Source organism: Stenella coeruleoalba, assembly GCF_951394435.1.
Source record: "Stenella coeruleoalba genome assembly, chromosome: 1".
NCBI classification, from domain to species: domain Eukaryota; kingdom Metazoa; phylum Chordata; class Mammalia; order Artiodactyla; family Delphinidae; genus Stenella; species Stenella coeruleoalba.
Window position 1 is genome coordinate 115267645 of NC_137169.1, and position 70768 is coordinate 115338412.

Here is a 70768-nt window from a genome sequence, read left to right on the forward strand (position 1 = left end):
CCAAAAGAGGTGGGCATGGAGCAGAGACAGAGAGATGCAGGAAAATTCTTCAGGGTGCTCTTTTCTCTATTTTCTGAATTCTTTTCTTTTTTTTTTTTAATTTCAAGAGTTTATTTGAGCAAAAGTCCATTCCAATCCACCAAATTGGAAGTGGTTAGGAGTGTTTTGCTAAAAGAAGCTAGGAGAAAGACTTACATAAAGAAGCTGTGGAAGAAGAGGAAGGAAATTATTTAATGACCGTAGTTTAAAGCCTAGAATTGGTTGTCCTTAGCATTTTGATTTCATGATCTTGAAGCATTTACATGTTTGGGTTTGGATTTTGGTTTGCTTACATAGGCTGTCACCTCAATCTAATGGTCTCCTTGTTTAGTTACTTTAATATGACAAACTTAATGAAAAAAGTAAATTCAATCAGGAAGCATAATTTTATATTGAATCAAAAGGAAGAGAGACACTTAGTTATTTTTGTTTCCTTGACACTTAGTTATTTTTGTTTCCTTGTTACAATCAGACATGTAACCCGGGACTTCCTTTTGTGCTTTGGATTCTATCCTCACTCGGAAGGACTTAATTCCTGAATTTATCTCTGTCTCTTCTGAATTATCAGTTTCTTCTTCTCTACCAGATAACTACCATTGACATACAAACATAAGCCTTCACACCAGCCACAGGAAACCAAAGTACAACAGAACACCGGCCTCCCATTTCTCTAGGCCCACACCCCTGAACTCTTTATAATGTGGTTTTAACAATAAAAAAGATAATAAGAATAATCTGGAGGAAAAATTAAAGATGACAGGTTTTTAGAACACATTTTGTGTAGATTGAAAGGGAAGACCAGAAAGAAAACAGGCGCAGATGTAAAGGGGGGAGAGCAAGTGAGAGAGAAAATCCAACATGGTCCTTGCGGTCCAGTGGTGAAACTGAGGCAGCAGTAGGACCTAGACAGCCACTCTGCCCACCACAGGGTCACTGCAACCTGCGGGAAGTACAAGGAGAGAGGGCTGGAGAGGAAGAGGGAGGAAGAGGTACCTTTTCTGGGACACGTGTCATGGCCACTCCAGGCCTTCCCAGCCTCCCCATATCACCTCAAGACAGCCTCCTCATGGAAGGAGACACTTTTCCACTCACTCCCCCAGAAGGCCCTGGGGGCCTGGCAGTGGTGACAAGACCACAGGCCTTGAAGAAGAAGGGGAAAAGGGATTCAGAGGGAATGACAGGGGGGAGAAGCGAGGCCGCCCAGAGCGGGCTGGCAGCAGGAAAGGAGGAAGAACCGGAGCAGGACCGGGGAGCTGGGCCCCGATCGGGGACTGGGGCAGAGAAGTGGGGTGACGGGCAGGCAGAGGGCCAGGGGGGCGGCAGTGCTTCCTGCCCTCCCATTCTCCCTCCCTCACTCTCTTTCATGATCTTGAAACAACCTTCAAGTCTGGGCTGGAGGCCCCAGGAGACCAGTCACTTAGGAAACAAAACTGTTTCTTGGAGACCTTGAAAGCCCATCGCAGCTGAGCGGCGTCCCCACCCCCTCCCTGCGCACAGACACATTCTCCCATGGCCTCTCACGTACACCCACCCGGCTCCACACGTCCTCCCCACCGGCCGCACGTGCACACGCACGCACTCACGCACACACGCACACACACACCGGGGTACTGACATGCACTGGTACACAAAGAACTGATTTTTACTACACTGACCACACATCCCCCTCTGGAGTTACCTTGGTTCCTTCCCACGGTCTCTTCCCCACACACAGGACCCCACACAGTCACGCCCCCCTCAGTCAATGACGAGCACACAGGTGCATGGGCGTGCACACACACACACCAGAATATGCCCTCCTCTGCCTCTCTCTGACCCTCTCCCGGTCTCTCTCTGTCTCTCTCTGTCTCTCTGTCTCTCTCTGTCTCTCTGTCTCTCTCTGTCTGTCTCTGTCTCTCTCTCTCTCTCTCTCTCACACACACACACACACACACACACACACACACACACACACACACACACACACACACACACACACCCCTCCCTCCCAGATCCTCCCATACCAACCAAACACCTGATTCACAACCGGCCACCCTGCCCTTTGTGGACCCCCTATCTGATCTATGAGTTTCTCTCAAACCCACCCCCCAGCCCAGTCCCCCTGGCCTTTCCACCCCCTACTTTTAAGTCTTTCTCACTCTCTGCTTTGCTCTTCTTACCCCCAGGGCTTTGATCCAAGCTGGCACTACCGGCTGTGTTCAAAGGAAGCAGGAGCCCAGGAGCCCGACCAGGCCCCCCCAGATCAAAGGACCAGGTGATGCCTACACTGGCTGATGTCCTGGAGTCTGAGGTCCACCGTGGAGGAGAAGGTAGACTCCCAGAGCCTCCACAATGTCCCCGGCAGGGAGGGTGGTCAAGGATGCACGACACGGGTGAGGAATGGGCCCCAGGTGTCCTGTCCACCCTCTCCTTTGTCCGAGCCCCAGATGTGCCTGTACCAGTGCCCTCGGAGCTGCACACTAGCCCAAATGCAGGGCGAGGCGGGGACCGCCCACTAGGCTGCGTGGGCAGAGGAAGGGCACAGCCCCTTCCAGTGTTGGGCCTGGCTAGGGGGACCAGAGCCAGGGCCTTGGAAAGACTGGGCAGTAGTGGGAGGTGCCGGGGGGTGAGGGTGGGGAGTGAAAACTAGGAGAGCCCGGTGCCAGAAGTCTACAGACCCTCAAGTTCCGGGGGCCATGTTCTACCTCACCTTGTGTCCTGCAGAGGGCAAGGCAGAAGATAACCCAGATACTTCAACTTAGGACCCGAGGAACAGGTGCTTCCTAAATCCCAAGTCATCCACCCCTACCCCAGGGCAAGGCTGCCCTCTGTGTGGAGCCCCCCACACGTGGGTCACTCTTCTTCAGGCGGTCTCTCCTGACGTCTAACCACCAGCCTTCTCGTTACATCTTCAGCTACTTCTCTCGCTCTCCCCTCTGCACACCTGGGCTTGAACTGGGATCTATTTTCTGCTCGTTGTTTCCTCCCACTACCTGTTCTCCCCAGGTCCAAATTCAAGGTCAGTCGAGGGGCCCATGTGGAGAAGGTGTCTACCCCATTCCACCCACCCTTCCTGCTGCAACCCAGGAGGAGAAGGAGGACAGATGCAGGGTGTGACCTACCGGATCCCTGTAATGGAAAATCCCAACTGCAGGCCCGCAGGGGGCCAGTTATTTGGGGAGTTCAGAGCCTTGTGCCCTGAGAGTGGACTTGCTGAGGAGAGGTTGATATCCCTCTGTGGGGAGTTCCCTCTGGGGTCAGAGAGGGACCAGCCCAGCCAGCAGAAACCTCAGGCCTCTGGCCCAAGGGCCCCAAGCCCACCCTCCTCTCCTCCTAACTTCCTTTCAAGCTTCCCAGCCAGGGCTCAGACCTGCCCCCTATCGGCTGGCTTCCCTCCACCAGGAGAACGCTGTCTGCTGACTGCTCCCACGAGAAAGCAGGCACTGGATTTTTTCTTCACTCTCTGCCCCTTCTGTTTCCCTGCTTCCTCCCTTTGTCCCGATTCTTTGGCTCTTTTAACAAACAAGCAGCAACACCACCTCTAGACCAGAGGGTCCTTTCCTGGCCATCTCCTCTACCACTGTTTCCGGCTGGTGTCAGGTTCCAGACCCCCTTCCTGCCAGAGGTGAGGGCCCACCTCTCTCCCCAGGCACTGCCTCAGTTTCTCCTGTGCTTCCCTGAAGAGCGGCCCCTTGTCTCCTACCCTCCATCCTGCCGGCTGCAGACTTGCCTTCCCTTCCCCACCAGAAGAAGGAAGCTTGTAGCCCTCCTTTCTAGTTCACAGGTCTGGTACTTGGTATTGATCTCCATGTATCTCTTAGAAGCTCTGAATTTGCCTCTTTTTGGGCTTCTCCCCACGCACCCACAAACCCCAGGCATAATTTCAGCCTAGAGCTCCTCAACTAAGGGAGTGGCGTGTCCTGCTTGTAAGAAAGGTGAACGAAACCCAGAGATATTATCTGGGAAGCCTGCTGGGCTGTCTCCTCTGTGCCCAGCCTGTCCCTCCGCCAGCCACCTCCCAGGCCCCAGGAGTCTTGATTCTCAAACTTTGGAAAGGCTACATCTGGAGGGCTTGGGAGACCCTCTCCCCTCCATCTCCAAGCAGACTACATGCTGCTTCTTGAGCTGCCTTTGACTCTCACCAGGGCCCCCTTCATACACAAGGGCTGGCCTGGGTTCCAACACTACCTTTTCCTGGCTTCAGTGTCCCCACCACCTCTACAGTTGGAAGGAACAGTCTCTGCTTCTTTCTCTGGGAGATTGGATGTAGACTCAGGAGACCCAGATTCTGACTCTGTTTTATCAGGTCAAATAGTTCAATCTCCCTGAGCCTCAGTTTCCCCATCAGGAAAACAAGAAGAAGGGTCAGATCTCATGGCATCTGGCCTCTGGGCTGCTGAGGGGACTGCTCCCCCTCGGCCTGTCCCTAAGGGGCATGTTCCCAGCCCGGCACAGCCTCTCCCTGCTCTCAGCAGTGGTGGCCCCAGGCCAGGGCTTGGAGGGTGAGGGGAGCCCAGGGGGGGCACTCAGCAGGGACAAACGGACCTTCCACAGGCCTGTTGCTTAAGGGGCGGGAGGGGAGGAGTCCTCAGAGATCCTGTTTCAACAAACGTTTCTTTCCCGAGAAGGGGAAGGGGGGGGAGGGGGAGAGGGACCTATTTAAAGCTACCCTGGTGCTCACTGTCTGTCTGCTGGGGTCTCTGGCCACCCCAGGCTGGTGGTGTGAGCTTGGGATCCTCCCGGTGACCTCCGCCATCTAGATCCCTCAGCCACTCTGCCCCAAGATGGGCCGTGGGGTGAGTATCCCCAAAGAACAGGGGCCTCTCTGGGGGGAGCAGTAGGGCGCTCTGGACGGTGAGGGAGGCTGGAGGGAAAGGATGAGGTGGAGATGGGATACGGAGGGAGGAGCAGTGGACTGGTTTGAACTTGGAACTGACAGTGTCCCGGCTACGACTGTGTGCACAGCCCCACGGCACAGACCCACAGGGCACAGACCCATAGAGCTCAGCCGCCCAAGCGCTGTCCTCTCCACCAGCACCCCCAGCACGAGCCCCGCAGCCCACCACTCGCATCCCCTCCGACCCTCCCTCCTCCACCCCCTCCCTCGTCTCTGTCCCTGCTCCTCCAGCCACATCTCCACCGTTCCTCCTCTCTCACCGCATCTCCCAGCCTCCCAGCTGAAGGGACGTTTGGTACTGTTAATCCTCCCCACCTTCGCCACCCTCTGAAAGTATCCATTCCTCTGGGAGTCCCAGCCTGAGAGGATGGGGGTCCAATCTGAGGTTGGAGAGAGGGGCAGGGCCCATCCACTGCAGAGTCACCAAGCAGTTCCGGACACCAGCTCCAGGGGCCCTGAGCTCCAGGGACAGCTGGGCGGAGGGTGTGGAGGAAGAGTGATGTGCCCCAGCCCCCCGTCCAGCGCCCCCGGATGTCCCGGGCAGCATTGTCCTCTGGCTGCAAGCCATGTGCTTTGAGGACTTTCCCAGAGGCTGGTGAGAGCCGCAGGCACCCCCCTCAGTCCACCCCAGCCTGTGGCATTCTGCAGCACTGGGTATGCCAAGGGGAAGATTAACAACTACCAGAGAAGGGGGGTGGGGGACAGGGCCAGGGCTCTGAATGCTTGGAAATGAAATTTCCATATGGAGAAAAGTGACCCAATCCCTTTACATCCTGCGCCCTGGCGGCTTTCCTTTTGTGGAATGCTGGCAGAAGAGAGCAGGGAGGGAAAGGGCCTGGGGAGCAACGGGAGAGTGCTGAGGAAAGAAGGTGCCTGTGGGGAGCTGTAGGGCTCTTTGGGCCTAGGGGGGTCAGGCAAGGACATGGTATCACACTGAGTTTAGCAGCTGAGAAAACTCGGAGCTTGGACACCAGGGTTCCTGAGCTAGGGTGGGAGCTATAAATAGAACTGGTGTGTGTGTGTGTGTGTGTGTGAGTGTGTGTGTGTGTGTGTGAGTGTGTGTGTGTGTGTGTGTGAGTGTGTGTGTGAGTGTGAGTGTGTGAGTGTGAGTGTGAGTGTGAGTGTGTGTGTGTGAGTGTGTGTGTGTGTGTGTTTTCATGTGTTCTCCATAGGCTGCAGTTGATACAGACATTCATGGGTGAGCACCTGTGTTTGTGTCTCAGGAGACAAATTTGCAAACGTGCAGACCTTCAAGCATGAGTGAGCATAGATGTCACAGTGTGAGGGCGCGTGAGGTCTGTGAAGAGCTGTGTCTGACGTGTGGGCTTCACAGAGGAAGAGCTCACAACCATGGGAAGATACTGTCTGGGGACCTTCAGCTGCACCTTGACATCTTTTGTTCCCCCAGGGAACGGGAGTCCCCACCTGAGGCGCAGGACCTCGAACCTCTCCCCTCCTTCACTTTAGCACAGGGTGGACCCAGCTCAAGAGGTCCTGCTTGAGAAGTGATTTGACCTTGACTTCTTCAGGGGTCTGTGCTTCTCCCCCAGCATCCCTGAATTCCCTTCCCATCCACTCCCAGTAGCGAGTCAGAGAGCAGGTCTTGTTCTATCCAGACTGAGGCTGGGGAGAGTGGGGGGACTTAAGGGGGGAGCTTGGAGTTCACCCAGCCAGGAGACCCCTGAAGAGGGAAGGCACCCCCCCATCCAAATCCTCCTTTTCCCTGCAGAGCAAGGGCTCACTGTCACCTCACCACCCTGTGACTGTGAAGGGCAGCATGGGAGTTGGGGGAAGGGACAACCCCGGTGGGAGGGAGCCCGGCCTGCTCCAGCTGCCACCGAAGGGCAGCGGTGGGGGGGAAAGTTGGCTGATTTCCAGCTGCCCCGACTCTGTCCCAGCCCTGGGCTTTCTCAGAAAGAACTCTCTGTTCTCCTTCAGCACTCAAGGCCCAGAGAGGGGGACTTGTGGACTTGTGGATGGGGGAGGGAGGAGGGGAGGGGAGTGGTCCTGCTTCCTCTCTTTCTTTCTTGCCTGGGCAGCCCGCTGGCCCCGAATCTCTGCAGGCTCCTGGCTGCAGAGCCTGAGATCCCTGCCAGGACAGGAGGGGGGACGGGGCCGTGTGTCCCCAGCTCTGTGCCTGCCGGCAGGAAAGCAGGATGGGCACTTAGGGAAAGGGGCTGCTGCAGAGAGCTTCTTTGCTTAGCCACCATCTGTACATGCCAGACGTACATATGTGGGCTGGGAAATGTTTTAAACCATGCCTTTGATTCTAATTTTCATGAACTTCATGCCTGTATGTACAGAAATTCTCTGGGCTCTGCTCCTTAGCCCCCAGGCACAGCCCCCTCCTCTGTGAATGCCCAGAGGGTCACACTGAAGCTTATCCACCCCGGTCTCTGGCCTCTTGTCTCTTCGCTGCTTTTCATCCATTTCTCAGTGCTGTCTCACCAAGGACAGAATCCAAAGCATTAGATTTGTGAATCCAGGACGTTTCAATCCATTCAATTAAATGAGCCCCCCTGAGTCACCTGGGGAAGCGAGAGGTAACACTACTCACAGCCCTTCCCTACTCCTGTTGGGCTGCTTCAGTCTCCCCAGGAAGATCAGTGTTCAGGAAGCCAAAGAGAGCCTTGATCCGTAGATGCTTCACGTGGAAACAAACACAAGATTTACTGATCACCTTTGCTGAGAAGAGCACTTCTGAGCAGCACAGCCTGCAAAGAGCTCATCTCCTTCTAGATCATTAGCGTCTGGGTGACAGCGGTGTCCGCCTCTCTCTGCACCTCCCCCACCCCAGTTCCTGATTTCACTGGCCAGACTTCTGTATCTCCAGGTGCTAGATTCGTGATCTCTTGCGAACAGGGCAGCTGCCACATTCCTTGGATGGCTCCTGTTTGATGGAAAAAAAATGTATCGTCCCCAAGCACAGTGGAGTTTTAGGGCAGTGAAACTACTCCGTACACTATAATAATGGGTATATGTTACTATGCATTCATCCAAATCCACAGAACATGCAACACCAAGAATGAACCCTGATGTAAACTATGGACTTTGAGTGATAACGATGCGTCAACGTAGGTTCAGCCATTGTAACACATGTACCACTCTGGTGCCAGATGTTGGTGGTGGGGAGGCCGTGCAGGGGCGGGTAGAAGGTATATGGGAGCCTGTAATGTTTGCTCACTTTTGCTGTGAACTTAAAACTGCTCTGAAAGAAAAAGTCTGTTTTTAAAAAATGAATTATCCTGCAAAAAAAAAAAAAGGAGGGGGGGCAAGCACCTTGACTGTAGATTCCACCCAGGTGTTCCCTCTTTACAGTAAAAAAAAAAAAGAATTTCATCATAGTATAGAAAAGCTCATTTGTGAAACCCTGGCATGGCCCTTAGGGTCCAGTGGAAGAGTGGAGGCACAGGACAGGAACTGAGCAGTGCCTCTGTGACAAGGACACAACATCCCGAGGGAGGTGGGAGGAGAGGAGCCTGGGGAGGTAGAGGGGGCGAGAAGGCACTTGTCACGCCATCCCAGGCCTCCCCAGCCACTTCCTATCCTATCACCCAAGACCCCTTGGAAGGATAAATTCCCCACCTTCTCCCCCAGAAGGCCCCTGTGAGACCCTGGAAGCCTGGTGGCAGCGAGGAGACCACAGGCCAGTAAGAGGAGGGGGAGATGTTGCCTCACGAGGCTCCGGTTAAAATGCTCACCTGACTTCACTAAAGGACCCAGGAATGCCTGGACCTAAGAGTTCCATGCATTTTCAGTTTTAGATTTATCCTCAGAGACAATTTCACTTTTTTTTTTTTATCATCTTTATTGGAGTATAATTGCTTTACAATGGTGTTAGTTTCTGCTTTATAACAAAGTGAATCAGCTATACATATACATATATCCCCATTACTCCTCCCTCTTGCGTCTCCCTCCCACCCTCCCTATCCCACCCCTCTAGGTGGTCACAGAGCACTGAGCTGATCTCCCTGTGCTATGCAGCTGCTTCCCACTAGCTATCTATTTTACGTTTGCTAGTGTATATATGTCCATGCCACTCTCTTACTTCGTCTCGGCTTACCCTTCCCCCTCCCCGTGTCCTCAAGTCCATTCTCTACGCTCAGAGACAATTTCTTATATTTTTAGACAAACAGGGCCCAGTTCCCTCCCCACCCCATTGTGCTCTGGGGCTTCAAGTCCTGTGAATTGCCTCTTGCCCGGTGGCAATTTTTTTTTTCAGCTCTGAGGTCAACTTTTATTTCTTGGCTGACAGGACTTGCAGACACATGATCTTCCCAGCACCTTTTATCCTGCCCAAGCAGCGGCAGCCTAGTCCCAAAAGTGTCATGGCCAAAGGGGTTGGGGAGTCACTTCACATTCCAGGCTGGAGGCGAGGGGGGCTTGGGGGTACTCCCCCAGAAACCTTTGCCAGCAAGAGGCCATGACTCACCCCAACTCCAAATCCTGCATTCTGGTGGGAGGTGGCGGCAGGATGGAGAGGGTTCCCAGGGCACTCTGCGCGCCCATTTCCTGGACGCACTTGTCCTCTGACTACTGATTTCTCAGCCCGTGAGCCCTGCTCATCCCATTTCCACACTCCACCACCAGACCCTGTGGTTCCCCTCCTCCTCCAGACACTTCCCTGCCCTGACCCCTGACTCCCCCAAGACTCTTAACTGCACCCCCATTCCTAACTGTCTCTACTCCTCTCTGAGTAAAGCAGCCACGGTGTTGGAACAAAGACATCCCTACAGGGTGCTGCTCCCTCAACGAATCCCCAGCCCTGTCCAGTCCCTTCTACAATTCTAAATAGTGTAGGATGGTGGTTTTTAAGGTTTTTGTTTACTTTGCTTTAAGAGCAGGGTTCTTTCAACAAACAAAATCTTAGCATGAGCCTGACTACTCAAAAGCTAAGAGTGGGGTCCTGAGTCCTGAGCCCCTCAGCCTTTCCCGAAGTTCAAATGTAGAGCCCTGGGGCTCTGCTGATCATTTTCAAACTGAGGGCCTGGGGTCCCCGCCAACCTGCAACCCCCTTTCCTCCCCTGGGGTGACCACTGACTTTGAATCCACTGGCCCCCCCACTCCCAATGCCTGAGGTCCCCGGCTATCCAGTGGGAATAGAGGCTCCGGCCTCCGTCCTCCCTGACTCCCTGGGCTCTCCCTTCCTCTTGCAGGCCGGCCGCGAGTACTCACCTGCAGCCACCACTGCGGAAAATGGGGGCGGCAAGAAAAAACAGAAAGAGAAGGAGCTGGATGAGCTGAAGAAGGAGGTGGCCATGGTGAGCCCCCAGCCAGGACATGGAAAAGGGCTCCCACGCTGGGACAGCTGCCCCTCAGGGAAAAGCTCGTGCCCACCCCCCATGCTCCTTGCCTCACTGCTGTGCTCTCAGTGCCCACAGATGCATTCTAGACACACGCAGTCTGCCTCCTTCCCCAAAGCAAACGTGCTTTCCCTTCTCCAGGACGACCACAAGCTGTCCTTGGACGAGCTGGGCCGCAAGTACCAAGTGGATCTGTCCAAGGTCAGTGAAGGGGCTTCTAGGGAGGGCACCAAAGAGGTGAGAGAACCACGCAGCCTCAGGATAGAAGGGGCCTTAAAACTCAAGCCCACCGTCTTTACAGTTAAAGAAACCGAGGCCCAGAGACAAGGGACTAGTTGGTGGCAGGGCCAAAGCTAGAACACAGATCCCCTGCTTCCCGGTCTACAGCTCCTTTCCTGGGTGCCTGGAAGCCAGAACTCCTTAAAACCCAGGCCCTGGAGGGCCTCTGGGCAGGGCTGTATCCCAAGCAGCTTCAGTGACACACCTTCTCTCGTGGAACTGACATACATGCAATAGTGGGGGAACCCATGACTATTAGCAGAGTAATGCGTTGGGCGCTGCTATGCACGTAGCGCTGGGATAGATGCTTTACGTACTTTCCTCTGATCCTTACAACAAGCCAGGTGTGGAGACCTGTTCATTAAAACAAGGAGACTCAGAGAGAGAGTAGCTTCCCACGTTCATATCAATAGTTAGTGGCACAGTCACATTGCCACGCCCATCATTGTGAAAAGTAAAAAAAATCGTTCATCAGAAATGTAATGGGTGCATACCTCCTCCTGTAGGCCTTCCTTGACTGCCTTTTTGAAAATTCTACACCCCCTTCCTTTACCTTCCTTTATTTTTTTAAGTAACACTTTTCACTATGTGGCAGTAATGTCTATTTATAGTGTGTTACCTCACGAGATCATAAGCTGTGCAAGGCAGGAACTCGTGGGTCTTGGGTATCTCTGGATCCCCAGCACTGACCACATTGCCTGGCATGTAGTAGGTGCTCAATACACATTTATTAAATAAATGAGGGGACAGATAGAAAGAGAAATGAGAAGTGGCCTCTGCATTCAAGGGGCTCCAAGTCCAGCAGCGGAAAGGAAGGCAAACAGAATTCCAAAGCCATATAGTGAGTACAGCTCTAGAATCATGCCTGGGATACAATGGGACCCAGAGACGGGGCATGTGAGCCAGCCTGGGGCTAGGGCAACAGGGTCAGGCAAAGCTTTCTGGGGAAAGAGATGGATGGTGAGCAAAGCTGTGTGACATTCACGATCAGTAATGTAGGACTCTTCTTGAATCCTTGGTGAAGGGGGGGAATCTGAAGGCAGAGAGTTGGGGTGGGGGGTGGAGATCGATTGAGATGTCTTTCCAGGGAGTCTTATCAAGGCTGCCTCCAGAGGAGATTATTGTGGCCCTAACCAAAATGTGTCTCAACCCAAGGCTGACCAGAGGTGGGGGGACCACAGCCAAAATCCTACTCAGCCTTCAAGTCCTCCAACACCCATTGCAAATGCCACCTCCTCCGTGTGGCCTCTCCTGATGGTCCCCTACCCCTTCCGACCAGGTGGGATTTTTCTCTCCACCTGGACATTATTCTGCTGCCAGGGAGCTGGTGGGAAGTGATGAGGGGCCTGGCTGGTTCCAGATGCGAGCTCAGCTCCCACACCTCTCCTTGCCTCCCTCAGGGCCTCACCAACCAGCGGGCCCAGGACATTCTGGCTCGGGATGGACCCAATGCCCTCACCCCACCCCCGACCACCCCTGAGTGGGTCAAGTTCTGTCGCCAGCTTTTCGGGGGCTTCTCCATCCTGCTGTGGATTGGGGCCATCCTCTGCTTCCTGGCCTACGGCATCCAGGCTGCCATGGAGGATGAACCGTCCAATGACAATGTGAGCCAGCACGCCTGACCCCTGGACCAGCCCATGATTCTGCCCTGAATCTCCAGTACAGTGGGTGCGGGTCAGGGAGCAAGACCTTCCTGTACAGTCTGACAGCCCCTCTGCTCTTTAGGCTGAAAGGGGGTGAGACTTCTATACGTATCTACAGACACTCCTCCTCCAACACAAACATACACAATCATTCACGATTGAGACAGCCCCCCTCCCTGTTCCTTCACACTTGAGTGGGCTTGTCTCCATCCCTGGGTCTTCACCCCCTAGAGAGGTCCTAGTCCTGGGAACTCCCTATGATTTTCCCCACCCCCTCCAGTCTTAGGAGGCTGGGGTTCGAAGGTTGAAGGAGAGGTTGGAGAGAAGGACTTTCTTCCACCGTTCTCACTCCCAGATTCAGACAAAGGGGGGCACTGAATGCTCATCCTGAGTGGCAGCTGCCCCTCTCGGGTTGGGAAAAGGGCAGGTCCCTCAAAACCTTTCTCCTTACCAGCTGTATCTGGGCGTGGTGCTGGCAGCTGTGGTCATCGTCACTGGCTGCTTCTCCTACTACCAGGAGGCCAAGAGCTCCAAGATCATGGATTCCTTCAAGAACATGGTGCCTCAGGTAGATGGCGGAGCTGGGCTCCAGGCTGGGGCATAAGGTTTCTGGAAGACTCATCTCTTCAACTCCTTGGGCTCTGAGATGGAGGCTTGGGCAAAAAAGACCCCCCAGCTCTTCACTCCAGGACCTATTTTGTTGCTAAGGGTGCAAGGTCTGTCCTCCTTGGTGGGGTTGGTGGTGAGGTGGGACACCAGCAAAAGAGGAAGGTAGGGGTACAGATGAGCATCTCCTGAGATCCCCGGGGCCTCCCCACAGCAAGCCCTCGTGGTACGGGAAGGAGAGAAGATGCAGATCAATGCGGAGGAGGTGGTGGTGGGAGACCTGGTGGAGGTGAAGGGTGGAGACCGAGTGCCTGCCGACCTCCGGATCATCTCTTCTCATGGCTGTAAGGTGAGGAGGCCAGGCCAGAGCCACCGGCTGAGTCCACAAAGCAAGCTGGGTAAAGCTGAGAGGGGCCCGTTTGAAGTTTGGGAGGCCCAGGTCCAGATGTCAACACCTGCCCCACACTGCCCAGCCACACCTTGCTTCACATATGACACGTGTGCATCCTTGTATCTGTGTCGTGAATGCTCTGCACCCCGGTGTTTCTTTGATATCCACTTTATAGCGATCATGTATTGAGTATTATTATGTGTCCCATGCTTTATGCATTCACATAGGCTACCTAACTTAACTCTGCAAGAACGGTATAATCGTGCCGGGTGGTTGCACGTGGCCACATAAGTCATGCCACGCACAACCCTAGACGGTGCCATCTTCATTGGCGACGGTGTGAATAGCACCCCCTGTAGTTGTGCAATGCAGAGATTCTACTTCCATTCTCCATTTCATAGATGAGTAAAGGGAGGCAATGTTGGTTCAATAACTTGCCCAAGGTCACGGAAGAAGTCAGTGAGAGCCCAGATTCCGAACCAGAGCAGGGACAATAGCTGAGTAATGCTATAAATATGTGATGAGGGCGAGTGTAATTCTGTCTTGGGTGTGACGGAGACTGAGTGTGGCCGGAGTCAGGACACAGCTGTGCGTGCCTGAAGGCGTCTGCCCATCTGATGACTCCACACTGCCTTCCTCCTCAGGTGGATAACTCATCCCTAACAGGCGAGTCGGAGCCCCAGACCCGCTCCCCCGAGTTCACCCACGAGAACCCCCTGGAGACCCGCAATATCTGTTTCTTCTCTACCAACTGCGTGGAAGGTGAGAGGCTAGCCTGGTGGGGAACTCCGGGTCCCAGCATCGGCTGAGGGAGGAGACTGCATCCTGAGCCTCCAGGCAGGACTGGGGGCTATGGCTGTACTTACTTGTCAAAAGCCCGGCTATGGAGGAGGGAATTGAAGGGGCAGAGAGCCCTGAGTATTACAGAAGTAGCCCCCTCCAGAGAGCAGGGAATTGGCTGGGGCGGCATGACTCCAGGGAAAAGTCACCTCCCCACAGAAAGATCTCTGTTCTGTCCACCCCAGGACGGCGCAGATTCCCAAGCCTTCAGATATGGGCCAAGACCCGTACACACATACACATATGCACACACGCGCATGCACACACACATGCACACGCCCCAAACCATCCTTGATTCCTAGAAGTCTCTGGTTTGACTGATGGCTTCCATCTCTCCTGGTTCTGGGACTAGTTGCTTCATTCTCTGACCCTTGCTTTGACCAGGGCCCAGGCTGGGGAAGGGACAGGAAAGCTTTCAGTCCAGGTGAACATTCAGGCCTTCCTTCAGGCTGCATCCTGGCCTGCGCTTCACCAAAAGAAACTGTTGGTCATGCACAGGCTGCCCGGTGTGCCCCACCACTGCTCTGGGTTCTAGAGATGACCAAAGGCCAGGAGGAGCTCCCAGAGCTGCCGCCACTGAGTGGCCAGAGTCCAAGCACCACCGAAAGCCCTGCCCTCTTTGGTTGTGCCAGTGAGCAGAGTCGGGCTGACTCGGAGAGGGAGGCCGGGGCCAGAGCTGGTGGGAGGAAGAACCTGACTAGACCATGGGCCTCAGAAAATGGGTCAGAGGAGGCCTTGCACCCCGCTCCTCACACATACCTTTCCTTTCCCGTTTCTCATTTCTCTTCAGTGTGTATTGTTTCTCTGGGCTTTCCCCCTCCTTCAGCAAGTTAGGATCATAGTGAAAATCACCACACATTGTTTCCTAAATTCTTAATGTACTGAGATTCTGAAATTTGCTCTACATTTCCCACAATTGATAAAAATGCCTAGTAAAACATGTCCATGGCTTACTCTGAACTGGCTTTGAAGAGAGGAGAGGAAATGAAGGGAACTAACATTTGTTGAGTGCCTACTGTGTGCCAGGCCCTGCTCTAGGTGTATGACCACACTGTCTCATTTCATTATTAAAACAATCCCTAGGTAGAAATTCAAAGATGGATGCAAACCCAGGTCTGGCTGGCTCCGATGCACGCTCTTTCCACTCCAGCACACTTCCTCCCCTGAAGACCCCTGGAATGTCTACACAAGGGCTAGAGGTTGCCTAGCTTCTTCTGTAGAGATTCGTGCCTAGTGTTGAGAAAGAAAAACTTAAGACTACAGGGAAAATCCATAAGTGCTTTACTTTGTGTTTGTAATATATTTTTGGACGATAACAAGTATGAGATTGATTTTACTGAAATACCACAGGCAATACTTTTATTTCATTTACTGAATCTCCTCAGTTTGAACCTTGAGTTTATTTGCAAGGTTTCTCCCCAGGCCCAGGTATAACAGAAGATAATTTGCTGTTGTATGGAGTCTGGGATTGGCCATCTATGCTGGGAGAGGAAGCCAAGGGAGGTACAATCTAATGACAGTGACCCACAGTCTTTGGCTTCTCTACTCTGTGATGGTTTTCCTCTCCCAGGAAGTAGGATGAGACTTCAGTTCCTGCGACCCCAAGGCACCCAACCTCGTGTCTCTTCCTGTGTTGTAGGCACTGCCAGGGGCATCGTGATTGCCACAGGTGACCGGACCGTGATGGGCCGCATAGCCACTCTGGCCTCAGGCCTGGAGGTCGGGCGGACACCCATAGCCATGGAGATTGAGCATTTCATCCAGCTGATCACGGGAGTGGCTGTGTTCCTGGGGGTATCCTTCTTCGTGCTGTCCCTCATCCTGGGCTACAGCTGGCTGGAGGCAGTCATCTTCCTCATCGGCATCATCGTGGCCAACGTGCCTGAGGGGCTGCTGGCCACTGTCACTGTGAGTGGGTCAGGCCAAGGGGCCTCCAGGGGAGGGCTTTGCTACCCTGCCTCAGAAGCAAGGGAGGCTATGGCTTCTCTGCAGTTCTTTTACTTCCAGCCCCTGAAATCACATATTCGATTCTCCTTTAAAACATGGCTTAGAATGTGAGTCTGAAAAAGATCATTTAATACATTGCTCAGGTTTGAGTCTGAAAGGTTTTAGGTTGGGCTGTGCCTTCACTCTCAGTTTCTCTCCCAGAACTCGTCCTGGTCGCCTTTTCTCACAACCCTTGTACTAGTCATCTCCCCACTGCCCTCTGGAGCTCATCCTGGCTAACCCTCCCATCAAGGCTCTCTCCAAGGTCGCTGTCACCAGTGACTAATTAGCAAATCCAGTGACCTTTCCTCAGCTCCCATCTTTAACTCTGCTGCTGAAATGGATACTGCTGTCCACCCTCCTAGCATTCTCTCCTTCGTTGATGACTGTGACTCATCACTTCTCCCCAGTCCCCTGCACTGTCTCCTCGTCCCCACCTCCACCGATCCTCAGTCCTCAGTGCTCTTCTTTCCTCCTGATGCCCCTGAGTAAGCTCATCTCCTCCCAGTTTCTGGTGCCTGTTTGCTGTTGATGACTCACACATACCTACACCCTGTTCTACTCTGGCCCACTCTGGAGCTCTGGCCAAATATCTTCAACTCCCTACTGGACATTTCACCTAAATATACACTCATGATCTCAGCTCAACGCATCTAAAATGGAACACATTCATGACTTACACCTAGGTCTCTCTCAGTGTTCGTGGAGTAGGATCAAGGGAGGAGGGACAGAGCCATGGTCTGGGGTAAGGACATGGGTATCTCCAGCTTCAGGCTGAACCCTTTTTATTGCCCTGTCTCTCCACCAGGTGTGTCTGACCCTGACAGCCAAGCGCATGGCTCGGAAGAACTGCCTGGTGAAGAACCTGGAGGCGGTGGAGACGCTGGGCTCCACCTCCACCATCTGCTCCGACAAGACGGGCACCCTCACCCAGAACCGCATGACCGTTGCCCACATGTGGTTTGACAACCAGATCCATGAGGCCGACACCACAGAAGATCAGTCTGGTGATTGAGTGCTCTACCCAGAGTGGGTGGAGGGGACTGGAGGATGTTCAGGGCACTGGAGTGGCGGGGCGGGTGGGGTGAGATAAGAGGTCTAAAGGAGAGCCAAGCTCCTGCTTCTCTCTCCTTTCCTCCCAGGGGCCACTTTCGACAAACGATCCCCCACGTGGACCGCCCTGTCCCGGATTGCTGGTCTCTGCAACCGTGCTGTCTTCAAGGCAGGGCAGGAGAACATCTCTGTATCTAAGGTAGGGGGTCGGGGGATCGCCACAGCCCGCCCACTCTGCTGACGCCCAGCTTCCCCTCTTGCACCCTGTGGCTGCCTCGGGGACGTCAGTGCCCTCCCTCCTTGGTCCTCCACTGTGACACTGAATTCTCCTTGTTGGCAGCGGGACACAGCTGGTGATGCCTCAGAGTCAGCTCTGCTCAAGTGCATCGAGCTATCCTGCGGCTCCGTGAGGAAGATGAGGGATAGAAACCCCAAGGTGGCGGAGATCCCTTTCAACTCAACCAATAAGTACCAGGTCTGGTTTGGGTGCCAGGTCAAGGGAAGAGGGAGAGATGGAAGTGAGGGGCACACAGAGTCAAAGGTGAATCAACAGCAGGAAAGAGAGCATCTGAGCACCCTCTCACCCCTGCATCATCCCCCGGGGCAACGTGGGTGACCAGATGTCTGGTTGCAACGACCAACCCCACACCCAGCTCCCAAACCTTCATTCCTTTACTACAACCTGTCACTTTTTCAACTCTTCTTCCCAGGGCTCCACATCCTCTGGCTTCAGTCCCTCAACCCTTCCATCCCATTCAGTTGAACCATACATTGGAAATTTCCTTAGGGTATCCCTCAGCCTGTGGACATCTGTTAAATGCCAAGAATGCAGTCTCAGCTATGTCCTGTAAAGGCCACAGGGGTAAAGCCCCCCTAAGGCCAGTGTGGTGATGGGGCGTGCTGATGACAAAGCCACCTCGCCCCTAACACAATGCCTGTCCTAACTGATTGGAGTAAATATTTGCTGAGTGAATGAATGTCCTATGGGAAGGTGACTCTCAGGTTACAGGGTTAGGACTATGAGGTCCAAACACCCATCCACACACGGAGACTCTCCCTATGTTGACAATGGTTGATGGATCAGGGGGTATTTTATTAAGGGAGTTTTCCTTACCAGCCTCTGCTCTGTCCCAGGCCCTGTGCTGGGCACTGGAGCTTCAAGACAAGTGTGGCCCCTCTGTAACTGCCTTTCCTCTCTCCAGCTGTCCATCCACGAGAGAGAAGACAGCCCCCAGAGCTACGTGCTGGTGATGAAGGGGGCCCCCGAGCGCATCCTGGACCGGTGCTCCTCCATCTTGGTGCAGGGCAAGGAGGTCCCTCTAGACAAGGAGATGCAAGATGCCTTCCAGAATGCCTACCTGGAGCTGGGAGGACTTGGGGAGCGAGTGCTAGGTGAGGGGCCAGAAGCAGGGAGCAGGGCTGAGAAAGGCTTCCCTGGGATGAGGGGCTCTGCGGGCAACCCGGCAGCCACCTTGCTGCTCTCACTCCTCCCTTCTGTCCCCTTCAGGCTTCTGTCAACTGAATCTGCCTTCTGGAAAGTTTCCTCGGGGCTTCAAATTCGACACAGATGAGCTGAACTTTCCCACGGAGAAGCTCTGCTTCGTGGGGCTCATGTCCATGATTGACCCTCCACGGGCTGCCGTGCCGGACGCTGTGGGCAAGTGCCGGAGTGCAGGCATCAAGGTACTAGCCTCACTTCGTCCCTCCTCCCAAACACCAAAATTCCAGGGGCCGCAGAGGCTGGGCTACTGTTGGCCTCCTTCCTGCTGACTGAGAGGAGAAGCCGTCCATCTGCAAGGAAAGGTCGGTCCCTGCCTTGGAGCTCTCACCCTTGTCCCTTTTGCTCAAAGTGACCAGTCTCCCACACCCAATCCTCTCTCTCTGGGGCACGGCTCCTTCCATTCTGGTTTCAAGCCTATCAATCACCTTTATCTTGGAGATCTGGTTGTCCTCCCCTTCCCAGCTAGCGCCCACTCTCTCTAGCCGTTTAGGATGAGATTAGTAGGCTCTCGCCTGCGGCCACTCACCTCCACCCCATAACCCCGTAGACTAGCTCCAGTCCTCATTCCACCAAGCATACCTCTCCCACGTTCTCTTCTCCGACTGCAATTGCTTCTCAATGACCACTCCCTTCTCTGTACGACATTTGTGCTTCCTTCAACAAATATTTATTGTTTACTGAGCACCGTTCAAGGTGCTGGAGTCCAACGAACAAACAAAAATCCCTTCCATCTTGGTTACTTTCCTGTCTCCAAGATACAGCCCTTTACCACTCTTAACCTGTCCAGTTACCAATTCTGATGCCGTCGCTTGTTCCTCCTTTTGCAACTTCTCACCTTCCAAATCAGTTCACCTCAACCTGTCTACTGAGGGCCAGGGACTGCACCAGGCACTGGGGATACAAAAGACAAATAAGATACAGTGCCTGGCCTCCGGAGCTCATGATCCCTCAGGGGAAACAAACGTCTTTAAGTTAATCACAGAACAATTTTAACAGATAGGGTCTTCGAGCACCCGCTAAGGGCCAGATATTCTAATAATAAAAAGAGCCCATTGTTTTGTGAGGCTTTATACACATCAGGCACTATTCTAAGCACCAAACCTGTATGATCTCATTTGATTTTCACAACGACCCTGCAAGTAGGCACTAGTATTTTCCCTTAGTTACAGAGACAAAAACTGAGACGCAAAGTGACATGCCCAAGGCCACAGAGCTAGTAGGAGGTAGAGCCAGGATTTGAACTGAGGTATCTGCTTTTTTTTTTTTTTTGCGGTACGCGGGCCTCTCACTGCCGTGGCCTCTCCCGTTGCGGAGCGCAGGCTCTGGACGCGCAGGCTCAGCGGCCATGGCTCATGGGCCCAGCCGCTCCGCGGCATGTGGGATCTTCCCGGACCGGGGCACGACCCCGCGTCCCCTGCATCGGGGGACGAACTCCCAACCACTGCGCCACCAGGGAAGCTCTCCGCTATTTTTTAACCATCACACTAGAGGGCTTATATGTATATATGCACATATATGTGATTTCTGAACCCTGCAACCTCTCTGTCTCTAAGGTAGGCATCATGATCCCCATTTAAAAATAAAACAAGCTGAGACTCAGAGTGGGTAAGTAGCTTTCCCAAAATAAAACTGCTGGTAAGAGGGAGACTGGCTATAGGAAGCTTGGCCAGCTCATCCGGAAAGCCCGTGCTCCCCTTCTCGCCAGGCAGCCTGTTACCATGATCAGAACAGTCACCGAGGCCTGGGGAAAGCATGTCCAGGGAACTCAGAGCAGCAGGGAGCTGTTAAGTCCACCTCGGAGAACTGGACAATGTTTTACAAAGGGCATGATATTTGATCTGGGCCCCGAAGGGTGAAGAGCATTTTGTAAGGCGGGGAGGGAGCGGAAGGAGTGTCAAGAGCAGGGAACAGTGTGTACCCAGCGGTGGCTGGACTGCACGGGGCATGTGCGCGTGGCAGTGGGAGGTGGCCGAGGAGCACTGGAGATGGAGACTGCAATCAGGGCCAGGGCCAGTTGGAAGGATTTTGCTTAAATGCCAGACTTGGGCTTTATCCTGAGAGCCGCAGGTGTCACAGGGCAGAGCTAGCCCTTAGGAGGCTCCCTGGATGGAGGAGGGGCTGGATTTGGAGAAGAACTGGGGTTGGGGAGACAGCATAAGGGGCTACTGCAATACCAAGATGATGACCCAAATGAGGGAAGTGACAAAAGGAGTGGAGTAGTTACTTTTGAGAGCTGTTTTGAGAACTTGGTGACCAAACTCAAATGGGGAGGCGAGAAGACCCAGGAGATAAAGGGACTGAATGAAGCGAATGGATGGTATTTCAGGTGGGGAGCAGAGGAGAAGGCTCCGTGGGGGTGGGGAGTGGAGATAAGGAGCTCCCTTCGCCCTGAGATCGGAAGGTCTGTAAGATGCTCAGGGGGAGATGTTTCAGGGAAAGCAGGAATATGGCTGAGAGCTCAAGAAAGCGGGCCAGGACAGGAGAGTTCAGTCTCGTTCCCATGTGAGTACAGATTAAAGACACGCTAGTATGCTTGATTCTGCTGCTGAGGACAAGAGCAGGAGTGAAGAGAGGGGAGGGGAAGGAAACCCCGGGCCACACCAACAGGAAGGGCAAGTGGAGGAGGAACCAGCGATGAGGGGGAAGGTGGTGACAGGTAACCCTCAGTGAGTGTCCACCTAAGACCACTATCTCCTCAAGACGACCCTGAAGGAAAGACTCATCATCTCCGTTCTGCTGAGATTTACTGAAGGCACTTGGGGAAGGTCAGTGTTTCACCTTAGGTCTCCTAGGCGACACCAAAGCTGCTTCCTCACTCAGGTGGGAAAGACCACCTGAAGAGGGATGGAGGGCAGCTGGGAATGAAGGAGTCCATGGGGGCCAAGGGAGGACAGGGCTTCAAGGAGGCGGGGGTAGACAGTGCCAAACCCCTCAGAGGGTTGAGTAGGGTGAGGACTGCAAAGATGCTTTTGTCTTTCAGCTGGGAGACCCATGTGGCTTTTGGGGGTGGAAGAGAAGGCAGCGGGGCATGAAGAGGCTTCCTTCTCAGTATGTGTGGGATTTGCCCCACAAACCCCCACATGCAAATGGTCTCCTAAGCCAGCTCTGACCTCCTGATGCTTGCAACATCCTCTTTACCAGCCTCTCAGATGCTAACCACCTTCCCCATCCAGCTCCATCCATTCTGCAACAGCAGCAATGAATATCACGGTTCAGTCAGGAATCACCTTCTTCCCACACTGTGAAGGGATGCCAGAGGCAGAGGACAGGTGGTGGAAGGCAGCAGGGAGGGATGGGAGGGAATGTCTCCCTCCCGTCCCCACCCTGTCTGATTAGGATGTCAGCAGACATCACACTGGGCACTAGGAAAACCATGTCCGTTCTGGTTCCCTGGGACCCGGAGCAAATCATGGGTCCCTTGCTAAGCCTTTGTTTCCTCATTGGTAAAATGAAGGAGATGTTAGGGGTCCTTCCAGCTGTGACAACCTCATACCCCATGAAATTCAAACTCCTAAACAATCCTGAGGCTGCTCTTCCAAGGGACCCTCATTAACTTGTTACTCTATCAGAGAGACTTTCCTCCAGTTAGGCAAACTACCTCTGATCTCCTGAACACAGCTTGTTGTTGTCTCTTCCCCTCACCTACTCTCTCTCTCTCTCTCTCTCTCTCTCTCTCTCTCTCACACACACACACACACACACACACACACACACACACACAGAGTTCCATTATTTTGGCTGGGATCTTCCAGTCCCACCATCTAGTGGTCTAGCTCTTCTGACTTTGGGAAAGGAATAAAAAGAGAAAAAAAAAAACCCTTCATGCTGCTTTCCTTTTCTCTTTTCTCCTTGCTGCCAGGTGATCATGGTGACCGGGGACCACCCTATCACAGCCAAGGCCATTGCCAAAGGTGTGGGTATCATATCAGAGGGCAACGAGACGGTGGAGGACATTGCAGCCCGGCTCAACATTCCCGTCAGCCAAGTCAACCCCAGGTGAGGCTCCGTAGGACCCCTCCCCCATCAACTCAGCCTCTCCCACTGGACACTTGAGCGGCCCCTGAGGGTATCTGGTCCTAACTGCCGTTCCCTGGTCCCGAGCCTGTGGCCAGACTGTGCCACTGATCAGTTGTGTAACCTCGGACCTGTCACTTTACCTTCCCGAGCCTCCATTCTCTCAACTTCAAAATTAGGGCAGTATACACGCTGCTGGTTTCTATAGAGCGAGATACGTAGAAAGGAAGTAGCGCCCGGCCCAGCACCCTGTACTGACGACTGTGAGGCTGCCGCGGGGTGAGGACTGAGCACCACCCCCTCAAAGAGAGAAATGGGAAAGACAGGTCACTGAGTGTCAGGGAGAGGAAGAATGAAGCTGCTGGGGAAGACCCGGCAGTGGCGAGGAGGGGTGGTGGGGTACCAGGGAATCAACCAGCTCTGCCTCTGGCTCCAGAGAGGCCAAGGCGTGTGTGGTGCACGGCTCTGACCTGAAGGACATGACGTCAGAGCAGCTGGACGAGATCCTCAAGAACCACACGGAGATTGTCTTTGCCCGGACGTCTCCTCAGCAGAAGCTCATCATCGTGGAGGGCTGTCAGAGGCAGGTGAGCAAGGGGGTAAGGGTCAAGGTCGGGGCCAGGGCCAGGCATGTGCAGGGGCTGCACCCCCAGCCTGGCTGTACCTTCTCCCCAGGGAGCCATTGTGGCGGTGACAGGGGACGGGGTGAACGACTCTCCCGCGCTGAAGAAGGCGGACATCGGCATCGCCATGGGCATCGCTGGCTCTGACGTGTCTAAGCAGGCAGCCGACATGATCCTGCTGGACGACAACTTTGCCTCCATCGTCACGGGTGTGGAGGAGGGTGAGGGGCTCCACGGGCTGGGATGCCATCCAGGATGTCTGAGCCGGCGCATCTGCTTCCCTGCCTTTTACCCCAATGACAGACTCAACTCAGGATCTCAGGCATCCACCGCCTGCTTTAGCTTCCCTCTAACACAAAATCTCCCTTTGTTGGGTAGACGAGCGGCCCATGCTTCAGGGGCTAGGGGTGGGGAGGGTCCCTCTGATCTCCCTGATGCCCTCAGAACCTCCCCACAGGCCGCCTGATCTTTGACAACCTGAAGAAATCCATCGCCTACACCCTGACCAGCAACATCCCCGAGATCACCCCCTTCCTGCTGTTCATCATCGCCAACATCCCCCTGCCTCTGGGCACTGTGACCATCCTCTGCATTGACTTGGGCACTGACATGGTGAGGCCATGGGTTGGAGGAGGGGACAGGCAAGGCAGTCGTGGAGGTGCAGTGGGTAGGGGTGGGCCACAGGTGGAAGGAAAGGTGCATCGGGGACAGCTGAGCAGGCTGTGAGGGTTGCAGAGAAGACGAGCACAAAGCCTGGAAGATGATAGAGTCTTGGGTCTCTTTTTTTTTTTTGACTGCGTTGGGTCTTCGTTGCTGCGCACGGGCTTTCTCTAGTTGCGGCGAGCGGGGGCTACTCTTCATTGCGGTGCACGGGCTTCTCATTGCAGTGGCTTCTCTTGTTGCGGAGCACAGGCTCTAGGCACACGGGCTTCAGTAGTTGTGGCTTGTGGGTTCCAGAGCGCAGGCTCAGTAACTGTGGCACACGGGCTTAGTTGCTCCACGGCATGTGGGATCTTCCCGGACCAAGGATCGAACCGGGGTCCCCTGCATTGGCAGGCGGATTCTTAACCACTGCGCAACCAGGGAAGTCCAGGGTCTTGGGTCTTTATAAGTGTTTGAATTGTGTTAAAGATTCTTCACTGTTGATCATCCTTTGCTCCCACCCTCTCCCTTCAAATGCCGTCCTCTCCCCAACTGCCCCCTTGCACAGGTCCCTGCCATCTCCTTGGCCTATGAGGCAGCTGAGAGTGACATCATGAAGCGGCAGCCGAGAAACCCGCAGACAGACAAGCTGGTGAACGAGAGGCTGATCAGCATGGCCTATGGACAGATCGGTGCGGCCGGGCCCGGGGCTCAGGAGGGAACCCCAAGAAGACGTTTTTCCCAGCCTTTGGAGGGATGATCCCCCTGCAAAATTCCAGGACAGGGGCCAACTCCCCGAGGGTCAGGGATGTCCGTCCTTCTCTGGCCCGTAAGGGCTGGTCCCATCCTGTTACCTTCTATGACCCAGGCCCTGCCCTTTGTCCTTTGCCCACCACCCACAGGGATGATCCAGGCGCTGGGTGGCTTCTTCACCTACTTCGTGATCCTGGCAGAGAATGGTTTCCTGCCTTCACGGCTGCTGGGAATCCGCCTCGACTGGGACGACCGGTCCATGAACGACCTGGAGGACAGCTACGGACAGGAGTGGGTAAGTGGGGCTGTGTAAGTGCAGATGCACACATATGAGAGCTGAACGTCTGGCGGGAGTGGTCAGTCGTGGCCAATGGGATTGGGGGCTAAGGGTGGAGTAGGTGCCCAGGGTTTAACAACTGCCCTGGACCACGCTGCACCCTGTTCCTACCCTTTCCTCTCACACCCTCACCTCTCTCTGCCCGCCCTCCCCCAGACCTACGAGCAACGGAAGGTGGTGGAGTTCACGTGCCACACGGCCTTCTTTGCCAGCATCGTGGTCGTGCAGTGGGCTGACCTCATCATCTGCAAGACCCGACGCAACTCGGTCTTCCAGCAGGGCATGAAGTGAGCGCCGCCCACCGGCCCCGCCCACCAGGCAGAGCGCATTCAGGGCACGCTCACCCACCCCCATCGGCTGGGGCCTCTGACTGTGGTTGCCCGGCTGTAAATCCGTAGCCTTTTTGGAAACAGATGAGCGAAGAGGAAGGAGGGTTATGACTCTTTCTGATGAGTTTTAATTTGCTCCCCAGATCTCCTTCATTATGGTCTCCTTCCATCATCTTTCCTTTTCATCTTTTCCCCTTACCTCTCCCCTCCCTCCCTTCTTCCTTCCTCCCTTCCTTCCTCTACCTTATACTCTATACTCACCCCCACCCCTTGGCCCAGCCCTAAATACAGGGTCCCCTGTGCTCCCCTCCACTCGGCAGGTAGCTCTAGTTCACAGCACTTGCCTTGCGGTGGTGATGTTGTCCTTGTGGGAGCTGTGAGCTGCTCAGGGTCAAGTTCTTATAGTGTGAGTTACACTTGCCAGTCACTGTGCTAAGTGATTCACAGACATCGTCCAACCTCACAGTAGCTCTGTGAGGGAGGTATTATTTTCATTCTATGGATAAGAGACCCCCGCAAAAAGTTAAATGGTGTGCCTGGGGTCACCCAGCTGGAAATAGCTCAGCCAGCGCTCTTTCTGAAGCCCAAGCTCGTGACTACTACCCTGGGTGGCTCACCTGTCACAGAGCCTGGCACCTGGGGGGTACCAGTGATTCCTCTGCAGCTCAGCCTGGATGGTGGTCGGTGCCGAAGGTATCACTCCCATTATCTTTCTTTTCTTCTACTGCAAACAATGGGCACAAGTCCCCACGTGAGTTTTGTCACAATTTCTTAGTTTGAGAAAAATATATATATATACCAAAACTCCAGTGAAGTTAATAGCGTTTGAGATCCTAGGGAGAGGAAAGGGAAAATCTGTTAGATGAAGGAAGGAGATTCCACTGAGCTAAAAACACTAACGGGGACAAGGCAGTGAGCAGAGAACAAGGAGCAGAGGGTCCAAGACACTGGGTGACCGACTGTGCAGGGCATGGGTGAGAGAGCAAGCAGGGGACATGACCAGACCGGCTAAATCCTGCCCATCTGAGAGGCAAGTGGAAAAGAAACTACACAAAATTCAGACTGGGACGGGGAAGGAGTACTAATACCAACAAGTAACCTGGCCCGAGGCAGCCTTAGCAACTTATGCCCCACCCTGGGCTGTCTGGACCCTCAGGGGTCCTCAGAGATGCTCTATGCATTATTCAAACAGCTTTATGGAAATTAAGCACTTCCTCTAAGAAGAGTCCCAAGCTTACCAAAGTGTCATTGTCAGGCAGAAGCCTAAGTATGAACTATAGCGATCCCATGCTAATGCGCAATTCTCTTTGGAAGCCGTGTGTATTGCTAATTAATTTTCTAATTGGGAAAATATATTCATTACTTTTTTTGGGGCCTCGCTGTGGAGCATGCGGGATCTTAGTTCCCCAACCAGGGATCCAACCCGTGCCCCCCGCGGTGGAAGCGCAGGGCCCCAACCACTGGACTGCCAGGGAATTCCCTATATCCATTACTTATGAACACATGCAGCTGGAGAGAAAAAAATCAATTAAAATGTGGCCTTTTTAGAAGAAAAATAAGAGGGATCCTTAATGAGTGAAAAGTTTGGGAACCACTGGCTTAAGCCATGAGGAGGTGCAGTGCGTGAGATTTTAAAATACAGCTAAGAACGTTCCACGTTCAAGAGCTCTCCACGCATTATCTCCCATAATCTTCCCAGCAGTCGTAGGATATAAAGGTACTATCTCCTCCACAGAAGGAGCACGAGACTCAGAGAAGTTAAGCAACATTGCTTACAACCAGAAGCTAGTAAGTGGCCCGGCTGGGACTAGACCCCACCTGTCCGACTCCAGACACTGTCCTCAGAGCCTTATTCTCTCCTACTCTTCAGTTCTGATGTGGTGAATATATATTCAGCACTTTTTATCCAGTGAGCTTTCCCTTTCTGAGTACTTTACAAACATTCCCTTCTTTATTGAATATCTGTGACCAACAACTACCTGGGGCTGTAGGAGACACTGAGAGGGTAGAAGACATCATTGGGTCCTGAAGTGCAGGAACAAGCATCTTGCTGGGGAGACGACACTTTCAAAGGCCACGTGCCTGGAGCAGTGACAAGAACATAAGCTGCGTGAGGGCAGGTTCCCGGGTCTCCAGAAGGAAGCTTGCATTGACCACAGCATCTCCAGCACAGAGCGTATCACCCAACACACAGGAAACATGTATTTGATGAATGAAAGTATGTGTTATAGACAATAATCGGAGGTAAAATCAGTAAGCAGAAAAATTAAAGACAATCTTTCTTTGGTTACATTTAACATGAGAAGAAGCATTTGAAGAAGGCATGGGAAGACGTCATGTATAGCCTTTCCCCAGCGTTTCTTCCCGCCTCTTTCCCTTCCACCACCAGGGGTCACCCTGGATCTCTGCCCCTCCTTGCCCTCCCCTCCAACGCTACCTACCCTCTTTTCATTGCCTTTCCAGGAACAAGATTCTGATTTTTGGGCTCCTGGAGGAGACAGCGCTGGCGGCCTTTCTGTCCTACTGCCCGGGCATGGGTGTGGCCCTGCGCATGTACCCGCTCAAGTGAGTGTCTCTTTAGACGGGCCCCCTGCTAGGATCCAAGTTCTGGTCCCTTTGAAGCAACCTCTGATGCCCTTGACACTCTCCTCTGTTTCCTCAGGGTCACCTGGTGGTTCTGCGCCTTCCCCTACAGTCTCCTCATCTTCATCTACGATGAGGTCCGAAAGCTGATCCTGCGGCGATATCCAGGTGGTAAGCACCTCAGTGCTGCGCCCCAAACCCAGCAAAGTGCAGCTCCCCACTGTGGCTACCCTACCCCTGCAGGGCTCCAAACCCGAACTCCATTCCTACTACGGATCCTCGCCCCTTTTCCTCAGTGCCCTCGGATCCTCGGGTCCGGGGTCCTAGAAGCCCTGACTCTGCGGAAACTCTTCCTCCCAGATTCCCGTCCCACCCAACACACAACTGGTCCCTGAGGCCCTCCGCCTTCCACCTGAAATCACAGAACGTCAGAACTAGAAGGGCCCTCCGAGGTCATCTAGTCCCACCTCCACATCTTACAGACAAAGAGAGGGGCAGAGGTGAATTTATTCATTCAGGGTCATGAAGCCAGAAGCAGCAGAAGTGGCGCTACAACCCAGCCCTCCTAATTCCCAGGCATCAACCATGTATTTTTTTTTTTTCCCAACAAGCATTTTCGATCACTTACTGGAGGTTGACAATGGGTGGCCCACAAGCCGAATAGGGTCCGTGGATATTGTTGGGTTTGGCTGCCCTTTCTTGCGCGGGTGTTTTTTGTTTTTTGTTTTTCAATTGGCCTAATATCTAAAACGTAGGGGCTTTCACGTAAAATCCAATTTTCTGGCTTCCCCTGAAAAATCACAGGCGCTGTCGCTCCCAAGGCCCCGTTTCCGGACAGCAACAATGGACGGCTGCCCTTTAGAGACTCACTTGTTACCTGAACAGCCCCTGTTGTCATTTGTATTTTCACCCCCAGCCAAAGCACTCCGGGCCCACCGTCCCCTGTACTAAATGCAAGTCTCTCCTTCCCCCTAGTCCATGGCCTCATGGAGTCCCCTCCCCCACTCCCCTTCCCCAGGCTTCCCTTCTGCCTGGCCTCAACCACCTAGCCCCTAGGGCATTTATCTCTTGTCTCCTCTAAGCTCACTCTGCAATCCCCGTGCCTAATCTCTCTAACAGGCTGGGTGGAGAAGGAGACGTACTACTGAGCCCGTTGGAAAGAAGAGCCAAGCATGGGAAAGACGGGGGGTGGGGGTGGGGCCCTGAAGGTGTCGCAGGGATGGCGTTGGGGAGGGGTGGGAAACAGTGGGGTGGCATTTGGGGAGGAGACTTGGGGCGAGAGAATGAGGCAACTCAGCAGGCCGAGTTGCAGGGAGTGGGTAATTCAGCTTGGGGTGATTGTCCCAGAGGCCTGTCTAGGAGCAATCAGCCCAGACACTACGTGTCAGGGGTCCCTCCCCAGGTCCTGCTCTGCTGCACTCCACTTGCTGTCTATCTCACCTGAGGACCTGAGGGGTACCCCAACCCTCCCCGGTCCCTGTTCCTTCACCCCCACCTCCCACTAGAACACATCAACACCGAAAGGCAAGGGTCTGTCTAGACCAGGAGGGGAACTGTCTCAGATCACCAGTGTCCCTTTATCTCTCCAACCTCACCCCACTCCCCACCTTCACCCCTCATTTGCTTCCTGCCCAACTCTGTCCCCTGCTTCCCCCTCAGACCTGGAAATCACAAATGGTGCCTCCTGGTGAGCGCTAGGGCCTGAGGCCAGAAAGGGAAGCCAGCCGGTTGGAGAAGCTGGCCTGTCTCCCAGTCAAAGCCATTTAGGAAGCGCCAGAGGAGAGCTGGGCGGACAGGTGGGAGAGGGGGTTATGGAGGAGCCGGGGGACAGGAAAGGAGAGAGAATGTCAGTTCAGGATGTCTGACATAGACCTCTGGGCTCCAGCTCTGTGACCTGCCCTTCAGAGCAGCGGTCCCCAACCTTTTTGGCACCAGGGGCTGGCTCCGTGGAAGACGATTTTTCCACAAATGGGGAGGGGTGGTGCAGGGGAATGGTTCAGGAGGTAATGCCAGCGATGGGGGGCGAGGGGGGGCTGCGGATGAAGCTTTGCTCGCTCACAACCACTCACCTCCTGCTACGTGGCCCAGTTCCTAACAGGCTGCGGACCTGTATCGGTCGGAGGCCCGGGTGTTGGGGACCCCTGCTTTAGAGCACCCCACCAGTAGAACCAATTCCAGTGTCACCAGAGTAGCAGCCGAGGCAGGACCAGGAGGCAATCTGAGGGGCTTCACTGAGATTCCACACCCGTGTGCCCATGGTGTTCCCCACTGACCCTTGGTTTGTGGTCTGTTGGTCCCCGAGACCTAGGTGTCACAGATGCTCCGGTTCTCTCCACCGTGTGTGCTTGGTAACACCTCGCCCTTTAGAATGCTAAGTCCTCGGAAGTTCCATGTGGTGCTGAGAGGGGGAGCTGCCAGCTCATTCCCTGCCCCTCCCTACTTCCCCTTCATGCCCATCTGGGTGAACCTGCGTCACTCCCAGGCACTGCCAAGCCAGCCCTGGAAAAGGAGGTCCCTGGCCATAAGCTGGAATTGGGGTTGAGAAGTTTCCAGAAACATCCTCTCTTCCAGCGACATGCAGAATCAGCTTAGGTCATGGGTGTGGTTAGGACCTCTGGACAGCAAGAGAGGGCGTTAGGAGACCTGCCTTTGACCTTAGACAGCAGGGCTGCTCCTCCCAGACCAACGCCCCTCGCCCTTCATGCTGATGATCATTGTGCCCAATTTCCTCTGAGATGAGGAGTTGGTTTCAGGTTCCTACAGGAAGATGCTTTTCCCTCCCTAACCCCCTCCCCACCTCCACTTTGCTCTGCAGGCAGCTCTGCCCATTCTCTAAGCCTGGCTTAGAGGGCTTAGGGAATGTCCTGTAGAGAGAATCCTAGATGAACCAAGCAAGTGTGAGAGACACCTAAGGAAAATGGAAGACCTAAGGCAGAAAGGAAGGAAGCAAAAGAGACAAACCTCAGGCCCGTAGACAACGTCCCAAGGGCTATTACTTCATTACACTGGAACTTTACTTTATCAGAGGTACCTTGAAATAATGAGTCATTGCCTTGGGCTTGGAAAACTCAATGGGAAACCGTATTAATTTGGGCCTGATTAATTTGAGATTTATTGACCATGGACAAAAGTTTATCTTTGCACAATCAATAAAATGGCATTTGCTTAGTAAATTAAGAGCATAGACAATATTGCTAGGGTGGCATATGTAGTCTCCTAAAACAATACTTTTGGGGCACTTTAGGAATATCCATTTAGAAATAGTGAATGCATGGGCCAATTGTCATCAGTTCTTATGTATTTGTTAAGAAACGTTCTACAAGACCTTTACTTGGTGACCTTTTGTAAGACGTTAGTTTGAGGCACTACGTATGTACTTGAAAATAATAAAGTTGCATTTCTTTATGAAAGAAGAAATCCCTTCCATAATTCAGATTTCTGTCCTTAATACTTGCCTCCCTCCCAAACTGTGGTATTGAAACGTGTGCTGTGGCAAGATTTGGCTTGCAAAGGAAGCAATAAAGAGAGGGCAGGAGATAAGGACAGGAAGGAAACAATCTGGGAACAGACGATGTCAGTGGAGCAAGAGAGAGGGGAAGAAATTAGGTTGCAAAACAACCTACATGAAAATACAGTGGGGCCTTCCTTCCTGGCAGGTGAACACACCCCAAAAACCACAAAGGTTTTTCTAGCACAGGGAAGAGCCCATGAATCTATGGGCCCCAACCCTCAGGGCCACTTCTGCTTTTCTCTGTCCCAGACCCAAATCAGGCCACTCTCGATATGAGCAGGTAGGGGAAGGAGATGGTGGGCTGAGGGGGCCCCAATGGCCAACACCAATTAACAGTCTATACTGTTCTGGGTGCTGTCTTTAGCGGGGGATGGAGGGAAAAGTAGATGCAATCCTTGAAATTCATCTAAGTAGCAGACATCTAAAACCTTCACGGACAGGGTGTGATGGGCAGTAAGGAGGAATGCTTCTATGCTGGGCGTGGAGGGGGGGCCGGGTGGTGTGCGTTTCTCCATAATAACTGGAGAAAGGAAGACACCAAACTTACAGCCCTGTGCCAGGATCTTGGAATACCCGTCAGGAGTCAGTTCTTGGCCCCTTTATTACAAGTCTAGCAGTGGTGGTGATGGTGATTGTAATAGGAGTTTTAGGAGAATTAACTGCAGCTCACTCTGTACCATAACTACGTCAGACCTTTAGTTGTATAGTCTCATTTAATCCCACCTCAGGACCTTTATTCTTGACGGTCCCTCTATCGGGAGGGACCTAGTTTCCCTAGTGACTCACGTGCCTGGCTTCCTCGCTTTACACAGATCACTCCTTAAACATTGCCTCCTCAGCAAGGCCCTCACAGACCTCACCAAATAAAATAGCACTTCTGGCATCTCTTTCACCATTCTCTTTGTTTCTAGTCATAAACACTAACTTCCTCAAATTTAGATAGATAAGTAGATATAGATAATATATTAAAATATATTTTTTTAAATTTTAATATATTTTAATATGTTTTATTAAATTTTTATTATATTTTATATTTATTGAATATAATTTTAATATATTTTATTTTAATTTAATATAATTCATATGTATACAAATATATACATATAGTATTTTGCTTATACTTCATTTGCCTGACTCCTTCTCCAGAATAAGTTCCACGTACACAGGGATTTTTTTCTCTTCACCACCTTTATTCGCCACCTAAAACGATGCCTGACGTGTATTGGGCAATTAATAAATGTTGGTTGGATGACTGAAAGAATCCTCTTAATCCAGTAAGAGGGAGACTATTGTTATCTTTAATTTACAGATGAGAAAACTAGGGCTTGGAAAGGCAAAAGTATGCATTCAGCTTCAAAGGTGGTAAGCATCATAATCAGGTTTCAAACCCAAGGCCAGTCTGGCTACAGGGCAGCCCTCTTCACCACCATGCCATACTTAGCGGCAACTGTGGGAACAGTAGACCTGTGGGCACGGAGTGAGCCTGATTAGCACAATGGTTTAGTGAACTGGGGAGGCTGCAAGGAGAACCAGGAATCTGTGGGCAATGAACATTTGACCAGAGCGGGTGGGCACACCCAAGTGATTAGAACCAAAGGGAGAGGGCATGACCTTAAGGATGCAGTAGGGGATTAAGAGTCAACCATCTTAGAGGATCTTACTGAAAAGGTGAGAGAATCTTACTATGGGATATAATGTTAGAGGTTAAGGCCCACCTCTGACCCAGGCAGACATGCTTTCCATGCCATTTCCTTTTTACCTACAGAATAGGAAATATGATGATTCATCAGAGACAGGCGACAAGCTAAATATTCATAATGCTAAGAATGCAGGATGAAATAGAAAAAATGATTAGATCAATATTCAAGGAAGACATTTAAAATAAAATGAGTCTTTCAAAGACATCCTCAGCTCCAGTGAATTCAGTGGAAAATTTTTTCCAAATACCTCAAAGAACATTCTTATATTATTTCAACTGTACTACAATGTAGAAGAAAATTTTGTATGGCCCAACCTATTTAATGAGACAAATACAGTTTTGATAGAATTTAATAAAATAAAAACAAATATATATATTTGCTTATATATACATTTGTTAACATATATATATATTATATATATATAACATATATATACTTATATATACATTTGTTATATATTTGTGATTTGTTATATATAACAAATTATTATATATATATATAATATATATATATAACTTATATATATACTTATATATACATTTGTTAACATATATATATATATAATATATATATATAACTTTATTACCAAATAGTGAAATTCAAGGACGGTGTATTATACAGAAAACTAACCACGAATATTCACTAGAAAAATGATTAAATAATCATTTCAAAAGTTGTTAGAAGGTTAGCAGTAAAATTTAACATTTATTTCTGATTAAAATGTTGGAGGAAAAAGCATATAGGAAACTGTAACCATGTTCAGAGAAGCAAGGAAGGGATGCATAAGTCTAGAAAACAATAATAACAACAACTATAACAAAAGCAATAGCAGCAACATTTGAAATCTTGGATAAGAAGTTTGTATTTATATGGTCTAAATAAAGAAACAAAGTGGAAGCAATAAAAACATTTTTTTTTTGGTACAGGACATGATTAAATACCTAAAAAAACCCATGGAAGTCAACCAAAACAAAGCAACAGCAGCAACAACAAAAAAAAGTCCTAGAAGTAATGAGTTCAAAGTTACAGGGTACAAGATATCGATTTTTTAAAAATCAAATTTATCCCTAAATATTAGAAAATACAGTACAAAGAGCTTTTCTCTACAACAGAACCAGAACGAAATATACTCAAGATTTAGTGTGTGTGACATATGGTACTTATTAAAGAAGATTAAAAGCACAATGAGGGACTTCCCTGGTTGTCCAGTGGTTAAGACTCTGCAGTCCCCATGCAGGGGGCACGGGTTCGATCCCTGGTCAGGAAACTAGATCCCGCAGGCCACAATTAAAGATCCCATGTGCTGCAAGGTAGATCCCGCACGAGGCAACGAAGATCCCACGTGCCGCAACTAAAGATCCCGCATGCCACAACTAAGAAAGATCCCGAATGCTGCAACTAAGACCCGGAGCAGCTAAATAAATAAATAAAATTAAAATATTAGAAAAAAAAAGTACAATGAGAGTACTAAAAAAATATATATATATGGAGGGCTTCCCTGGTGGCGCAGTGGTTGAGAGTCCGCCTGCCGATGCAGGGGACACGGGTTCGTGCCCTGGTCCGGGAAGATCCCACATGCCGCAGAGCGGCTGGGCCCGTGAGCCATGGCCACTGAGCCTGCGCGTCCGGAGCCTGTGCTCCGCAACGGGAGAGGCCACAACAGTGAAAGGCCCGCGTGCCGCAAAAAAAAAAAAAAAAATACATGGAGTGCTAAACTTGACTGCTGTTTGGGAAGACAGAATGTAGTAAAGATAAAAATAAGTTGCTATAAAGAGCCAATCCAGTATCAATTAAAAGCCTCATTGTATTTTTATAAAACATGACATGTTGGTTGTGACATTCTGCAGCAAGTGTGATCAGGCAAGAATATCAGAGTTTTTAATGAGTGATTATGAAGCAAATGAGTAGATAACTGTGAAGCTAGCATATTTACCCTAATAGGTTTTAGAACATAGCAGACCAAAATGATGGGTATCAAACCTTATAACATTAAGATAATACCTGAAAATTCATCGTTCAACTTATTTTTAGGAACTATTTGTGGATGAACCACTCTGTGCTATTCTAAGGGCTGGGTGTAAAGCCGTGAATAAGCCTGAAAAGGTCCCCACTGTCGTGGAGAAACAGACAAGAAGTCAACAGATAAATGGGCAGGATAATTTCAGAGGGCAAAAAGTGCAGTGAAGCCCACAAGTGATGGATTGAGGGCTGCGTGTGAGAGTGGCTATTTTGGATTTAGCAATTAGAGAAGGCCTCTCTGAAGAGGTAGACTTTTGAGCTAAGAACTGTGGAACAGAACGGGGTTTCCAAAACTAATTTCACTTGATTTTATGTCAATAAAGTTGCCTTGAGGGATCTCCTATGTTCAAGGCTGGGCTAAATGCTGTTGTCACATAGATGATGCATAGATTAACTTAACAATTTTAACTTTAATTCTAACCTTGCTCTTAGGGATTTTATGATCTACATTAAATACAAAGGCTGGGAGAAAATATTTGTAATGTATATGAAAAGGCATTGGAACCCCTTCAAACACATCAATAAGGAAAAGAAAACAATGGAAAATTGGGCAAATGGTAAGAACAACAATTCAGAAAAAGGAAAATGAAGTCCAGAAAGCCAATAAATATAAGAAAAAGATGCTACATAGACAATAAAGAAATGCAAATTAAAACTGTAAGATACCAAATTTCACCAATTATAATAGGAAAAATGAAAACGGTCAAGGTCATCTAATATAATCAAAGGTGTGGAGAGTGGACATTTTTGCATCTTGTTGCTGGGATATGGATAAGAAGAGCTCTTTTGAAGAGCAATCTGGTAGAACATTTTAAGGTTTTAAATAAGAGTATCTTATGATTCAGCAACAGGAATCGATTCTACATAAATTGAAGCTCAAGGGCCGAAAGTACTATATATAAGGATGCCACTGCAGCAGTGCTTTCAGTGGTTAAAAAAAAAAAAAAGGAAAATATCCTGTAAATCCATCCGTAGTGAGAATAATTGGATAGACCACCGTCAATACAGAATATGGCATGCCTTGTGGCCATTAAAAAGCAAATCTTTACATAAATGAAAGGGGAGCTGAATGATGCTATAAAAGGTAAGACTCTACCTCCTTATAGATACTACTGGTATAAATGTAGAAAAAAACCTGGAAGGATACCCAGCACACTGCCAACAGCAGTAACATCAGTCGTGGGGAATCTGAGTCTGGGGGGAGAGAAAGTGGGACTTTCTGTTTTTATTTGGTACACTTTTAATAGAGAAGAAAAATCTTATCCAATCTATTAAAGAAACAGACTATTATTTGTCCCAGCTGGGAAGGGAAAATTTCTATTTCTGAATACTGAAGGAAGGTTACATCAGCACCAAGATGGATGTTTTCTGATCCAGTCATATTTTTTGAAAGCATGCCAAGCCAAAATGCAATTAAATAAATACCCAAAAATAGAAAGGGAAAATGTATGTTGACATGCATAACTGAAAAAACAATGTGTACATTATAGAAATATACAGCTGCTTCAGATCCTTTTTCAGAAGGGGGGAGAGTATAATTTACACTTAAAACATATAAAGTTAATACAGTCAAACCACTTACTGAGATGTCAAAGAAGGTGAATGGAAGAGAGAAATATGTCGTACTGAAGTGAGGAAATTCAGGGTTATTACATGAAAAGCGTATTTTTAGTCTCACTGAGAAGAGCTGCACATTAAGCTGCAGGTAAGACTTATAATATTTAATTCAAGCTGTATATTGAGCACATACTATATAAGTCACACGTCGTGTTTTACACGGAGCACCCTGCTTTAATCCTTACTTTGCCACCTTACAATGCAGATGGTAGCCCCCTTTACCAATGAAGAAAGAGAGGCACAGAGAGGTTAGGTAACTTGCCCAAAGCCACACAGCCAGTAAGCAGCGGAGTCAGGACCCAAACCCAGGACAGATTCAAAAGTCCAAGATCTGACCTATTCTGCTATCTGATCTCCTACAACCAAAAGCTCAAAGTCAATGTCTGTGGGCAGGGCACCTCAGCAAAAACACACACACACACACACACACACACACACAGACTGCCTGCTTTATTTTTTGAGTCAGCTATCCAGGGTACCTCTGAGTCTCAGAGGTCAGCAGGACCAGACTGGGACTTTGTTCTAGCCTTGCCAGCAGACTGCAGTTCTCTCTGTGGCAGAAACTTCTCCAATCATTCTCAAACCCAGAGACTGAGACTTGTGGATTCTCAGTTAGAACTTTCCTGAGGTCTATGTGACAACAGGCCTGGTTGTTGCCTCGGTGCTGGGGGGAGCTCCCAGCGTGCCCTGAAGCCCACTGCACTTCCCACCTGCTCAGGGCCCTGCAGCATCTTCATCACTTAGGCACATAGTACTCTCCACACTTCATTTCCTCGACTCCTTCTCTTCACCCCTCTCCTTCCTGTACCTCAGGCCTCAGGCTCCTCTCATCCCTCCTGTGCCCTCCTTCCTGACACCTCCTCCTCCTCCATCTAGGGCTTCACCGCTGCCCCCCGACCACCCTCCCTCTCTCTCTCCTTCAGTCCTCCCCCGGCTCAGCCATTCTTCCTCTCACCCCTCTCCCCCTCCTTCCTCCTGATTTCCTCACACCCCTCACTCTCTTTGCTTTCTTCCCACCAGTTGATCTGGGTCAGCCATATCCAGGGAAAGCCATGGGGCTTGGAGGGAGAAAAGGGACCGTGACACCTCATGAGCAGAATCCAAGCCCAAGACCTAAGGGTCCTAAAATGAGTAAAAGAAAGATGAAGAGGACAAAAAAGAGAGAGATGGAGGACCTGAAGAAGGAAGTGGTCATGGTAAGAACACCCGAAATGGGTGCTGACAAATTGCCCTCCAAAAACCCCTCTCAACCCTCAGGCTTCTACTGTCTCACCTTGAAAACTGATCACACAGGCCAGTGCCACCTCCCTTCCCCAAAATGTTTCCCCTAGAAATGATGCATCACCCCCTGTCCCTCAACCAGTGCCACCTCTCTTCCCTGAAATGTTTCCCCTAGAAATCATGCATCACCCCCTGTCCCTCAATGACTCTACTGCCCCCTCAGGATGATCACAAATTAACCTTGGACGAGCTGAGCACCAAATATTCTGTGGACCTAACCAAGGTGAGTGAAGGAACTCCCTGAGGGAGGCAGAGGGTCTCCATTCCCGACCTTGAGGCTGCCAGGACAAAAGCAGGGCTAGAAATCTAGCCCCTAGGTTCAAGGTCAATGTTCTTACCCTTAACCTGCGCCCAGCCAAGGACACACACTCAGAAAAAGGTGAAATGGTAACTACGCAAAGAGAGTTCAGGATTCGATGAGAGAATGAGGACGGGTTAGGGCAGCACCTCTCAAACCTTTGTCCTCGGGACCCATCAAGGACCCCAAAGAGCTTTTGCTTATGTGGATTACATCTACTTAGATTTATCGTATTAGAAATTAAAATTGAGAAAATTAAAAAGTATTTCCTAACTCATTTATAAACAACCATTATATATTAGTACAGATAATATTTTTATGGCAAATAACTCTGTTTTTCAAAACAAAAAAAATTAGTGGCATTTTACATTTTTGCAAATCTCTTTCATGTCTAGCTTTTTAATAGAAGACAGCTAGATTCTCATATATTTTCAGCATTAACGCTATTGTGCTATCATGTGCCCTGTAGCCTTAGGAAAATTCTACAGTATACTTAAGAGAATGAACGTGAAAAAGAGAAACAATTTAGTATTATTCTGAAAATTGTTTGACCTTGTGGACCCCGCCTGAAAGGGTCTCAGGACCCCATGGGTCCCCAGACCACACTTTGAGAACTGCTGGTTCAACAACAAAATCATTTATTTCTGCTATTATCACTATTACTGCTGCTGCTGCTACTCTAACCACTAATACAACGACCACAAATAAACTTAAATAAAAGCCCTCAAAATGTAAGTTCCCCTAACTCTAGAATTTCTTCACTGGAGGGGCTTGGGATGGCCATCTGGTAACCATGGGAGACTGGTCCGGTTTCATGGTTCTCCGTCCATTCCTATTTCTTTTCCACACAGGGCCATAGCCCTGAAGAGGCACAGGAAACTCTGGCTCGAGATGGACCCAATACACTTAGCCCACCCCCTACCGCTCCAGAATGGGTTAAATTCTGAAAACAACCGTTTGGTGGCTTTTCCCTCCTACTGTGGACTGGTGCCGGTCTCCGCTTCGTGGCCTATGGCATCCAGTTATACTCCCATGAGGACCCTACCAAAGATAATGTGAGTCTGTTCAACTACTACTGCCAAGCCCAGTGTCTGCTTAGCCCTCGATACTCTTCTGCTCAGCACCTAGCACTCCTGAAGTCCTCTGGCCCAAATCCCTATACTCCCAGGATTTTCTAAGGAAGCTTTGGTCCTTCCTGGTTTCCCTCTTATCTAGATAGCTCCTGATTCAGCTCCCTGAGATACAACGTTCCCCCCAGAAACCTGCTGTCCTGTGATTACCTTCCCAACTGGTCATCAAAGCACTTTGCTATCCATTCTCTTTCATAGAATTTTAATCTCTTCCTATCCTTCCTCTCCATCTCCCTCAATAGCCTCACTCTACCCCATGAATAGCCTTCCTGGAGAGGAAGATATAGGCTTTCTCGGGCCTGGGATTTTGCTGGCCCCTCACTGTAGCTCTGGGTTCCTTCACAAGGAAGCCCAGAGAACCGGGCCTGTGCTCAGCCCCTGTGCTCTCCCACCGAGTCCCATGGTTTCTTCCACCTGGAAAAATGGCTGTTACCCTTGCAAGCTGACTTCCTGAGGATGAAGAGGAAGAAAAGGACCTACTGATGAGCTCTTTGTTTCCCAACCCCCAGCTGTACCTCAGCATTGTACTAACAGTTGTGGACATCATCACCGGCTGCTTCTCCTATTATCAGGAGGCCAAGAGCTCCAAGATCATGGAGTCTTTTAAGATCATGGTACCTCAGGTAGGATTCATGTGGAAGGATATAGTGGGAGGATGCGTAGAATGCAGCCAAATGCATGATTTGTATGTCCCCTGAAGAATTATTTCCTACCGTGAGTGAACTGAGTGAGGCTGGTAATGAGGGTGACATTCACTTAGGTTTTAGTCTATCAGGCCTTAAAAGTACCCTGTGAAAATACCACAAAAAAAAAAAAAAGACTTTAAAAAAATTTGGGCTTCCCTGGTGGCGCAGTGGTTGAGAGTCCGCCTGCCGATGCAGGGGACATGGGTTTGTGCCCCGGTCCGGGAAGATCCCACATGCCGCGGAGAGGCTGGGCCCGTGAGCCATGGCCGCTGAGCCTGCGCGTCCAGAGACTGTGCTCCACAACGGGAGAGGCCACAACAGTGAGAGGCCCGCGTACCACAAAAAAAAAAAAAAAAAAAAAGACTTTAAAAAAAGTACCCTGAGAAAAACACAATAACATCCATGAAGTGGTCTGGTCTGGAATGCATGAGCTGAATCCAATGAGCATAATCTGAAACCCCAAATCTTTGGGGGTTCTATTCCAAAAAGGGGGGGTGGGGCAAAGGGAGGGTGGATTCTTCAAATGTCGATGGCCTTAAAGACAAAGAACAGCGATGGAAGTGATCCAGATTAAAGGAGGCTAAAGAGACATGACAGCTAAATGTAATACCTGACCCTAGACCAAATCCTGTGCTGGAGCAGAAAATAATGCTGTAAAGGGTATATTGGGTCCATTGACAAAACTGGAATGCAGACAGCAGGTGAAAGTATTGTGGCAATGTGAAATTTCCTGAATTTGATAACTGTATTATGGTTATTTAATATCCTAATTCTTGGGAAATGCACATTGAAGTATGTACAATAAAAGATCATGATGTATGTAACTTGCCCTCAAATAGTTCAGGAAAAAAAGTATTTACATACACACATATATAGAGACAGGGAACAAATGACAAAGCAAATGGGGTAAAATGCTCACAGATGAATCTGGGTACAGGTTATATGGGTGTTCTTGGTACAATTTTTATTCTTGCAACTCTTTTGAAAGTTTATATTATTTTCAAATAAAACTTTTCTAAAGAACCTGGAAATAATATGACAGTAGAAGGGGGTTCCTAGGCACAGGGCTTGAAAACTTGGAAAGGAACAGGCTGCAAAGTTTCCCAATGACACGATCACGTTCTAGCATTATAGCCCAGGAGCTTCTTCTGCCTTTGGTGTCAGCATAACTTAATTCCTTCCTTGGGTAAGAGTTCAGTGGGAAACGTTTCGGTAGAATGAAGTAGGAGTTTGGAGACTATCAGTTTTTGCTGCTAAACAAGCCACCCCAAAACACAGTGGCTCAAAACAATGAACATAGTATTTCTCACAATTCTGTGGCTGGGCTGCTCTTCTGATCTGGGCTGACCTTGGCTGGTGTTGGGTGGCCTTGGAAGGCTTCATTCAGGTGTCTGGGGCCTCAGCTGAGATGTCATGGACAGCTGGGGCCTCTCTCCTTATCATCTTTCTCCCTCCAGGAGGGTAGCTTGAGCACATTCAATATGGTGGCAGAGGGCAAGCCCCAGTGTGCAAGCACTTTCTATGTGCCTGCTTGCACTACATTTGCTAATGTCCTATGGGCCAAAGCAAGCCATACAGCCAAGCCTAAGTGTAGGAATGGGAAGATAGACCTCACAGTTTAGTGAGAGGAGCATCAAAGGGCCCTGCAGACAGCGATGGTAAGAATTTGCAATCTACCCAAGAGACCTTCGAGAATGATGTGGTGAGTGACAGTGTAAGAAAAGGGAATCAGAGGGAAAGAGAGCAGGAACTGGATGAGGGGAGCAAAAAGCTTTGGAAATGACCCTACGCTATCTTCCCACAGCAAGCTCTGGTAATCCGAGGTGGAGAGAAGATTCAGATCCCTGTATAAGACGTGGTGGTAGGAGACCTGGTAGAAGTGAAGCGGGGAGACCGGATCCCTGCTGACATCTGGCTTATCTCTTCACAAGGATGTAAGGTGAGGGGATGTGAAACGCTATGGAAGGGGGCCAAGTATGATCTTAGAGCACTGCAGTGACCTGGACTCAGTTCAAAAAAATATGATCTTATTGTTCAGAACCTTGAGAAGTCACAAGTGCAGATTTGAGGTTACAGTGGTGTGTAAGTTTATGCTTCTCTCTGCATGTCAATAATGATGATGTTGGTGGTTTTTTTCCATGACCTGTCCTCTCTCCCATCCCAGGTGGACAACTCATCCTTGACAGGAGAGTCAGAGCCCCAATCCCACTCCTCTGATTTCACCAATGAGAACCCTCTGGAGACCCAAAATATCTGCTTCTTCTCCACCAACTGTGTGGAAGGTGAATATCGCATCATAAGTAGCCTACATTCAAAAGCAAAGATTGAAACAAAGATTTCCAGACCTCTCTATCTTCTAAGGGCAGTAGGGAAGGTAACAGCCAGTAAATAGTCTACGTTCTCCATCCCTCATGAGCTATACAAACTTTGATGAAAGGTCAAAGCCATCATTTCCACATCTGTGCACTGATGATACTAAAAGTCACTACTCCATAGATTTTTATGTGGGTTAAAGGAGATAATACACAATAAAATGCCTAGCACAAGACCTAACACACTCTAAGTGCCCTGTAATTGTAGCTATTTTTACTCTATCTAGTGAATGGACTATGCTCTATGAGCTGAAAATAGCACAGAAGGGAGGAAAATTATTCAGCTCTGCTAAGTCACTCTTCTCCTGAAGTAAGCCCTAACTTCTCACTATCCCAAGAGAGGGTACTGACATTGGAAATCTGAGTTACCAGAGGTGCCACTCACACCTTTGGCTTTGTTCTTAGCATCTAGGGCATCCTTGAACTGGGAGACAGCTCTGGCCAAAGTGGTACCAATGGGCTCAATATCATTATGTCAACCTCTCCTTCATCCTTTCTGCTTAAGAAGGCCTGCAAAACTCTCTGGAACACACGTGAAAACCATCATTTATGCTTAAGAATAAATGTTTGGGTGTCTAAGAAATAGCTATTCTTTAATTGAATGCTTAGCACGTGTCAAATGCCACAGAAATCTGATTCTAACAAGACTATACAACAGATATTATTCCTATTTTACACATGAAAGCCCAAGGTTCAAAGAAATTAAATGCAGCACCCGAGAGCACAACTCAACAAAAAAGAGGAGGATCAAGGATTCTAATGAAGGTCTGTCTCCAAAGCCCATGCTCTTTCCACAGAACCTCCCCTGGAATAAAGCTTGCTAATGACCCCTCTGGTAATAAAATTATTTAATTTGGAAATAGCTTAAAGGAGTAGAGTACCATTAAGACTGAAGGAGAATCTAACTAGAAAATAAAATATATATTAAAAAAATTTTTTAACTTGATTGAACAGAAAGATGCAAGTTAGCAAGCTTCCTCCAAAAACATGAGATTCTTATTATTAAATTTTAGGAAGAAATTTGCTCAGATTTGTCCTTCCAAAGTAGGCTTTTCATCAACAAATTATATGCTTCAAATAACAGGGAAAGTGGATGATGGAATTCCATCTAAGAAACAGGGATCTGACTAGAATAGAGAAGGCTTTAATAGGAGGCTAGAGGGACCCAAGATGTGACCAAGAGGGTGGAGTTAGGTTGAAGGAGCTCTTGACTGTTAAACTGAGGAATCCCTATGCAATCTGCAAACAGGTAGCATCACTTTAACATTTATCCTAGGCCCTTGCCTCTCTGCTTTCATCACGGTGGCCCTTGACGGGGCTGCTGGTACAAACATCTCTCTTTGGGTTCTCATGCATCTTCATAGGGGGTAGGGGGGAGATGGTAAGCTATTTCTCTGGCATTGTATAGAAGGCGTAGGAAGAAGTCAGTCTAGCCTGGAATATGGGAGGCTTGGCCTTCTTAACCTTCCCCAAGGTTGACATCAACCTTCCCCCTCTCTAGACACATTGGGATTAGTTATTAAATCCTGTCTCTCCAAGCATGGGGAAAACCATAGCAGAAGGAAGAAAAATGAAGAACTAGATTAAACCACGGCACAAAATGACTATAAGTGACACCGTACCCTAGCCACCCCTACCCCCTGCCAAAATAAACCCTCTCAGCACCTCTCAATTATTTCAGTATCTTCCTGCTCACCTGCAGAGTGCCTCATACTGTGAGGCGTTCCAGAACCACTCTTCACATAGCAGTGACCTCACTCGTCTGCTGTCGGTCGGAGCAGAACCTGCTCTCAGACTCATAATGCTGAAGGTGACCTTGAAAATGGACTGGCCGCTCCATGCTATGGTGTTCGTGGGAGCTGCCAGGTTAGAGCTACCCTGCAAGGCGTATGTGCGATTCTCTAGCCATCCTTCTGGAGACCATAAATTCATCTAAATGGAGAAAAAAAGAAACAAATATTTGAGTGCCATGTGCCCAACCCTGTTCTAGGCTCTTTTAAAAACATTTAATTCTCACAGCTTTGTAGATGCTTTTACCCCATTTTAAAGATGAGAGAACCTGAGTCTCAGAGAGGTTAAGTAACTTACTCTAGGGTGAACAGCTAGTACATTGGAAGTTGAACTTCTAGCCCTGAGTCCTTCTGATTCGAAAATAAGTGCTATTTCTATAATATGTTGCTTTTCTGGGTGATTCTGACTGTAACTTTAATGGTAGGAATTTCAGCCATCATGGTAAAGCAGGAAGAATTATTTTGAGCAAAGAACCTTATGGGGCCCCTCATTTCAAGCTACATCCTGGGTATGTCAAGTTCCCCGTCTGATTCAGGGGCCATGTTATGGCCTATGCCACCCAGCAGGGGGCAGACTGGCTCCAGCCAGCAAAACAGGGAAGAGGCTCGGTCAGAGCAGAGTTTCTCAACCTCGACACTGCTGACAATTGTGCCGCGCTGTTCTTCGTGGTAGCGGGAGAGGAGGGCTGTCCTGTGAGTTGCACGATGCCTGGCAGTATCCCTGCTCTCTGCCCACTAGGTGCCAGTAGCAACCTCAGTCGTGACAACCAAATGTGCCTCCAGACCTTGACAAATGTCTCCTGGGGATGGGGGCGGCAAATTGAATAGCCCTGGGTTAGAGGATGGGGAGATATTGGAACACAGGATTCTAGCAGAAGGGTAACCACTATTCCTGGGGCTGGAGAAGCTCTTCAGCTGCTGAGAACAAAATAAGAAACATACAGGCAATGGAAGAGATTTAGACTAAGTGTAACAAAGACCTTCTTGACAGTGAAGGCAATTAGGCAATAAAATTGGGTATCTCTGGAGAACTGTGAAACCTCTTCAGAGATTCTTCAGATGAGGAGACCTTCACTTGCATAAGCGAACTGTAAAGACAGTAGAACATTATAACTTCTCAGAGGATCTTGAGTTTCTACCTTGTTTTTGACTGTTGACAGTTTTCTCTTTGTAGGAACCAAGCCCAACAGCCTTTCCAATTCAGACTTCCCCCTTCATCCACAGGGACAGCCCGGGGCATCGTGACTGCCACAGGAGACTCCACAGTGATGGGCCGAATTGCCTCGCTGACCTCTGACCTGGCAGTGGGCCAGACCCCCATGGCTATGGAGATCAAACACTTCATCCATCTGATCACAGCCGTGGCCATCTTCCTCGGTGTCGCTTTCTTTGGGCTCTCACTTATCTTGGGCTACATCTGGCTGGAGGCTGTTATTTTTCTTATTGGCATCATTGTGGCCAACGTGCCTGAGGGGCTGCTGGCCACCATCACTGTGAGTAGCTAAGGTGGAATGTGGCCCCAGGGCAGACAAACAACCCCAAGGAAATGAAATCACTAGTATCTCTTTCGCGGCTGAACCTCTCCAGGGCAGAGTACTCTCATGCGTATACAGATGTCAAATCATTGAGCTCCCAAATTCCACTGACTTCCTTCACCCCTATTTTCCAGTGCCTTCTCTCTTTAATGAGAAAAGAAGTGAGTTACGATGCGGAAAGCATAGATTATCAATCACCGGGAGTGAGTTCCAGTCCTGGGTGTACTGGCTGGTGAATCTGGCCAACTCACTGCACTCTGGGCCTCAATTTATTCATCAGTTCATAGAAGAAGATTAATTTAGGATTATAGAATCTTACTGGAAAGGACTTCAAAGCCCGTATAAATTCAACCTTTCAACCAATGCCAAATACCCTTCATAAAATCTGTAGGAGATGATGATGATTTCTAGTCATGGGAAGCCCACCCCTTTTTATCTGACCTCAATTCATTGTTGGATTGCTCTAGTTAGATTTCATTATATTGAGCAGACATACGGTTCCCTGTTTGGTCCCAGTTTTCCCATCTGAAGAAATACAAAATAAGTCAATTCGCTCTCTTCTACAAACCTACCCTTTGGATCTTTTTTTTTTTTTTTTTTTTTTTGCGGTATGCGGGCCTCTCACTGCTGTGGCCTCTCCCGTTGCGGAGCACAGGCTCCGGACGCGCTGGCTCAGCGGCCATGGCTCACGGGCCCAGCCGCTCTGCGGCATGTGGGATCTTCCGGGACCGGGGCACGAACCCGTGTCCCCTGCATCGGCAGGCGGACTCTCAACCACTGCGCCACCAGGGAAGCCCAACCCTTTAGACCTTTGACAATAGCCATTATGTCCCCTCAAACTCTCCAGGGGAGAGGTCGTATAATCCCTTTTCCCTTAGCCCTTTTTCCTGTGACACATCTTCAGACCCCTCGTCTTGCTGATCACCTGTTTGGGGTATGCTCTCCTTTATCAATACCCTTCTTAAAATGGAAATGAGAATAATACCCAGGGTGTGGTTAGACCAGCACAAAAACATCAGTACTCATGATATTGTGTAAATAAATAACAACTCCGTGATTAGAATTCTGTACATAACCGCAGCCTAAGAATTCATTCGTTTTTAAAATAACCTTGCCCCACACCTGACTTTCACTGGATTTATGGTCAACAAAAACCTTTTGGTTTAAGTGACTTCTCAAGTCATTCTCAGCGCTGCAACAGTCCTTCTCAGTTTCATCATTCTCTCCTCCCCACTCCTTTTTTAAACTAGTGGTACAACCCTCCTCCACACACAGCATCTTATGCCACAATCAAAGGTTAGCTCTCACCGTGGTCCCTGGAAAGACTGGACTTGAGAAAGAAGTGTAGCTTGAACTTGAATGGAGTAGAGGCTGCAGAATAGAAAAGATGAAAGGATCGAGGGGGAGAGGAATATTCCAGGAGGAATAGATCATTCTCTATGATACCCCGGTAAAAGAAAGCACTCTTCTTTTGAAACTCTGCCATAAAGTACAAACCGAAATCACTTTCCTAATTTCCTTTCCCATAGCCACAGATGGGGTTTCTAAAGACTAGGTGGTAACAAAAGGGAAATAAATATAAAAAATTAAAAGAGCAGTGAAAACGATCAGATTTCCAAAAACACAAAGCGCTGTGAGCAGCCAAGCTCTCCTCTCCGTTTCCCCTCTCCCCTGTTCACGGCCTTAGGTGTGTCTGACCCTGACAGCCAAGTGCATGGCTCGGAAGAACTGCCTGGTGAAGAACCTGGAGGCGGTGGAGACACTGGGCTCCACTTCCACCACCTGTTCCGACAAGACGGGCACCCTCACCCAGAACCGCATGACCGTCGCCCACCTGTGGTTCGACAGGACCATCTATGAGGCTGACACCAGCGAAGAACAGACTGGTGACTAGTGGCGTTGGCGGTCAGAGAGTGGAAGGATGTGGGGAATGTGATGAGTAGCTGACAGGGCGTGGTGAGTCCAGACAGCAAGAAGGTAGCTGCAAAGTGAGAGGAGAGCAGGGAGGTGTGGAGGAGATGAAATGTTGTCTCTGAGAAGCATCTGGGCGCAGAAGGGGTGTGAATAAACTCCTGCTTTAAGCTCTCCTATCCCTGCTGACAGTTCTGTTCTCTCTCCCTAGGGAATTCATTTGCCAAGGGCTCTGATACCTGGTTTATCCTGGCCCGAATCGCTGGCCTCTGCAACCGGGCTGATTTTAAGGCTAATCCGGAGTACCTTCCCATAGCTAAGGTGTCAGGCCCAAGGGAGTAAAGGGTACCTCAGTGTCCAGGGTATAACCTGCCCTCTCCCCTCATTATCTCTTTTCTGGCCCTCGGTGATGCCCCCAGCACCCCTCCCCATTCTGTTCCTCTCCTTGACACCACTGGCCAGCCCAGGTGCCTTGCCTCTCGGGCTCATTATACCCACCCCATCCCGGCAGCGGGCAACAGCAGGGGATGCTTCTGAGTCAGCCCTCCTCAAGTTCATCGAGCAGTCTTACGGCTCTGTGAAGGAGATGAGAGAGAAAAGCCCCAAGGTGGCAGAAATTCCCTTTAATTCTACCAATAAGTACCAGGTACAGAACCGACAAAGGTAGGAAGATAGCAGTGGGGGATGGGCTTGTCATCTGGGGAAACGGGAGCTTTGCCTTTGCCTTTATGACTGAGCTGTAGAACAGATACGGTCGATACTCAGCACCCCAGGTAGGAGGAAGGGTCACCTTAAGGGAAAGTGGCAAACAGGTACATGCAGGCATAGATGATAAAGGAAGAGGCATTCAGTCATAAGCAGACTTGAGGCTACGCCACTTGTGCAGAGAGCAGGTCATAAAGTGCTAAAATGTCCATAGGCAGCAAAGGCTGGCTGGAGAAAGTCACGTTAGAGGCGTCTCTGTGGCAACTGTGAATTTGCTGCTGCAGAATATGTTGGATTTGCCAGTCACTTCCCTGAGGCATCTTATCTCACTAGTCATCAAATATTTCTTTTCATTCCGTGCCTGCAGTTCTCGCAGCTGCCATCAGGTAGGCGGTCAGGGCTTTTCAGAGTGTTTGCGAAGCTGTTTTCCCAGGGCTGTTTTGTCCATGATCCAGGGAGGACTGACAAGGGAAGGAGGACTGAAGGGAAGGAGAAATGCTGAGGGAGGGACAGTGGTGGCCCTGACAGTAAAATGCATGTGAGGGACAAGAAACTCAGTACTTCCCTCCCACGTGAGAACCCTGGCACGCTTTGAGGAAAGTGTGGAAAGGAGGGAACGGTGGCATCACCATGATGGGGGCTCTAGCAGCTAAGCTTTGACTCATATGGGGCAATCGTGATTTACTTAGGGGAGTGGAATTCTCCAAATTTATGTACTACCGTAAAGGTCAGACATCAGGTGTGGGTAACAGAGAAGAAATTCAACTCCCAAAAGTCAGTTTTGCTTTTGTGTCTTAAAAAACACGTAATAGTGCTCACTCCAGCAGCACATACACTAAGACTAGAACAATACAGAGAAGATCAGCATTGCCCCGTCATGACAGGCAAATTCAAGAGGCGTTCCATACTTTTATATTTGAAAGTTGCTTAAGAGAATAGATCTTAAAAGCTTTTGTCACAAGAAAAAACAATTTTTGTAACTAAAAAACAAGCCATAACAGGGCTTCCCTGGTGGCGCAGTGGTTGAGAGTCCGCCTGCCGATGCAGGGAACGTGGGTTTGTGCCCTGGTCCGGGAAGATACCACATGCCGTGGAGTGGCTGGGCCCGTGAGCCATGGCCGCTGAGCCTGTGCTCCGCAACGGGAGAGGCCGCAGCAGTGAGAGGCCCGCGTACCGAAAAAAAAAAAAAAAAAAGCCATAACAAAAGCTATATAGATCTTTTTAAACCAAATTACCTATATTATCACCCTGAATGCTGAACGAGTAAAAGTTAAAGAAACAGATTCATAGTTTTTTGTCTCATCTGACTTTTCATCCGTGTAATGAGATAGGTCCCCTAAGCCCAAACTGCAAACTTATTTCCACTTTTTCCTGACGTTTAGTGACCTCACTCACCAGACAGGAATTCTGTGCTTGGCAGGACCCGATTAAAGCCTTCGACTGGAAAGAATTAGGTACCTCTCCTTCCACAAGATTCAAAATAAAAGTAAAACATACCCATGACATTTGAGGGGACATGCAACAAAATAGCAACCTTTCCCCCAAATGACAACGTTAGTGCCTTTTCTGAGCTACCGAATACCAAATTCAAACAGCAAAATCTTTCTCTGCACCAAGTGTGCTCGGCCAGCCTGCAAGCTACCCAGCTCTGGCGGGGCTTGCTTGGGGGGTCCAAGGAAACCCCTCTGGCTCCTTTTGCTCCGTACCCAAGAACAACCTGCCTTAATCAGCTTGTTCTTGGGACAGTCAGAGGCTCTGGCCCGCAAGGGACATCTTAGCCTGGCGGTCATTTGCAAGGCCTGGTCTCTTTCCATCTCTGAGATCAAAATGAAAGGAAGAAGTTTCTCTGTTCTGATATTTCAAGATTTCTCCCATCTTTTTCACCTGTAATTTTCTATCAAGATGTGATGCTTCTGTGCTCAAATTACTAGCTTAAGCAGGTCTTGCTGCCGTCTCTGATAATCTCTGATAGTCAACAAATAGGTTTTAAGCACTCAGAAAAATTTTTAAAAATTTTTTTACAGCTTTCTCCTTACATGAGTTTAGGTTTCCCCTCTTAACTGCTTAAGTATATTTTGAATATAACAGTTTTGGGAAAGTTTCCAAAGAAGCCGTTTTAACCACATTTTACACGCAGGTTTCCCACCCAGCTTCTCCTTGGGCCAGTACAGTCTGGTCCCCTCGGTACCACAAGCTCAATTCCTCTCATTGTGCTGATTTTGTTACCCAACAGGCTACGTAGCAGGAATTTCCTGTCGATCATAAGAGGAAACCCAGAGACAGTTCCTTTTCCCAGATCACAGGAAAATGAAAAATGAAACTGATCTTATTTCTCTGTCCTCAAGTTGTCTCCTCAGGTTCCCTTCCTGACTACGCTCTCCCCTCCCCAGCTGAGCCACAGGGACCCCCAACTCGTACCGTCGAGCCCCTCTCAGGGGCCGTGCCATGTTTCCAGGAGACATGGGGCTAGAATGGCTAACAGTTTTTGCATTGTGCTTCACAGTTTTCGATATATTCTTTTTTTTCTTCTTTTTGGTTTTGAGACGTGTTCTGTTTATTGGTAAAAAAAAAAAAAATTCACGAACACAAAATAACAGTACATTCAACATATAAACAAAATTATGAAAGATGTGATTATACAAATTCTACTGGCAACACTTGGAAAACAGTTTATTCATCAGTCCCCAAAATGAACATAAAAACGTAAGAAGCAACCACGATTCAGTGTCAAACTAAACAAGTCAGAATGCCTAAAGAGTTTGGTAACTCAAAGTGAATAGGTAACTTTATTTTTTGGGAAAAAATAAAAGACAGTATTAATAAAAACAAAGCAACAATCATAAGTTTTAAGTAGACTTCACCACTAAATGTGTGATGACAGAGTTAACGAAGAACTTAGAGCATAGGTTGGTTAAGAGAGCATGTTCTAAAGTGAGTTAATTTGGGTTCTTTCCTTGACAGCCCCTACTTTCTAGCTGTGTGATTCTGGACACAGCTTAACCTTAGTTTTGTCATCTATAAAATAAAGAAATTGATAGTACTACTACAGGGTAGTAGCTGAGAGGATTAAATGACAACTCATGTAAAGCACTTGGAACAGTGGCTGGCACATAATAAGTGCTCAATAAATGTTGTTATTACTATTCGTCCTAATCCCGTCCTTCAGGCTCAAACAACCACGGTAAAGAACTGTCAGTGTTTTTCAATATATTCTTTACAAATATTATCTTTCTTTTATAAAAACCCAATGAGGTGGGCAACGCAGAACCTTTTACATTTTATCAAAGGAGCCAAGGTTTGGAGAGGTTAAGTGGACTGACCTGAGGTCATACAGCTAAGGAAGCATTCCTGCTGGCCTTAGAGCACAGGTGTTTGACTCTAAGTTTTCTTTCCTGTCTACTCTGCTGTCTCTGTGGCCCCGTGACTTCTGCTTCTAGCCACCCAGGCAGAGAGGAAGCAGGGAGGGGAGAGTGCCTGGGCTGCCCTTCACGTCCAGTCTGGCTGAGAAGATAACAGATTCCTGTGCAGATAATACCAGGCTGGGGGTTCCTGCAAGGGAGGAGGGGTGGGCTCAACCAAAGGTCGGATTTGGCTGGAGGGAGGGGGTTGCGCTGGTTTAGGGGACAAAGGAAATGGAGGTGTGACGCAGCTTGCCTGTCGGCTTTGCCCTCAAAAACCTTACCCTTGCTTTTTTGCCCCAACCCTCGCTCTCTCCTCCTGTTCCTCTCCTCTCCCTAGGTGTCCATCCACCTTTGGGAGGACGGCTCCCAGACCCACGTACCGATCATGAAGGGGGCGCCTGAGAGGATCTTGGAGTTTTGCTCTACTTGCCTTCTGAAAGGGCAGCAGTACCCAACGGATGATGAAATGAAGGAAGCCTTCCAGAATGCCTACTTGGAACTGGGCAATCTGGGGGAACGCGTGCTAGGTGAGGGGGCTGTGGGAGAAGCCTTTGAAGAGTGGCATCAAAACAGTCATTAGGGCTTCCCTGGTGGCGCAGTGGTTGAGAGTCCGCCTGCCGATGCAGGGGACACGGGTTCGTGCCCCGCTCTGGGAAGATCCCACATGCCGCGGAGCGGCTGGGCCCGTGAGCCATGGCCGCTGAGCTTGCGCGTCCGGAGCCTGTGCTCCGCAACAGGAGAGGCCACAAGAGTGAGAGGCCCGCATACCGCAAAAAAAAAAAAAAAAACAGTCATTAGTTGTGGGCTGAAAAATCTAGGAGGTTGGGGCGAGCAGGATAGAGACATAGACAGTGGAATGACTACTGGTCCTTTCTTCTGTCTCTCTCTAGGGTTCTGCTTCTTGAGTCTGCCGAACACTTACTCCAAGGGATTCAAGTTTAACACCGATGAAATCAATTTTCCCATGGATAACCTCTGTTCTGTGGGGCTCATCTCCATGATTGACCCTCCCCGAGCTGCAGTGCCTGATGCCGTGGGCAAGTGTCGGAGTGCCGGGATTAAGGTAAACACTGGAGCCTCCCAGATGCCCCTCACTTATCATAAACTGGATCAACAGTAGAAAACCTCGGACAGAGTAGGTTCTTGGTTTAACTGAACTGATTTCTGCCTCCTGAGCTTATGAGTTGCGGTCTTAAGAGAGAACTTAATAATAAGTGTCCTCTGTCGTTAGAATCCTGCCTTGCATCGAACATTAGAATCACCAGGGGACGAACACAACATCGTAGATCAACTATACTTCAATAAAATTAAAAAATAAAATGGGATCACCAGGGGAGCTTTAAAAATCGGATGCCTTGGCCATACTCCAGACCCATTCAATTAGCAACGTTCAGGGTGGGACCCAGGCATCTGTATTTTTTAAAACTTTCCTAGAGATTCTGATGTGCAGACAAATTTGAGAAGCATCACCCTAGGACAGCGCTTCTCAAACTAATGTGCATGTGAATCGCCTGGGGGTTTTGTTGGAATGCAAATCCTAATTCAGTAGGACTAGCACACCCCAAGATTCTGCATTTGTAACACGCTCCCAGCTGATGCCATTGCTGCTGGTCTGCAGGCCGCACTAGGAGTAACAAAGTGGTAGAAGGTGTCATATAAATGTACTGCTGGATGGGTTGTAAAAAGGGTGAGGCCAAGAGGGCTGGGGGCCTGGAGCAGACACTAGTGAGAATGAGAGACTGAGAGCTGGGGGCCCTCAACGGACCTGACTCAGGGTGAGCAGCTGCCCTAACAGGTGTACGTCCAGGAGTAAAAGCTAGAAACCAAAACTTCTGGTTTGGACCACTTGAAGTGGTCTGAGAGTAAAATGCAGCTGCAGAACAAACCCAGAGATGGGAATTCCTCTATGGACTTCACGGGATAGCAGCAGTAAAATTCCTCTAATCCTGAGATGCTCTGTATCCCACATTTCAAATTCTAAGACTCCTATACATCTTCCTAGATTAGGTATTGTCACCTTCCCTGCTCATACTTGATATTCTGGGAGTATCTGGGAGGGCAGGTTGGAGGGAGTGGGGCTAGAAGTATTTAAGGAGAACTGGATGCTATCTGTTCGAGAAGGCTTCATCTTGACCTTTGACTGTTGGCAGTTTGTCTCGGGGCAGCCTGGGCTGCACTGAGTACAATGATTGGTCACTACAGTGGGAACCAAGGGATGGATATAGGAAATTATTCTGAGTGAATTCCCTAATTACTACAAGATGTTTGGGGTGGTACGGTTCTGTGAGGAGACAGCATGATTGTAACGCGTCTGCATAGGACAGCCACATATCTTAACACTCCTCCGTGGTTCTATAAGCTATCACGTCATACATACTGTGGGAGATAAATGGAGAAGGGGTTCATTTGCATTTTCTCAGCTTCGAGGTGGGCTGCCAGCATGAGGAATAACATTGTGGTTATTATTGTGCTTTGTGTTATTTCTGTGCACATAATAACACGGTCTAAAATTTACCTCACCTGGGAATTTACGGATCTCTTTAGCCAGAAGGAGAGTTACAGTTGTGCCTACTGTGGGGGGGAGGCCCAACCAGGAGACAAAGAGGCGATTTGAGCCAGGTGGCCTGCCAGAGCAGGACACGGTCACGGCCTGAGGCAGAGCGAGCTGTGATAGGTAAGAGTCTGAATAGGATTCCGGCTGGCCTGGAGCTGACACCTGAAGCAGGAGGCCTGGTGCTTTCTGGGCCAGCCCTTGTTCTGGGCACAGGTTTACATTTTAATTTCTTACTTCTTCTGGATCTGAAGCTGACAGAAATTTGGCAGACTTGGTGAGGAATTTTGAATCACACCCTTTTTCCCTCTAAGAAAATGTAAGACGTACACAGGAGGCCATCCTTCAAGGAAGACAAAATGTAATGGTTATACGGGGGGTTGTCCCATAGGGGAGACCCTTCCAAGGTCAACTCCAAAATGGTGTTGATGCCAAGCTAATGGATATGATGAGGCTGCTGAAAGAGGCTGGTTAACGGCTGCATGGCAGCCAAGTTTTTACAATTGACTGTGGGACTGGTATTTTTCAGAGCCACGTGTTCAGACTTTTGGAATAAACTTAATTTTAAAAAACTAAAATAAGGGATTTCCCTGGCAGTCCAGGGGTTAAGACTGCCCTTCCAGTGCAAGGGGTGCAGGTTTGATCCCTGTTTGGGGAAGTAACAGCCCACATGCTGCCTGGCATGGCCAAAAAAAAAAAAAAGAACAAAAAAACTAAAATAAAATGATGCCATCCTATTTGCCACCACCTGAGGCCCTTAGTAGTACGAAGACACTTGGCCCCTGCTATGAACGCAGCCCCCTCTAAGAACTGCAGCTGAGCCGTGAGGGCCTACAGAATGGTCACCAACACTGGACCGTTTCTCTCAGATGGGTCTGATCTGGGGGAAGAGAGTCCAAGGGCACAAGAAGGCAGCTGGCAAGACTGCGTGGGAACACCAGAGGTACAGTCAGCACCGAGAAGTTGGAAATGAAATTCCTTTAGTACTTGACAAATTCCAGAAACCACTAGATGCTCTTTACTTCAAAGGGAGCCATTCTTTGTAGAACTGCGCTTCTATTGTATGTATGCATCTCAATGTTCTGTGAAATTGTGTCCTAGGAACTCACTCTTGGGGTGACTGACTTTGTTTTTATTTCTCCAGCCTGGCATGGAGGTGATACTTCCAGAAACTACTGCAGATCGGCCCATCTGAGTGGTCAAGCTGGGCTAGCTACCACACATGTCCTACAGGTCATTACTGATGAACCAATAGGAAACGTTCAGGGCACTGTAAGCCTGGAAGGGCATCACTGAGGGCTCAATCTGAACCACCTCTGGAATCTTCTAATCTTCTGTGCAGTTCCCTCTCAGATCCTCACCAGTTACCTCGTGCCCCCCCCCAGGCCGAACTTGGTGAGGCCCCAGTGCCCCACACCCAAGCCAGGGCACTGTGGTGTGCATAACTGCTCACAGCACACCTTTCCTGAGTCTCTGGTAATCCCAGATTAGTTAGCATTCCTTCCAGCAAGCCCACTGTGCCAGTGTGGAATGAGGAGGGCTCATGGGAAAACTCCTTCAAGGCTTATTTCCACGCTCTGGAAGTATACAGACTGACCTTTCCAGGACCTCTGTTCTTAGTTCAGTCATAGTCAGATAGCTCCCTTCTCCCTCCCACCAGAGCCTGAGAATTATGTGCTGGGAGGGCACTTGGGAACCGTGGGCAGTGTTTCCCAGGAAGCGATCCTTCCTTCATTCTGTAATTGCTTGTTGATGGATTACGATGCGCTAGGAATTATGCTAGGGCTGGAAACTTAACAGGGAATCATAGGCACGGCCCCACTCTCTCCAGCAGGGGAGAGAGACAGACAAGCCATCACATAGAGATGTGAGGAGGACTCACAGAACAGAAGGCTAGAAGAGCACAGAGCACAAGCACCTGATCTTTGGGGAGGAAGGGGACAGGACTAGGGCTGGCCCCAGGTATCCAGAAAAGGGGTGGAATCCAGGGGCACGAGGAGGCAGTGGGAAGAAGAGAGGCAGACTGAGGATCGAAATGAATGAGGGCCTAGATGAAATTTTGCTAGGCAGATGGATTATTCCAGACGTTCCTTTATTACCACTGTTCTGCGGGTAGGTGTTTCTGTCTTTGAACTTAAAGAAGCAGATTATCCTCTGGAGCAATTAAATGCAATTCTGAATACAGTTAAATACACCCAAATCCCTGATTTATTCTTGGGAAAACTAGAGCTCAGATTGTCCTATGTTTTATGGTCTGATGGCCCTGACCCACTCCCATGGGTTGAAGCCACCAGCCGTAGCAAGAGTTTTGATTGACAGCACAAGTTCTTGGGAATGAGCTGCTTAAACCCCTGTGGAATGATAGCAGTGATCTGTTAGTTCTTAGTGAGAGAGGTGAAGGAGCCAGGACCTCCCTGAACATGATTCTGCTCCTTTTCCTTCCCCTTCCAACCCAGGTGATTATGGTAACAGGGGATCATCCCATTACAGCCAAGCCCATTGCCAAGGGTGTGGGCATCATCTCAGAAGGCACCGAGACAGCAGAGGACATTGCTGCCCGGCTCAAGGTCCCTGTCAGCCAGGTCAATGTCAGGTGAGATCCCTGAAAGAACTCAGATCTGCCATTTTTCCCCTCCATCCTTAGCCTGCCCCACCCACCAACATTTTCAGAGGTTCTTTCTATAGGTAGGATGTACAGAGTTTACTTACTGCAAAGTAAAACGTAATAGGAAAATGACCAAGCAACTATGTCAGTGGGTTTTCCGATGAAGGTGGGACAAAGAAGGAGGTAGAGAAGAGGGAGGAGGAGGTGGGAGAGGAGGGAAGGAATGCAATGTGCCAATCTGGGGACAGTGCGTGGCTGGGGACAAGTGAGGAGATGGGGTTGAAAGGAGAAACAAGGAGGTTATAGCAAAGATGGCTTAGAGGGCACCAGGACACCTGGGGAATTCTCAACGCTCTGAACTAGCCTTTTGAAATTCCTCTCCCTCAGGGATGTCAAAGCCATCGTGGTGCACGGCTCAGAACTAAAAAATATGAACTCAGAGCAGCTTGATGAGATCCTCCAAAACCACACTGAGACCGTGTTTGCTCGGACCTCCCCCCAGCAGAAGCTCATCCTTGTAGAGGGATGTCAGAGGCTGGTAAGGGAGACCAAGGAGGCTTGGAGAATCTGGAGGGAATCACGTGGCACAGCCCAGCCCCAAACCAAGCATAGGAATGTGTGGGCTGGGCTAGAGGAGGCTCCAGAGAGCATCCCATCATGAACCCCTGAGACAGGCATCCATTTGGGGGCTCCCTGTGAGTTTTGCTATCTCAGGAGGTGCAGGAGAAGGAAGGGCCAAGAGGCCTAAACCAAGCATGATTACATCAAGAAACAAGGGATGATGGAATCAAACTGACCTTTGGGATGGGCCCTGAATCTGACACAAGAATTATTTCACTCCCTCTGTGCTCCACCCAGGGAGCCATTGTGGCGGTGACAGGGGACGGGGTGAATGACTCCCCCACGCTGAAGAAGGCGGACATCGGCATTGCCATGGGCAGCGCTGGCTGGCTCTGATATGTCTAAGCAGGCAGCTGACATGATCCTGCTGGACGACAACTTTGCCTCCATCGTCACAGGAATGGAGGAGGGTGAGGAAGCAGGGTGCCCAGGTTGGTAGGTACCAACCTTCACCTGCTCAGACTCAGGTGAGAGTTGGTATACATTATTCTCATTCCCTTTGCCCATCCTCCAACCTCCTGTACAGACTGGGAGAAATCACTGTAAGTCAAAATTTTGCAAATTAGATTCAGCTGGTACTTAGCACATCACTCTCTGGAGCCCTTATGAGACTGGAGGAAAGTCCAGATTTTCTAGGGAGCGTGGGGCCCCAATGCAGCATAGCAGTGTTTTTCTTCTCTCACGGGGATTCAAGTGCGTCTGCAGTAAGTTTCAGGGTGTAGCTATACCGTGAGGCTACTCTGTACTCCACAACCTCAGGAGGACTTTCTAGCAACCTGTTGTCTGAATGATGTTGACATATCAAGATCAGCGGGAACCTGATCTATGCATTGACTGCATGAGCTAAATTAAGCCCCTCTTTCCCAGAGACAATACCCACTGGCGTGCAGGAGAACCCCAGAATTCTGCTTCCCAGGCTCCCTGATTTCTGATTTCTTCCAGGAGCTATGTTATTAAAATCTATGACAATCCACATAATAGTGATAGTTAACATTTTATTTAGACCTTGTATGATCCTCAGTATTTCATACCCACTCAATTCAATAAACTTTCTGAGTATCGACTAGGTACCAGGCATTATTCTTGATGCTGGGGATACTATAATTGGGAATCAAAGCACACATCCCTGCCCTCGTGTAATTTAATTTCCAGTGGAGACAGACAGACATAAAGTAAACTGAACAGTATAATAAAAGAAGACAAGTGCAATGGAAAATAATAAGTAAAGCAGGGAGTGGAGGGAGGGACGACAATATTAGAAAAGGTTGTCAGGGAAGGACTCAAGCCATCTTGCAAGGCAGGAGGAATGAAGGTGAGGGGTGCCCAGGATCACAAGCTGGTTATGGCAGAAAATGGAATTGGAACCCAAGCCCAGGCTCTTTCCACTTCGGACTTTTATTTAAATTGAAGTATAGTTGATTTACAATGTTGTGTTGGTTTCTGGTGTATAACAAAGTGATTCAGATACAGATAGATAGATACATACGTATATATATATGCACATATATATACATATATATTCTTTTTCATATTCTTTTCACATTATAGTATTACAAGATATTGAATATAGTTTTCTTTGCTATACAGTAGGACCTTGTTGTTTATCTATTTTACATACAGTAGTTTGTAACTGCTAATCCCAAACTCCTAATTTATCTCTTCCCTGCCTCCCCCTTTTCCCCTTTGGTAACCCTAAATTTGTTTTCTATGTCTGTGAGTCTGTTTCTGTTTTGTAAATAAGTTTATTTGTGTCATATTTTAGATTCCACAGATAAGCAGTATCATACGATATTTGTCTTTCTCTGTCTGACTTACTTCACGTAGTATGATAACCTCTAGGTCCATCCATGTTACTGTGAATCAGCCTTCATCTTCTAATGGCTTTTATATCGGCATTCTCACACATCTCTAAGTATTAACAGGCCCCACCCTGCTTAATTTTCAGAGATCAGATGATCGTAGCCATGTTGAACCCAAGAACAAAGAGTATACAGATATGGCTCGTTAATAAATCACGGCTCTAGTTACTAGTCACACAATTTAGAAACAACACTGGGGCTGCCAAGGCCTAAGACCTTCGGACCCTTTCGTGGACTGTGACACTGCTTTGTAGTGGTCTCTCTGTCCAGGAGCTGATTTGTGGGAGGTGTGAACTCTCTGTGCTTCTCACAGAAGGTTGACCATCCTCCCCAGGCCGCCTAATCTTTGACAACCTGAAGAAATCCATCGCCTACACCCTGACCAGCAACATCCCCGAGATCACCCCCTTCCTGCTGTTCATCATCCTTGGTATCCCCCTGCCTCTGGGCACCATAACCATCCTCTGCATTGACCTGGGCACTGACATGGTGAGGACTAAGCTGGGATCCAGCTCGTGGAACTCCTGTGAAACAGACTGAGGAGTAGGAAAAATCTATGTCCAGGGAGAGGGGCAGAGCTCGAGTTACTTCTGAGTTTCCTTCTGAACTGTGTGTTCCCTGTCACTTCCACCCTCCATCCTCCAGGTCCCTGCTATCTCCTTGGCTTATAAGTCGGCCTAAAGTGACATCATGAAGAGGGCTGCACGGAATCCAAAGACTGATAAGCTGGTGAATGACCGTCTCACTGGTGTGGCCTACGGACAGATTGGTGCGGCCAGAGGAATGAGGGGTGAAGGGAGCGGGGAGCGGCTGCAACGGCGTGGCCACTGGACCAATCTTGGCTTGGAAGTCAGGGAGATATTTTCTTAACAACAAACTGTGCTGGGCCCTGGGACACAAAAGAACATTGATCTCTGATCTGCCCTTGACTTAAGAGTCTAGTCAAAAAGGAGCAAAAGTACATAAAATGATGGCAAGTTGTTCTCCAAGTGCCAAATGAGTATAGATAGGACATACTGCAGGAGTACAAAGCAAGAGGACTCACCAATCTTGAGGACAGTTGGAGAGGCCTTATGGAGGAAACAGGACTTAAACTTGGTGCTGGAAGATAGGACTTAGACTAGTAAATGGATGGTCCGGTGTGGGGGACCAGAGGATACCTGATTGTTGAAGAGTGAATAAACCAGTTCGGTGGAGCGCTTATTCCTGATAAAGAAGTAGTGGAAAATGAGGCTGTGGACACAGGTAGCATTTATAGCGGGGCCAGCCTTGAAAGACATTTGAGAGCCATTAGAGGTCTTTGTTCTTGAGTTGCTAGATACGATAGAGGTACAGGAAAGAGATGGGGACAGAGGAGACAATCCTAATATCTAGAGATGGAAACACATAGAAAAAAAGCACAGATTTAGGAGCCATACCTATGTTTGAATCCCAATTTCACGACCTGTATGACCCTAGACAATGACTGAGTCTTTTTCGTACTTCAGTTTTCCTACTTATGAAATGTAAATGATAGTTCAGAATTGTTGTAAGAATCAATGTCCACCAGTACCTACACAGTGCACAGATCTGTGGTCAGTAGGCAAACATTAACGTCAGCCATAGCCGTGGTCCAGGCATGAGGGGATGGAGGTTTTGACCAAGGGAGAGGCAAGGGGCAGATGGGAGAGATGCGAGGGGATGAGAGGACTTGATGAGTGTCCTGGTGTCAGAGAGAAGGGACAGGGTGGAGTCCAGCACTCACTCAGCTGGGAGAGGGAACATATCCCCTCTAAGGTCCTTTCCAGTTTTAAGCTTATATGATAAAAAGATGACTCTAGATTACAGCTTAGAAAGAAATGTCAGAGTTTGGAGACAAGTCCTACAGAGATGGTGGGATCAGATCATTAATGGCATGAATCTTCAGCAATACACCTCAGACACACATCAACCCTGCTAGAAGCAAGCCCCAGGCAGCACCCCTTCCATGATCTGCCTTCTGAGCTCCTTCTCTGAATCAGGTTCCCCTGACCTGTGACTCTATCACTCACAGGGATGATCCAGGCTCTGGCAGGATTCTTCACCTACTTTGTGATCTTGGCTGAGAATGGTTTTAAACCTACTGATCTGCTGGGCATCCGCATCAGCTGGGAAAATCGATACCTCAATGACCTGGAGGACAGCTACGGACAACAGTGGGTGAGTAAAAGGTAGGGTAGTAGATTGTGACCGGTAAGAGTGAAGAAGTAATGAGGAAGAGCGAGTGTAGCAAGTTTTTGCAGAGTAGGAGAATGGAGGCACCAGGCAGACAGAGATGGTCCTCATCTCCAGTCCTACAGGAGCTTTCTAACATTTGTCCTCAATCTCCAATCGCATCAGCAAATATTCTTCTCTTTGTTTACGATGACTTCATTTCCATTAATTCCTACTGTCTGTTGTCTGTCCTTATCTTCCTGGGTCTTTTTGGCTTCCTCGGACCTGGAAGTCTACTTTGTCAATCAACTTTTGGGGGCTGATTTCTGGTTTTCCAGGTTCTAATCATCATTGTCCCAGAAATGAGTGCTTCCACTTCCTCCTGTTATGCTCCTTTTCCAAGGGTAGTCAAAGAGTATGATTTTAAATCTGAAAATGTATTTTCTTTGTATATCTCTTCCTTGTTCTTCTAAACTTTTTAAACTTAGAGGATGCGTCTCTGTATTAGTCATTCCTAACACCCAAGATGAATAAGGTCCAAACTGAAGCCCTCCAACCAACAATATTTGCTTAAGAATTTTAGTGAGTATGCCTGTTTGCATCTGTGAACACTCCCATCTCAATTTCTAAGACAGTGGGAGATGTGACACCAATTTTTGCTAGAATCATAGGACCACAGAGTTCACACAGTCTACAGAGGACATTATGGTCTACTGGAAAGACTTAGTGACTTGCTTAAAGTCCCACAATGAATCCCTATAACAGTTGGACTAGAAATCTGGACTGATTCCTGGCCGGCACTTTCCCACTTCACCATGATGTCTCCAAACCAAGCTAACTGCAGGTCTCTCAAAGGTATGTTAAAATCGGGGCTGTTGGAACATTGCCCCTCATACACAGTAGGCTTCCACTATCTGAGCCTCATGAGACCAACAGATGTCGATGTTCCCAGCTACCAACACTGCTCCAGGGTCCAAAGATGCCTAGAGTCCTCATTGCTATGTACCTTGTCAACATCTCCTCAGTCCTCAGATCAAGCCCCTTGTTAGTTTTATATCTTGATACCATCTCCCTGCTACCAAGATGAAGCTTGACACATGTTTATTTACAATAAGTTAAAGATAATTAATTTGAATTAATGTCAAATTACATCAGTGACGTCTTGAGATATTGCAAAACGGGTTGAGAACAATTGACCTGCGGAATAAATGCCATAAAGGCAAGGTCTCTGCCTCTTCCATTGCTGTAATCTTCAGATAATCGCGTATAGAGCTGCCCACCCAGGGAGTACCCTACATACTGCTAGATAGCTCCTTATCTTCTAAATACCTCTAGCAGTAATTCCATTGATCACCATTCTTTCATTCATTCATTCAGCAAGTATTTGTTGAGCATCTTCTATGCACCAGGTACTATTTTGTCCCTGGAATATAGTAGTGAACAAAAATGGCCAAGTTACTGCTCTCATGGGGCTTATATTCTAGTTAGGGGCACAGCGTGGGAGGGGAGAAAGATAATAGCCAAATATATAACATACTGGGTCCATGGATTTTAAGTCCAAGTCCAAGAAGTGTTGGAATTGGGATACTAGAGTAGGTGAGATGGAAAGATAAAGACAGTGATCAGAGAGAAAAGAGGTGCTTGAAATTAAAATCACAGAAAAATTGTGGCTATTGGAAAAGACAATGTCTGGAGTTTAACCATGGAAGTAAGCAGCCGGGTGGGGAGTAGAGGATACAGTTGGAGGAGAAGATTAAGACTGTGAGACCATGGTACGGGAAGGATCATCAACATGGATATTTAAATCTCCAAATCCGAGGACACAGCAGTTAGAGTGATGGTGAGTCAGGAGCTAAAATTTTCAAGTGATGATGGGAGTGGCTCAGTTTTGGTAGCTGGCTGCAGGGGATAGTGGTGGTATGATCTGATGCACAGAAATGTGCTGACAGGTCTCATTCTAACTTCAATGCTTGGCTCATCGATTTCCAGCCTTTGTTTTCTAATTGTTTAGGGCTCTATATTTCCCTCCAAGTACAACATTGACCACATCCCATGAGGTTCTATCTGTAGTATCTCATTATTGTTTAGTCCTACATATTTTCAAATTCTTTATTCGACCTACAAGTTATTTATAAACATGCTGTTTTATTTCTTTTTAAATGGGCTTTTTCTCCAGTCGAATTTAGATGCTCCTCTCCTGTGTTTCCATAGCCTTCTGTGATCTCCCTCTTGTAACCTACCTACTGTGCTGACATAGCATATTTATCTTCCCCACTGGATTCTAAGTTCCTTCTGTGTAAAATGTGAATGAAAGAATGAACAAATGGATGAGTGAATGCCTCCCCATCCGGTACCACTCTTCGGGTATCCCGTTCCCCTCTGCATGCAGATTCCCCTCTAGCCCCATCTTCCTTACCTTTTTCCTCTGACCCTGTTTTCCTCTTGAAGTCCAGCTTCTTCTCTTACACCACCCTTCTTCTTAGTAAATATTTATTGAGCCATAGTACCTGCCACTCACTGAACGAAGCATGGGGAGAGGAGACACAGAGATAAGTAAGACAAGGTGCTTGCCCTTGAGGGGCTCTCAGACAGGGAAGACAAACATATAAACAACTCACAATTACAACATGGAAAGTGCTAAGACAGAGATACACGTGAAGGGCTGCAGGAATCTAAATAGGGGACCTATGTCAGCCTTGGGGTCCGGGGAGGCAGGAAAAGGAAGAGGCCTTTGAGGCATATTTGAATCCCTCCTGACACTGACGGCTCCCCTCTGCCCACCCTCCCCCAGACCTATGAACAGCGCAAGGTGTTGGAGTTCACGTGCCACACGGCCTTCTTTGCCAGCACCGTGGTCGTGCAGTGGGCTGACCTCAGCTGCAAGACCTGCAGAAACTCTGTCTTCCCGCAGGGCATGATGTGAGCACCGTCCACCGGCCCCAACACTCCCCCGAACTGCACCCCTAACTCTCCCTCCCGACCTCCAACACACCCTTAAACATTTCCTCTCAGAAACAAGATCCTAATATTTGGGATCCTGGAGGAGACGTTCCTGGCTGCTTTTCTGTCCTACACTCCAGGCATGGACGTGGCCCTGCGAATGTACCCACTCAAGTGAGTAAGGGGAGGGGTGCAAGGCGGGGCGTCTCTGGGCACAGGGAGAGCACATGCGAGGAGGCGTGTTTGAGCGGGGAAGTCAAGAGGGGAGCAGGCTCCACTCAGTGATGTAGAGAGAACTGCCTGTGCTCCCACAGCGCATCCTATCTGGGGAGGAATTAGGGACTGTACCAAGTGATCGCAACCCACTAGACATGCAAACTTAGCAGATTTGCCAGTGCTTAACAGAGTGGTACCTTTTCTATGATAATGTGTGGTATAGCTGTCCCAGGCTACACACTGCTTGGAGCTGGTGTAATCATAAAACAGCCTCATCTATGCATGGCTAACTCTGCTGTACTTCTGTAAATCCGTTTTAATGTGCATATAGGTGGGTGGGCATACTGAAATTCTTACTGTCTGGTACCTTGTTTGGTTCAAGTCCCAAGTTTTTGTTTCTTTGTTTTTTACATTAGTATATGCTTGTGAAACTTTTCCATTTAACATTTTTATAAAGAAGAAAGCAAAACTCCCATTTCATTCCCACTCCTCCCCAACCCTGCATTGGTAACCTCTATTAATAATTTAGTGTGTAGTCTTCCAACTGATTTTCTATGTGTTTACACACTTTGCTCACCTTTCTGTCCCTTGGAGTGTTTTACACAATGCTTTGTATTCTGTAGCTGCTCAATTAATGTTTAATAAAAGACATTGGCACTGCCCTTAGATACTGACAATTCAGGTTTGAATTTTGGCTGTACTGTGTATTATTCTATGACCTTGGACAAGCTGGTAACCTCTCTGAGCCTCAGCTTCAACTGCAAAGTCTCGATAACACACACCTGGCAGACTGTTCTGATTATTACATGTAGAAATGCATATAATACATGAAGCCTGGCATTTGGGTCCCGGCGGGCACTTTGTTAATAGTAGCTCAGTTGTTGCCGCTATTAATGTCAACATATGAGAGTAAACATGGCTGAGTATTAACTGTGCTCCCAAACACTCTTGTACATATCTTGACCATAAAACTCATCACCTAATACTGTGATTATTTGTGTGTTTATCCAACCTCTTTTCCCTGATTGCTTGAGCTTCTTGAGATCAAAGACCATCACGTCATCATTTTTATTTCCCCAGGACCTAGCACATACACAGAGTAGACATGATAATTGTTGTTGAATGAATGCATGACTGTATGTGTGTAACTGTTTATATTGGTTGAGGGGTGTCTGTGTGTGTGTGTAATGAACCATGGCCTAGGCCTGCCCTGTCCAATATGGTAGCCACCATCCTTACGCAACTACTGAGCTCTTGAAATATGGCTAGTGAGACTGAGACACTGAATTTATCATTTTAGTTAACTGAATGTTAAAAACTAAGCCAATGTCAAATATTTTTCAATTAAATACAACTTTATGGGTTTGGTTAGACTACATTTTCCTTTAACCACTGAAAATTTAGTGTCTGACTTGAGATACACTGTCAGTGTAAAATGCTCACTGGATTTCGAGGACTCGGGATAAATAGAAGAATGTAAAATAACTCATTAATTATGTTTATATTGATTACATGTTGAAGCAATAATATTTTGGATATTTGGGGTTAAATAAAACATTAAAATTAATTGCACTTGTTTCTTTTTACTTATTTTCATGTAGCTAATAGAAAATATTAACTATCATATGTGGCTCACAGTATATTTCTTTTTTTTTTTAGAAATGTATTTATTTTATTTATTTATTTTTGGCTGTGTTGGGTCTTCGTTGCTGGGCGCGGGCTTTCTCTAGTTGCAGTGAGCGGGGGCTACTCTCCGTTGCGGTGCATGGGCTTCTCATTGCAGTGGCTTCTCTTGTTGCGGAGCACAGGCTCTAGGCACGCGGGCTTCAGCAGTTGTGGCACGTGGGCTCAGTAGTTGTGGCACGCGGGCTCTAGAGCGCAGGCTCAGTAGTTGTGGCGCACGGGCTTAGTTGCTCCGCGGCATGTGGGACCCTCCCGGACCAGGGCTCGAACCCGTGTCCCCTGCATTGGCAGGTGGATTCTTAACCACTGAGCCACCAGGGAAGCCCTCACAGTATATTTCTGTCGGACAATGCTGCTCTAAGCCATCTCTCTATCATCCAAGGGACAAATGTGGTCCTGATTCAACCCCTCCCCAGAGTCCATCTTCCTGGTCTATAGAAGAGATTCAGGAAGAAAAAGATTTCACCATCTTTGCAATATGGAAGAGTGTATATATTCCCTGGCAAGATCTACCCCACATCTAGTCTCAGACCCATCCTGCTTGGAGTTTGTGTCTGCAAGGTCTAGAGAACCCAGAAAGCAAAGGAAGTCTCCCTCAGCGACTCCACAAAAGCTGGTAGACAATCTCTGTGAACACTGCATGTACCTCTAATATGGCATTTATCCCTTTCTGTTCTCACTGGCTTTTTATGCTGCCGTCTTGGGCCCCTCCGCCCTCACTCCCCAGGCTCTGACCTCCTCAAAGGTAGGGATCAACCTCCCACACAACAAATGAAATACTCGATTCCCAGGCACTGTTCTCTGCACCTGCCTTTCACTGGCCCCTCTATCTCCGCCCCCGCTGACCAGCTTTTGCTCTCTTCAGGATAACCTGGTGGCTCTGTGCCACTCCCTACAGCGTCCTCATCTTTGTCTATGATGAAATCAGAAAACTCATCATCTATCGTCACCCTGGCGGTGAGGCTCCCCTGCACCCTGGCCTGAGAGTCTGCCAGCGTCCTGAGCAGCTGCCCCACTCCCCCTGGTTCCTCCAGGCCCACTGCCCTTCTCCCCAGCTCACTGCCCAGCCTGTGCTGTGCCTGGACCCTGCCCTCTAGTCCTTGACCCCAGCACGCGGCTCCTTCCAATCCTCAGGGCCCTGCCTTCCACCGTCAAGCCTCCCACCTTGTCCTGGCTCACCCTTCTGTTTGTCTCCCCTTGAGGCCTTCCCCAGTTCACTCTGGTCTCTTCTCTTCCACAGGCTGGCTGGAGAAGGAGACCTACTACTAAACTCAACAGAGGAAGATCTTCACATGACATCAGGGTGTCCTGAGCGCCAGGTGGGGGAGGGTTGCGGTAATGAGTTTGGGAAAACTGAGAGTGCACATCAGTTGGGGCAGGGAGATGCCAGGAGGAAGAACTTTGGATGAGAGAGACAGGTGATCCTAGGGCTGGGTTGAGGGCACCATGGATAGGAGACGAGGTGGCTTGAGGGGAGCCCAGCCTGCATCTGACTGGAGTCCAGCAGGGGGCTCAGTAGCCAGTCAAGAGAGTAAATGTTGGGCTTCCCTGGTGGCGCAGTGGTTGAGAGTCCGCCTGCCGATGCAGGGGACACGGGTTCGTGCCCCCGTCCGGGAAGATCCCACATGCCGCGGAGTGGCTAGGCCCGTGAGCCATGGCCGCTGAGCCTGCGCGTCTGGAGCCTGTGCTCCACAACGGGAGAGGCCACAACAGTGAGACGCCCGCGTAACACACACACACACACACAAAAGAGTAAATGTTTGCAACAGCCCTTAGCTCCTGGATGTGTCGCATCTGATTTTTGGAGATTGGGGGTTACTGTGATGCTCTCTCCCTAGATCTTCATGGGAGCCAGGCAGGGGAGGTCTTTCAGGGACCAGAGTCGAGGCTGGGAAGGGATCAGAATCAAGCGTCCTTGCCCCTTGAGGGCTACCCCCTCAAAGTCACTCTCCAACCCGACAGAGAGCAAGGACAGGACAAGTCCTGGGATCAGAGAAACAGAGGAGGTGAGAGAGGAGCGGGGGAGCCACACGTTACAGAGGGACCACAGTGTCCACTCAGTTCCTCAGATCAACTCACAGACTCATAGACTTTTCGTGCTAGACCTTATTTTATCATGAAGAACCTGAGCTCCAGAGAGGTTAAATGACTTGGAAGGGGCCACATGGTGAGTGGTGAATGTGGGGCCGCTGCCCTGCCTCTGAGGAAGGGACTGGTGTTCCCGTAGCCCCAGTCATTAGGGCATCTCGACCCCATCCCAGCCCTCAGCTGTTTTCTCTGGCCTAACCTTGAAATAGAGGCTGGAACAACGCTGAATGGATCCCTGTAGCCTTTACTCTAGGCAAAGCACCTGCCCCCTCATGCCCCAGCTCCACACAAGTGAGAGACGTTCCCCAAAGCCTGGCCTCCAAGCCTGGGCCCAGCACTCGCTGTGTCTCAGGCACATGAGGAGTCCCCGCGAGCCTTTCTCTCCTGCCCACCCTTGGCGGCAGCTCTTCCTTCCTCTTCACCCACTCGCTGGCTTTTGCTCTGTGAGCTGGTCCACTTTACCCTGTGGATCGGTTCACTCTCAGGCTTCTTTTAGAGGAGAGGGTTGGCTGTGCCGAACAGCATACAGAGAGACAGAAATGCTGAGAAAAGCTGGTGGCAGTCGTAGACTGTCACCAAAAACAAAGCACATGTGTTAAGTGACCACACATTCTGTCTGGCGGTAGACAAAGGCCTTACTCACACCATCCATTAGTCCATACAACAAATACATTCTTACCACCCCGCCCGGTTTTATAGATGAGGACACCAAGGTCTGTCTGATTGCAGAGCTTGTGCCCTCAACCACTTTTCAGGCTAGTCTTATGATGAAGGCGGGGCCAAAATTATACCAATGCAAAAGAAAAACAGGATAGTGATAGAGGAAGGGCCGTGGACGAGTCTGGAGGATGAGAGGCCATGGACTAGCAAAGGGAAGGCTGTCGTAAGGTACACCAGCCCCTCTCCCCCTACATCGGGCCCTCCTCAGAGGTCTCACTCCCACCTGCTCCCCTCCCTCCTCCAACACAAGGTCTCCTAGGGACAGGGCTGTATCAGTCTGGGGTCCTTCCCCGATGCTGACAGGGCTGAACCAGAGCCCAGAAGACGGAGGGGCCAGGCTGTGTGTGAGTGAGGTGGGGTGGGGGAGCATGGAGGGGCCAGCTCCTCGAGTTTCAGTAGCAGGAGCTTTGGGTGTCTGGTGGGTTAAAAATACAGAGGCCCCAAATTAGGGTCATTTGATATCGGTGGCTGAGCCTCAAGGCAGGGGCCTAGAGGGAAGGATTTGAATAGAAAGTATAGAGCAAAGTATGGGAGAGGAGGACAGGGAGGAGGGGAGGGGTGCAGCTGCTGGAAGGGATCCGGGTGGCTCTGGAGAGCCAGGGCCAAGGAGAGGAAGGAGGATGGGATGAAACAGCCTGGTAGCTGCAGAAGCAGAGAGGGAATGGGGCAGGCCTGGGTCACCATTTCGTCCCATCTCACACCCTGGGGGTACGAGAGGTCAGATTCAGGATGGAACGAGTCTAAGGTCCCAATGTCTCTGTCCCAGTGGTCCCCCCTCCTCCAGAGCGCAGCAGAAGGAGAAGTTGGGGCTGGACGTCATCTAGGTCACATACGTCCGGGCGGGTCCACCTGTCTCCCCTGCTGTCTTTGCTCTGGTCACGGGGCTGTGGGCACGTTGGTTGCTCTCTTGAGATGGGTTCTGAGGTCTCTCCAGCTCCACCATGCCCCGCCTAGCTACCTCTGGCCTCTCCTGTGCCAACGACAGCTGTCTCTCTTGGACCCACTCCCGCCACGTTCTTGAGATTTTCCCTGGCCTTCCTTGCTTAGCCGTGTAAGGTCTGCCCTGTGGGAGTGCGGAAAGGTCACTCCTCTAACGTAACTTCATGGTGCAAAACACCCGCTGTGCCTCCAACATCGGAGACACCTCAGGGTGGGCGTGGGGGCTTTGATCTAGCCTCTCTCTGGTCTCCCTCGTGCCCCTGCTTACCTGTGCATGAGCCCTGGAGGGCCGTGAAGAGGGTCCTTGAAGGTACCCAGAGCTGAGCCCATCCACTCCGCCCTCACCCCCAAGCTGGGATCCGGGAATTTAGAGCCCCTCTGCACCAGCTCTGCTTTGCACAGAATTAAGCAGCATCCTTGGTTCAGGGCACAGGGCCCCACCTCTTCACGTTTCCCAGTGTTATTTTTTTTCCCTACCGTTGATACCTGATCCTTTTTGTCTTGTCAAAGACGTAGGAATGAATAGTCACAGTTCGCTCTCCTTGGAATCATTCAGCCAGGGGAATCCTCCTTCCCACTGTGCCCTAGAAAACCAGTCCCGTAGGATCAGAGTAGAGAGT

The 70768-nt window shown here is 49.4% G+C and overlaps 2 protein-coding genes across 2 annotated transcripts; both read left to right on the forward strand.

The window, feature by feature from the left end:
* The first annotated feature begins 4681 nt into the window (after positions 1-4681).
* LOC307195359 (sodium/potassium-transporting ATPase subunit alpha-2) lies at positions 4682-28987 on the forward strand. The gene is made up of 23 exons (XM_079939442.1): positions 4682-4814; positions 10072-10176; positions 10360-10419; positions 11898-12101; positions 12595-12708; positions 12961-13095; positions 13782-13899; positions 15617-15885; positions 16772-16970; positions 17106-17215; positions 17357-17491; positions 18219-18408; positions 18524-18699; positions 22377-22513; positions 22968-23118; positions 23207-23375; positions 23612-23766; positions 24365-24488; positions 24699-24844; positions 25043-25173; positions 27679-27780; positions 27878-27969; positions 28918-28987. The coding sequence occupies exons 1-23, from the start codon at positions 4803-4805 to the stop codon at positions 28944-28946; spliced, it is 3063 nt and encodes a 1020-aa protein (XP_079795568.1). The 5' UTR covers positions 4682-4802; the 3' UTR covers positions 28947-28987.
* Positions 28988-37697: 8710 nt separating this feature from the next.
* Positions 37698-67670, forward strand: LOC307195364 (sodium/potassium-transporting ATPase subunit alpha-4-like; the record flags this gene model as incomplete). The annotated part of the gene is given in 26 exon segments (XM_079939449.1): positions 37698-37841; positions 38090-38149; positions 39076-39168; positions 39172-39279; positions 39864-39977; positions 41845-41889; positions 41893-41979; positions 42205-42322; positions 45427-45695; positions 47425-47623; positions 47860-47969; positions 48160-48294; positions 52092-52281; positions 52645-52817; positions 56762-56898; positions 57298-57448; positions 57769-57849; positions 57851-57941; positions 59725-59879; positions 60036-60068; positions 60072-60159; positions 61423-61568; positions 64354-64481; positions 64575-64676; positions 67267-67358; positions 67642-67670. Coding segments are annotated over 26 exon segments (3078 nt in total).
* Positions 67671-70768: the final 3098 nt, after the last annotated feature.

What these genes read in the sequence shown, in the direction of transcription:
- LOC307195359 (XM_079939442.1), top strand. An exon ending in ACTCAACCAATAAGTACCAG is followed by an intron (nt 17,492 to 18,218) that starts GTCTGGTTTGGG and finishes TCCTCTCTCCAG; the next exon opens with CTGTCCATCCACGAGAGAGA. An exon ending in GTCAGCCAAGTCAACCCCAG is followed by an intron (nt 22,514 to 22,967) that starts GTGAGGCTCCGT and finishes CTCTGGCTCCAG; the next exon opens with AGAGGCCAAGGCGTGTGTGG.